General features: G+C 44.2%; 1 long non-coding RNA gene across 3 annotated transcripts; it reads right to left on the minus strand.

The window, feature by feature from the left end:
- Positions 1-20,285: 20,285 nt before the first annotated feature.
- Positions 20,286-42,948, minus strand: LOC126958090 (uncharacterized). 3 transcript variants are annotated; one of them, XR_007727071.1, is made up of 4 exons: positions 42,872-42,948; positions 38,859-39,058; positions 38,254-38,463; positions 20,286-33,440 (listed from the first exon to the last, which is right to left on the minus strand). It is a non-coding gene; the product is annotated as an uncharacterized LOC126958090 (long non-coding RNA). The 3 variants fall into 3 exon arrangements; XR_007727072.1 differs by lacking the exon at positions 38,859-39,058 and having other exon boundaries at positions 20,286-32,713; XR_007727070.1 differs by lacking the exon at positions 38,859-39,058.
- Positions 42,949-72,089: the final 29,141 nt, after the last annotated feature.

A 72,089-nucleotide genomic window follows, 5' to 3' on the forward strand; every position in this document is an offset into this window, starting at 1 on the left:
CTTGTGAGTGGGGGTAGAGGAATAGTGACTTACACCTTAGTGTGGCTCAGTGAAGCTGCATTTTACACAGGGCAGAGGAAGCAATCATATAGGTATTTGTGTCAGGTGAGCTGAGGGATGACGCCCTGTCCCACCCCTGGGAAGATCAGCTGGCAACTGCATTGCCAGGGTGAAATTCAGCAGAAGTCTTTCTGGGTAGAGATCTTGAGGCCCACGAGGCATTTCCTTGTGGACAAACTCTGAGGGAGGTCTGTATGTAGCTTTTTTCTCTTGTAGCCACCTTATTTAGGAATAAAATGGGAGGCAGGTTTGCCTGAGGCAGTTCCCAGCTTGACTTTTCCCTTTGGCTTAGTGAGTTTGGAGTACTGAGATTTATTTTCCTTGCACGGTGGAAACAAAAGTTAAGTTCCCACAGCATGTTTCTGGTCATAAAAATATTGCCAAACTTCTAAAGAAAGACCCAAAACACTTACAGTGTTAAACATTGAGGCACATGTGAGCTCTATGGACATTTAAGAAAGATGAATAAAAACAAGTGAGAACTACTCAGTGTTTGGCGAGGCAGTGAGTGACGGCAGTCCGGCAGTCCTGTGGTGGTTAAATGAGGCAGTAAATGTTTGCAGAGCGAGACCTCCCCAGGCCCGCCCCCTTCCCCCCACCCACAGCTCCAGCACCAACAGAAACAAATGTGTGGGTCACTGAGCACTTTTGTACCGACACGCACTGTCGAGCACTTGTATGATGAAGGTAGACTTTACAAGTTCTTATAATTTGTATTCATTCATTCATTCATTCATTCATTTTCCAACCTGTTCATTCCAGTTCAGAGTTGTGGGTGGCTGGAGCCTATCCCAGCAGCTCCGGGTACAAGGCAGGACCCACCCTGGATAGGACATGGTTCCTTCGCAGGGCCAGTCACACACCCACACTCACTCTGGGACCATGGAGATGCGCCAGTTCACCTAATGTGCACGGCTCTGGGATGTGGGAGGAAACTGGGGGATGGGAGAAAACCCATGCAGAACGTGCTTCTCCACACAGACCATGGCCCTCACGGTGTATCGATTTCCTTTCTCACTGATGTTGTGATGAAACGGTGTTGAATGAAATGATGTTATCTGAGGACTGTGAGGACTCCCCATGCTGATTTTCATAGAAAGTTATAGTACATACTATTTTAAGTAGTGTTTGTAATTTGGCCTATGGAAATGTGGGTTCTATCTACCTAAATAAATATTTGGATTTAAAGTATAACAGCAGATTAACTGGATTTGGATTTAAAATATAACAGCAGATTAACTTAATAGCAGATTAACAGCATTATGGTTCCTTCACTTACAGTGTATATTTTAGAATGTGCTACATCCTTAAGAAATGACCATTTTGGATACATTTCTAGAACTTTTGGGTTTAGTGGTATCTGTGTTTTTAAAGCTTTAAATAGATATCACTGGATTCCCCTCCAGAAGGGTACTACTTAATTTACACTCTTACCAGCAGTTTATAAGACAAGGTCATTCTCTTATTACCACTCTCCAAAACCAGAATATTTTTAAATGTCCCAACTAGTTTCATGGGAAAAATAAGATCTTACTTTAGTTGGGATTTCTTTAATCTGGTGGCATTGAGCCTGCTTTCATATTGAGGCCATTTGTTTTCCTCTGGTGAGAGTCCCTCCCTAGATGTCAGAGGGCAGGTAGCAGGGGGGCTGCTGGGCGCAGACTGGGCCTGCCTGGTGCCCCGTGAGTGTGCAGAGCCCCTGGCAGCCCTGACGTAGACCGTCAGATGTCTGAGAGTCTCAGATGATGACTGATGAGCAAGGAATGCGGATGTGCAGGATGGGCCGGGAGCAAGGGCTACACGGGGCACTCCCGCCAGCCACGGGCCTGGGGGCTGGAAACAGGTATTGGGCTCTGAGGATTAGGAAAATTATTTTTTGAGAAGTTGGGACTTAAGGATGTTGATGAGGTGAAACATCTTTTTCCGGATGAAGGTGGAAAATACCAACATTCCTCACGTTTGAATTTACTTTCATCTGTTTTTAGTATCAGAATACTGTCCCCTGTGCTCAGCCTGATCCTGTTCCTCATTACACTGGAGTTGGTCAACGTTCATGCTGTTCATGGGAAGAATGCGCGTGAGTATCAGCAGTACCTAAAGTGAGTATGTTCCACTTCTCTGTAGTCGCATTGCATCGTGGGCCAGATTGGGGGTGAGCCTGTAGGAGTGAGACTGGGGCAGCATGAGGGCCACCATCTCCTTGGTGGCCCCACCGCCGTCTCAGGCAAGGGTCTGACAACTGACCTACAAGAAGAACTCACACAAATGTCTCAAAACCACATTTTGTTTGTTTGTTTGTTTGATTTTGGAGACAGAGTTCCATCGGAAAAAGGCAGGAAAACACAAAGGTGGGGGGCTTCCAGGTTATAGGTGGACAAGAGACAAAGGATTGCATTGTTTTGAGTCTTTCATAAGCCTTTCGGTGAATACACAATTGACTTGTGAGTGGGGGTAGAAGAATAGTGACTTACTCCTTAGTGTGGCTCAGTGAAGCTGCATTTTACACAGGGCAGAGGAAGCAATCATATAGGTATTTGTCTCAGGTGAGCTAAAGGATGACGCCCTGTCCCAACCCTAACCCTAACCCTAACCCTAACCCTAACCCCTAACGCTAACCCTAACCCTAAAACCCTAAGCCTAACCCCTAACCCTAACCCCTAACCCTAAACCTAACCCTAACCAACCCTAACTGTAACCCTAACCCTAACCACCCTAACCCTAAAACCTGACCCTGACCCTGACCCTCACCCTCACCCTGACCCTGACCCTAACCCCTAACCCTACCCCTACCCCTACCCCTGACCCTGACCCTGACCCTAACCCCTAACCCTACCCCTACCCCTACCCCTGACCCTGACCCTGACCCTAACCCTGACCCTAACCCTAATCCTCACCCTCACCTAATTTTTTTTTTTAATTTTTTTTTTTTAAGGAAAGCTATAGCTATTCTGGGTTATCAGATTCTAGTCTTGTTTCTTGTTTTGGGGCTATTTTTACCTCTTTGTAAACTGGATCCTGCCATCTGATGAATTTTGTCCCACAATGATACTTGTGGAATAAGAAGCCAAGTATTGTCTCTCCTACTAATGTATCTATTGTCAGTTAATTTGAAAGTCTCCAACCCTGGAACAAAGTTAGAAGAGGTAAGTTTTGCTCCCCAAAATGCATAACCAAACTGTGGTACATTCATGCAATGGAATACTATTTAGCCATAGAAAGGAACAAGCTATCAACTCACACAAAGACATGAGTGAATCTTGTATGCATATTGCTAAGTGGAAGAAGACAGTCTGAGGAGAATACACACAGTGTGACCTCATTTAATGAGACACTGCAGAAGGCAAACTACACAGATGAGAAACCATTGGCTCCATGGGGTGGGGGTTTGAAGCATTCCATATGATACTTTAATAGTGGGATATCTACCACAATGCATTGGTCAAAATACGCAGAATTTTACAACCAAATGGGTAAATCAAACTCTATTCAAATTAAATAAAATTACTCAGGATGTGGAGTATCCTAGAACAGAATACATCATGTGAAAAATAATGTAACTATGCTACAAATTACTATGATTTGGATGTGGTTTGTCCCTGCAAAAACTCGTGTTGAAATTTGACCCCCAATGTGGCAGTGTGGGGCGGTGGGGCCCAGTGGAAGGTGTTTGGGTCATGGGGACGGATCCCTCATGAATAGATTAATGTCCTCCATGGGGATGAGTGAGTTCTGCTCTCACAGGAATGGATTAATTCCTGCAAGAGTAGGTAGTTAAGAAAAGTCTGGGTTCCTTGGCTTCCCTCTTGCTTTCGTTCTTGCTATGTGATATCTGGTGCACCCCTTGCTCCCCTTCCACTTTCTACCATGAGGTGAAAAAGACTGAGACTCCACCAAATGCAACTGCCCAATCTCAGACATTCCAGCCACCAGTATTTTGAGCCAAAAGGACCTTTTTTACTTACAAATTACCCAGCCTCAGGTATTCTGTTACAGAAGCACGAAACAGAGTAAGACACAAATGTAGGAAAAAACTCAATGAAGATGTAGGGAAAATGGTGTTGACCTAAGTCACTTTGAAAATGAATAGAATCCGTATGCTGAAGGCAAACGAACTATACTTCATCACTGGATTCTATTTTATAAAGTTCTTTCCAACAGAAGCAATTGTGAACAATTGTAAAACCACAGTATCTGTATCTGGAATAAAACAATGACTTCCATAAGTCACAGATGGTAGGAACCAGGTCTCTCACTGTTGAAGTGGGAGGTTACAAATTACAAGGGGAGAAGGCTAGAATGATTCATTGATAGTAGATCAGAGGTAGAGACATGAATGAAAACTTATGTTTAGTTTAATATACACACAGTTCTACATAGAAAACTTTATAATTAGGTGTGTATAGGTAGGTTAGACACACACATATACTTCCTAGCATTGCTAATGAGGAAAAAGTGCTCATTCAACAATGTGCTCATTCGGCAGCCAAATGTAAGTTTTCCTATCATTCTGAAAGGAATCAGGCTCTTTGAAGAAATGTCTGATACTAGAACTGGGACAGTAAATATATGAGTCGGGATAATCTTGAAGTATCAGAAAGTAAGTAAGTACTAAAAAAAAATTAAAATATATCAAAGAAAAATAATAGCCAATAAAAACAGCTACTGATGGCCAACACAGGAATGAATTGTAGTGTTGAATAATAACTAAAGCTGAAAGTAATTATCTAGGTGTCTGTATTTGTATACACAGGTGAATAAGAAAACAGAGTTGATAGAAATCTCCTTTGCAAAAGAATTCCAAGTAATTGATGTAGACACTCAGCCATCAATAATGTGGAGCCAACTCCTCACTCCGTAAGTGTGGGCTCTGCACAGTGACTTGCTCCAAAAGAACACATGCAGTATGGGCAAGGAGGAAAAATAACTTCACAGTGGAGAAACCTGACAAACAGTAGCTCTTCCAAATGATCCAAATGAACATCAAAGGTGACAGTTCACCTTGAGAATATGCAGTGACAATGGGGGACATTCTGCAAAATTCTTGACCAATCCTCCTCAGTACTATCAAGGTCATCATGACATGGAAAGCCTGACACACTGTCACAGCCAGGAAGAGCCCACAGGGACGTGATGACTACATGTCATGCGGGATCCTGGATGGGATCCTGGGTCAGAGTAAGACAGAACCAAGGGCATCCAAATGAAATATGAACTTTAGTTAATAATAGTCTATCAGTATTAGTTCATTAAGTATGACAAATTATGTAAGATATTAATAAGCCATGTGAGACACGCTGATAGAAGATGTTAATAAGAGATGAAACTAGGTTGCAGCTACATGGGAAATCTCTGCATTTTTGGGGGGGCAATTTCTGAGTAAGTAAAAAAAAGATGTAAAATAAAACTTTATTGAAAAGAGTTATATTTTTTGAACACTTCTTTGTTTAATTATTTATACCACGAATTACTAGTAATTGACACTGTTAACTAGTACTGTTTTTTTAAATAAGAGCATTTACGACACAAAAAAATTAACAGTGCAGATTGATATATAAATCAAAACAAATGCCCTTTACATGTTTTCTGTTAGAGTAGTCACACATATGTGTAAACTTAATTATCATATTTTTTTCTTGTGCTGTAGTTGTGTCCTGGGTTCATTCTCTAAAATGCTGTTCGCCTTAGACCAGGAAAAAAAAAATAACCTTACAGACTCTGTTTCAATTCATGGCTAAATATTTTCAAAACAGTGACTTTGTAAAAATATGTTCCAATGGAAAATTGATTCATTGTGATGGGATCACTTATTCCAAAGAATTCTTGTCTTTATTTCGTGTCCATGGCTACCTTTTAGCCATAATACAACAGAATCAAATATTAGCCACTGGGAAAAAATATTCAAAGAAAGAAAGTACGTGAAGAGAACTTATGACCATGATGATTCAATGTTTTTTACCACAATGCTTTCTAAAACACAAGAGTGTAAAAGGATATTCAAAGTCAATTTCCTCAGTAAGGCTTTGCAGAAAATGAGGAAACTAGAGAAACAAAAATGGCAGGACATCCTACAGGTGATTTTAGATGTTGCTATGTTTTATGGGAAAAAAATACTTTTACCTTTTAAAGAATCACAAAGAATTATTGGAAACCCAAACTCTGGAATGTTTGCAAATTTAGTTGAGTTTCTGTGTAATTATGTCTATATAGCTAGCCACAAAGTTGATTATTTTTTTTAAATCTGTGCCTTATTTGTGTAATAAAATACACAATGAATAATTAATGCTCATAGGAAACCATGTTAGACCTTGTGAAAGGAAAATCAATCTTGGGGACCCAAAATCACTAAACTAAAGGGAAAAGTCAAGCTGGGAACTGCTGAGGGCAAATCTGCCTTCCATTCTATCCAAACTCACCCATCTGCTCACCGAGAGAAATGCATATCTGATTGCCTCATTTGAAGAGAGTAATCAGCAACGCAAAAGGATGAAACCATTTGTCTCTTACCTACCTATGACCTGGAAGCCCCCTGTCTGGCCTTCTCAATTTTCTGGACTGAACCAATGTACATCTTACACATATTGATTGATGTCTCATGTCTCCCTAAAATGTATACAACCAAGCTGAGCCCCTGCCACCTTGGGCCCGTGTTGTCAGGACCTCCTGAGGATACATCACAGGCATGCATCCTCAAGCCTGGCAAAATACACTTTCTAAAAAATCTGAGAGCTGTCTCAGATTTTCAGGGTTCACACATGTAATGTAGGAGGTCAATGTTTATAAAACAGACATTGTTCTATCTACTATTACAAATATGCTGCCAATTAACCTTAGACTTTCTCAACAAAATAAAAAATGTTGATGAGGTACAAATAATATATTTAAACTTAAATAATGTTGCAAGTTTTAATATGGCTACTTTTCAATTTTTCAATACCATTTTTTACTACTTTAACACTGTAAGAAAAATTAGTAATTAAAACATGAATAAAAGTGTTTACAGCGGGGTGCACATGTTTCCTCCAGCCTCTGCCCATCCCCAGCTTTCATCCCAACTGTCCTGATGGTGGCTCTAAGCATTGCTCCTTTCTCTGTACCAAGATCTCTCCCCAGAAACAAACCTAAATCTTACCATATGTTATGGCACGCTGTGATGATGAGCAGCGACGAGCAGCCAAAGCCTCAAGGCAGGGAGGCTTTTCTAAAACAAGACTTGTAGAATGTAACATGTGAAAGTAAAGCCCATAGCAGAGCTCCCTCCTCAGCACATGGGGAGCAGACAGGAAGCTTTTGCCTCACCTTCCTCAATGGCCTGCAGCCACATCTCCCTAGGTCAGTCTTAAGGACAACGAAACTCTGGTCTTCAAAGTGGACACGCTACTAGGTGCTCCAAAGCCATGGTGACCCACTCTCGGGTGGGTCCCGAGGAGAACAAAGCTCTGGTTCTAATCTTAACCCTAACCCTGTCCAAGACTTCGACCCTGAACCTAAACCCTGATCCCTACCCTGGTCCCTAATTCTGATCCTTACTTTGACCCTAACTTTGATCTTGACCCTGACCATGACCCCACCTCAAACCATACTTCTGGCCCTGACTCTGAGCATAATCCCTGTTATTATGTTTACGATCCATCTCTAGTCTTACCCTCTAGTGGTAAATAGCTGTACCCAAATGCACTTTTAAATTATTTAACTTCTTTTCCTTGAATTCTCTAAGGACATCCTAAAGGAAATGTCGTTATGTATTTTGTAGTCCCTCTGAGTGGCATGGCTTCAGATAAGTTCTAATACTTTGCAAGACATAAAAGGTTTAGAGAGTGACAGCACTGGGTTGTTTGGGATGCATGTTGGCATTCATGATAGTCATTGGTGCTGTTCTCTAAATATTTTTAGTTCACTTTTTATGAATGCATTCTGACTGTTCCATCCCACCTACTTAAATTTTCACATGGCCACATGACTGTGTTTTTTTTTTTTTTTCTTTGCCAATGGAGGTGAGAAGAAAATAACATGTGACTTTTTCAGGAGAAATTTCCAAGAAACAGAGTTCTACTCCACATGCTTTTCTCTCTTTTCTGTGGCAATGGGGATCTTATTGATGGTCCCTTCTTCCGTCTGGATTCCTGTGTTAGGATGATACAGCACAGAGCTACCTCTCACCTGACCCATGATGAGATGTATATAAATGAGGAAGAAGATTTTTAAGCCACTGAAATTTGGAGGTTGTCTGTCACCACAGTTTAACCTAGCTCCCATTGACTGATGCAGGGCTGAAGAATGAGTCCAAACTGGATCTGGACAAGACATGTGAAGAGCACTCCAGGTTGAGTAAAATTCAAGTGTTGTCTCAAGATAACAGTGAGCATGACATGTTATTGGGTGGGTGTGGGATAAATAAGGTATATCAGCTGAGAATAATGAGAAACTCAACTTTAAAAGACGGTGCTGATTTGGACTGTGGAGAGATTCAAATGCCCTGCTTAGCATTTGAGATTGTGATGATTGAACAAACTAATTAAAAGCCCTAAATGAAGACTTGGGATAAATATCTGAGGGTGTCTAATATCCCAATTTTTCATCCTAGAATCGGCAGAGTCCTTCACCCCATTCTAGTGAGACTTCCAAAAGAAAAAAGACCTACATTTCTTCAACAACCCACATCGAGAGACTTTCCTGCACTTTTGACCTGTGGCTAACACTCCTCACCTTTCATTCTGTCATCAGCATTTTGGAGAAACACCTTTAACTCTCTATGATTTACAGGTTATTAAGTGGCCCTTATAATTCCCTCCAGAGGTGGAAAGGACTAATGATGATGGTGTCTGAGCTCACAGCAGCAAGCAGGCATGTGTGCTCAGCAGTCACGTGGCTCCTCTGCTAGGAGCTTACTAAATACATATTCTACAACGTTGCTTAACACAAGGGGAGATGCTCCTGACTCAGAGGGTTTAATTGTTCACCAACTTCTTTTTCTGCGCTCTTGGGCTCCTAAAATGAAAAGAACCCTGGGGTGATAAAAATGAGTCAAAGGGGTGCCAGCTGTATCACAGCAAAATAGATTCCTAAAAAATCCCTGGCCTAAGATGACAGCCTTGGCTGGATAAGTTTGAATGTGCTGATAGCGGACATGAGAGAGTGAAGGTGGTTGAAATGTTCATATTAAAGAATTTCCACCCAGATTGCAAGAAAAGAGAGAGGAATGGAGATGGCAGCATGAGTTCCTACAATAAAAGCAGATGTTCTGAGATCACTTATATTTGTTCTGACAAAAATAAAACACAGAAACCAAAGTTTAGCCTGAGGCTACAATTAATTGGGCAATAAGCCAGAGGCACATATGGCATACACGGATTTAAACATTTCTCCCTTATATTAATACAAATACTAAACTTACAAATAAATTGATTCCAAATAAAACAAATATTTAAAAAATTTGATGAATAAACACTGGGGTCTACAGTAGTATTTGAAGGAGATCTCAATGACAGGTTTGGTTTTTGAAGGTTAGAACTGATGGTCTAGAGAATTCATTGCATTCCAGAGAGAGAAAGGAGGAATTTCTTGGGTTCCTTCAGGAATGAGTCTAGCTTTGCCTCATCTTTGTTTGAACTATGGATACGGCAGAAGAAAACACGATGATTTCACCGATTTAAGGTGCAAAAAGTCACTGGGTTCTCTAAGAAACCTGGGATTCTTCTGCTGGAAAAATAAGTTTGTTGAGAAAAAATGAGTTGAGGAGGCTGTTACTGAAGTGAAGCAGAATTGTTTTTACATAATCTGCTCATTACCCACTCTGTAGTGTGGATAAAAATTATTCCAGCAAAAGGTCCTCTTACTGTTCCTGGAATGCAGTGAATAGAGAACAGATTAGTTTTTTCCCCTCAGAACACAACCACTAGAAACATTCTACCTCAGATGAGATATTGCCTAATTATTTTCAAAAGACAGTGAAAAATAGCTAGAAACAGAAGCATCTGGGTCACAGTTATATTAGAGCTACCTGTGTTCCCCTATCACTGAGATTAAAACAAAAATGTCCAATACAATCATTCACAGCATGGGAGAGGGGAAGGTGAAGGATGGAAAGGCCGGTCATAAAAGGATCAGAATTTCAGTCAATAAGGAAGTGGCTTTGTGCATTGTCTGTTGCTGTGTGCAAGGTGAAGCCTGGGGCAAGAAAACGTGCAGTAACAAGGGCTCCTTTGTCCATCTCACCTCTCTAGTTACCAGGTTGCAGACATGTTGCATTTTAATTGAAAGGTTGATATAATTTTTTTAAAAGAACACTTGCAGTGTTTGAAGTGACAAAGGCTGCTGTGACAAAAAAGCAGGGAAAGGGATTTAAAAAAAAAAAAAAAAAAGCAAACAACAACAAAAACCCCACAAAAAAGCAAACAACAAAAAAACAAAAAACAGAGGAGGAAGTCGGCTGTGACTACTTCCAGGAAGGGACTCAAAGAGGCAATTAGAAATTTTATTTGCTTTGCAACTGTGGGTTTTCCAGCCTGCTTCCTTTCTAAAGTGTATTACTTTGTTTTTGGTTCATGAAGTTATCCCTTTCTATTTTCTGGAACAGCTATGTATTTTCTTTATCTATCATCTATCTACCTGCCTATCATCTATCTATTTACTATCTATCTTTTCTACCTTTCACTATCAAGAGCTTGGGTCAAGCAGGATAGAATTGCAGTGTATGTTCACTCTACCATTTAAAACAAGAACTCTCGTAGGCATTCTCCATCATATCACAAACCTGAGCTTTCTAAAACAGGGTATGGCAAACTACCAGGCATGGGCCATGTCTGACCCAGTCTGCATTTGTAAGTAAAGTTGTACTGGGACACAGCCACATACATGTGTTATATGACATCTCTGGCTGTTTTTATGGTACAATGGAAGAGCTAAATCATTAACAGAGAGACCATATGGCTTGGAAAACTTAAAACGTTTAACATTTAGCCCTTTGCAGAAAATATTTTCTGACTCTTGTTTTAAAAGATCTTTGTTTAGAATGCTACCTATTGCCTTCTGGATAGAATCACAACTCTTTACCACAATAGACACAGCTTGAACCCTGCTTCTATATCCAGCCTCATTTATTATTTCCACTTCTCCTTTTTTTCCTCGTGGCCATGCTGATGGATTGTCAGCTTCCCAGATGTGCGAGAATCTCTCGTCCCTTCCTGACATTCTCATGCTCTCCCTCTGCCTCTAGAGAACTTCCTGTCCCATCTCTCATGACAAATCCCTTCTTCAGCCCCTTTGTTCCTTCCTTAAGGATACCCGTTTGGCTCTATTTTGGGTGACATGCTCCTTCTGCATCTCCCAGAGTCATCCTGTGTCTGTCAGCTACTGCATTTCTTTGCATCTCTGTCTCATATATCACCAAATCTGCCTAAGCTTTCATGAGTCACTGCATGACAACTTCAGACTCCACCAGCATTGTCCCCACTAACCACCAGGCTTAGACATTTGTCGAGTATGCTCAGAGTTGTGGGGTAGTAGCAGTAACCAGCCGGGGAGCATCATCTCTTACATCAGAATCAAATCTGTAGATCTCTGCCATTCATAAGTATTTGGAGTTTAAAATTAGCATAAAGATTTTCCTTAAAATAAGAACAAATGGCTAGAATAGGCTTTTGAAACGTATGATTTTTCCTCTGGTTCATTTCGGTGTTCAGTATTCAGACATGAATCTAAACACAACTCTGCTCTTAGTAGCTGTGTGACCCTGGGAAAGTCGCTCAATCTCCCTCTGCTAAATTGTGTTGTGTGAATAATGAGAAGAGAGTTGTTATTTGTATTTAGTGAATAATAACAAACAAAAAGCATTTAGCTTTCTGGAACCTGGCATGTAGATCCTCATGAAATACCAGCTCTGTTGATAAAACTAGATGAAAAGGAGCTTTCAAAGTCAACAACAACATCATGCAGTGAAGGACATAGATGAGAAGCTGCTGCTGCAGCCTGGAGCTCCTGGGGGCCCGTTTTGTCCATGATTTAGCAGGAATGCACTACCTTTCCACGAGGAGACACTGCCCACAGAAACCAAGGCCATTCTTTGAAGACAAACATGTTGTAATAGTGTTTACATTGTGTAATTGTATAATATAAATAATAATTATTACCAATGTAAAATTGTTTACATTATTATGTTATGACTATTGTACAGACCTTTATACCTAGATACTCTGAAGTTGGTGGTCTGTGAGTGGCATTGAGTGATGACTGACACACTCTGACCTGGGATAGAACAACACGTGCCCCTGCAGTTTGCTGAATTTCAGGGCATCACCACCTTTTTTCAAGAGTGTGTTTTCCTATCCTCTAGAGTTTTGCCTACTTAAGCCAATGGCTCCAAGGATGAGAAGGTAAAAAAGCCTTTTATTTTTGGGGGGGGGCGGAGCCAAGAGAAAAAATCACATTTCAAACTGTCTCGTGCTAGTCACTGGAAAATTAGAAGTGAACACACTCCCCTCCCAGCCCAATCACAGCTACTAAATAACCAAGATCTCCTGCAGGTGCCTTGGCTCTGTGAGCCTGGAGTTGCTGGCTGGTACTGGGCAGCAGGCAGCAGAGCTGGTCCCATTTCTCCATGCTTTCCCCATGCTGTGGGGGACACAGGCACATTGAATAACCTGGGTCCTGGCCTGGTGCTGGCTGGGAAGATATTTGATGTCAGGTTCATAGTGGACTTCTGAGTTGAAAAGAGAGTATGGGTCACCCAGCCCCACTTACTCATTTTACAAAGAATGAAAATGGGGCTCTATTCCAGACATGAGAGTACACATTGTACGACTGTGCAGGCTTGCTGCACTTGTATCCGCTCAGCACACACTTACTGAGTGCCGACTGTCTCCAGCATGAGAGGGGCTCTAGTCCCTGGGGTCCCACCCTCCACAGACAACAGCAGCACTTCGAGGGACAGAGGTGCAAAGAACAAGGTGGGGGCCCTTCTGTTGGAGAGGCAGCTAGGGAGGGTCCTTAGAAGAAGTGACAGCTGAGCTGTTCTCTGAAGGGTGAAGCTGAATTACTTGAAGTTTAGGACAAAGGAGTGTCTGGGGAAGTGGAGCCTATGAGCCAAACGCATAATGACTTGTCCAGAGAAGCGTAACAAGTTCCATATTGTTTCTATGCCAAATATGAACAGGAATCAACATAGGAAAGAGCAGGATCCTGGAGCCAGGGCCTTGGATTTCACTCGCTGGCAACAGGAATGTTCACTGTGAATTTTGGGGGTCAAAACATTAACGTGTTTTCTCTTATCTCCAATTCTCTGTGTCTCTTTCTCTCTCTCTCTCTCCCTTATCTTTAATTTTTGTATTATCCTAAGAACACACAGATGTATCAGACATGGGGATTAGCAGCTTGCCTCTTTCTAGATGACTTCAGGGGAGCACTTTGGCCTATGTGAGCTTATTTACAATAATTCAAGAATCTTGCAAAAAAAAAGTCATGGTAGCAGAGGTTAGAAAATCTCCTAGTATTTCTTCTGATACTTTGAATTTATGATTAATATGTTTAATCTTCATCTTCTGAAAAGTCACCAGATGCACAGTGAGACCATAAAGGGGTTCTGTTTCTGTGGTTTGTGTCTTCAACAGTCGGTGGTTTTGCAGCAACAGCATTGCATGTGGGTTTTAGGCTGATGATGCTCAACAGTGGACAATTCTCTTCACCTGCCTGGGCCCCACTGCCCACCCTTCCATACAGTGCAGGGTCACAGCTCAGTTCTCCAAGACACCTTGCAGGATCTCAGCTTCTGAACTGTCAAGTGTCTTCTAGGTGAGGCTTAGTCTCATAGCCTTTGTGGCTTCCTCCAGGTAACACTTGGTTTTTTGACCTAAGCCTGGTATTTGTGTGACACAAGTGTGAATGTGCTCCCTGTGGCAGCGCTGAGGAAGGATTCAGTCATCATAGATGCTGAAATGCAAACACAGTGTGTTTTTTTCCATCATCTCCAGTCCTGTATTATTTTTACACATCAGCCCATTTGAAAAAGAAAACAAAAAAGCCTCCTGTTAGAATTAAATCCCTTCTGGAGATAAAGGGTATCTTTTAAATCTTTAATTTTGTTTATAGTCACATTTGCTCCCAGTGCTGGCCAGGATCCACTAGAGGGCAGACACACCCGTGTGTATTTGTGTGGTGCTGGCTGAGTGGTAATTAGAACAGTCCCTGCCAGGATCCACTAGGGGGCAGAGACACCCGTGTGTATTTGTGCGGCGCTGACTGAGTGGTAATAACAGTGCCTGCCAGCACCCACTAGAGGGCAGACACACCCAGTGTATTTGTGTGGTGCTTGCTGAGTGGTAATAAGAACAGCACCTGCCAGCATCCACTGGAGGGGAGACACACCCACGTGTATTTGTGCCGGCTTGCCAAGTGGTAATAAGAACAGTGCCTGCCAGCATCCACTAGAGGGCAGACACACCCGGGTGTATTTGTGTGGTGCTTGCTGAGTGGTAACAAAAACAGTGCCTACCAGGAACCACTAGAGGGCAGGCACACCCCTGTGTATTTGTGTGGCACTTGCTGAGTGGTAACAAGAACAGTGCCTACCAGGAACCACTAGGGGGCAGACACAACCCTGTCTATCTGTGCAGCACTTGCTGAGTGGTAATAAGAACAGTGCCTTCCAGCATCCACTAGAGGGCGGACACACCCGTGTGTATTTGTGTGGCACTTGCTGAGTGGTAAAAAGAACAGTGCCTGGCAGCATCCACTAGAGGGCACACACACCCGTATGTATTTGTGTGGCGCTTGCTGAGTGGTAATAAGAACAGTGCCTTCCAGCATCCACTAGAGGGCGGACACACCCGTGTGTATTTGTGTGGCACTTGCTGAGTGGCAATAAGAACAGTTCCTGCCAGCATCCACTAGAGGGCACACACACCCGCGTGTATTTGTGTGGCACTTGCTGAGGGGTAATAAGAACAGTGCCTTCCAGCATCCACTAGAGGGCAGACACACCCGTGTGTATTTGTGTGACACTTGCTGAGTAGTAATAAGAACAGTGCCTGGCAGCATCCACTAGAGGGCACACACACCCGTATGTATTTGTGTGGCACTTGCTGAGTGGTAATAAGAACAGTGCCTGCCAGCATCCACTAGAGGGCACACACACCCGTGTGTATTTGTGTGACGCTTGCTGAGTGGTAATAAGAACAGTGCCTGGCAGCATCCACTAGAGGGCACACACACCCGTATGTATTTGTGTGGCGCTTGCTGAGTGGTAATAAGAACAGTGCCTGCCAGCATCCACTAGAGGGCACACACACCCGTGTGTATTTGTGTGACACTTGCTGAGTGGTAATAAGAACAGTGCCTGGCAGCATCCCCTAGAGGGCACACACACCCGTATGTATTTGTGTGGCGCTTGCTGAGTGGTAATAAGAACAGTGCCTGCCAGCATCCACTAGAGGGCACACACACCCGTGTGTATTTGTGTGACACTTGCTGAGTGGTAATAAGAACAGTGCCTGCCAGCACCCACTAGAGGGCAGACACACCAGGGTGTATTTGTGCAGCACTTGCTGAGTGGTAATAAGAACAGTGCCTGCCAGGAACCACTAGGGGGCAGAGACAACCCTGTCTATTTGTGCAGCACTTGCTGAGTGGTAATAAGAACAGTGCCTGCCAGCATCCACTAGAGGGCAAACACCCGCGTGTATTTGTGTGGCTCTTCCTGAGTAGCAATAAGAACAGTGCCTGCAGGATCCACCACAGGGCAGACACACCTGTGTGTATTTGTGTGGCACTTGCTGAGTGGCAATAAGAACAGTGCCTGCCAGCATCCACTAGAGGGCAGGCACACGCGTGTGTATTTGTGCCACACTTGCTGAGTGGTAATAAGAACAGTGCCTGCCAGCATCCACTAGAGGGCAGACACACCCGTGTGTATTTGTGTGACACTTGCTGAGTGGTAATAAGAACAGTGCCTGGCAGCATCCACTAGAGGGCACACACACGCGTGTGTATTTGTGCCGCACTTGCTGAGTGATAATAAGAACAGTGCCTGCCAGCATCCACTAGAGGGCACACACACCCGTGTGTATTTGTGTGACACTTGCTGAGTGGTAATAAGAACAGTGCCTGGCAGCATCCACTAGAGGGCACACACACCCGTATGTATTTGTGTGGCGCTTGCTGAGTGGTAATAAGAACAGTGCCTGCCAGCATCCACTAGAGGGCACACACACCCGTGTGTATTTGTGTGACACTTGCTGAGTGGTAATAAGAACAGTGCCTGGCAGCATCCACTAGAGGGCACACACACCCGTATGTATTTGTGTGGCGCTTGCTGGGTGGTAATAAGAACAGTGCCTGGCAGCATCCACTAGAGGGCACACACACCCGTGTGTATTTGTGTGACGCTTGCTGAGTGGTAATAAGAACAGTGCCTGGCAGCATCCACTAGAGGGCACACACACCCGTGTGTATTTGTGTGACACTTGCTGAGTAGTAATAAGAACAGTGCTTGGCAGCATCCACTAGAGGGCACACACACCCGTGTGTTTGTGTGACGCTTGCTGAGTGGTAATAAGAACAGTGCCTGGCAGCATCCACTAGAGGGCACACACACCCCGTGTGTATTTGTGTGGCGCTTGCTGAGTGGTGATAAGAACAGTGCCTGCCAGCATCCACTAGAGGGCACACACACCCGTGTGTATTTGTGTGACACTTGCTGAGTGGTAATAAGAACAGTGCCTGCCAGCATCCACTATAGGGCAGACACACCAGGGTGTATTTGTGCAGCACTTGCTGAGTGGTAATAAGAACAGTGCCTGCCAGGAACCACTAGGGGGCACACACACCCGTGTGTATTTGTGTGACACTTGCTGAGTAGTAATAAGAACAGTGCTTGGCAGCATCCACTAGAGGGCACACACACCCGTGTGTATTTGTGTGACGCTTGCTGAGTGGTAATAAGAACAGTGCCTGGCAGCATCCACTAGAGGGCACACACACCCGTATGTATTTGTGTGGCGCTTGCTGGGTGGTAATAAGAACAGTGCCTGGCAGCATCCACTAGAGGGCACACACACCCGTGTGTATTTGTGTGACGCTTGCTGAGTGGTAATAAGAACAGTGCCTGGCAGCATCCACTAGAGGGCACACACACCCCGTGTGTATTTGTGTGACACTTGCTGAGTAGTAATAAGAACAGTGCTTGGCAGCATCCACTAGAGGGCACACACACCCGTGTGTATTTGTGTGACGCTTGCTGAGTGGTAATAAGAACAGTGCCTGGCAGCATCCACTAGAGGGCACACACACCCGTGTGTATTTGTGTGGCGCTTGCTGAGTGGTGATAAGAACAGTGCCTGCCAGCATCCACTAGAGGGCACACACACCCGTGTGTATTTGTGTGACACTTGCTGAGTGGTAATAAGAACAGTGCCTGGCAGCCTAGAGGGCACACACACCCGTATGTATTTGTGTGGCGCTTGCTGGGTGGTAATAAGAACAGTGCCTGGCAGCATCCACTAGAGGGCACACACACCCGTGTGTATTTGTGTGACGCTTGCTGAGTGGTAATAAGAACAGTGCCTGGCAGCATCCACTAGAGGGCACACACACCCGTGTGTATTTGTGTGACACTTGCTGAGTAGTAATAAGAACAGTGCTTGGCAGCATCCACTAGAGGGCACACACACCCGTGTGTATTTGTGTGACGCTTGCTGAGTGGTAATAAGAACAGTGCCTGGCAGCATCCACTAGAGGGCACACACACCCGTGTGTATTTGTGTGGCGCTTGCTGAGTGGTGATAAGAACAGTGCCTGCCAGCATCCACTAGAGGGCACACACACCCGTGTGTATTTGTGTGACACTTGCTGAGTGGTAATAAGAACAGTGCCTGCCAGCATCCACTATAGGGCAGACACACCAGGGTGTATTTGTGCAGCACTTGCTGAGTGGTAATAAGAACAGTGCCTGCCAGGAACCACTAGGGGGCACACACACCCGTGTGTATTTGTGTGACACTTGCTGAGTGGTAATAAGAACAGTGCCTGCCAGCACCCACTAGAGGGCAGACACACCAGGGTGTATTTGTGCAGCACTTGCTGAGTGGTAATAAGAACAGTGCCTGCCAGGAACCACTAGGGGGCAGAGACAACCCTGTCTATTTGTGCAGCACTTGCTGAGTGGTAATAAGAACAGTGCCTGCCAGCATCCACTAGAGGGCAAACACCCGCGTGTATTTCTGTGGCTCTTCCTGAGTAGCAATAAGAACAGTGCCTGCCAGGATCCACCACAGGGCAGACACACCTGTGTGTATTTGTGTGGCACTTGCTGAGTGGTAACAAGAACAGTGCCTGCCAGCATCCACTAGAGGGCAGGCACACGCGTGTGTATTTGTGCGGCACTTGCTGAGTGGTAATAAGAACAGTGCCTGCCAGGATCCACTATAGGGCAGACACACTCGTGTGTATTTGTGTGGCACTTGCTGAGTGGTAATAAAAACAGACACCCTGACCTCCTGGAGTCAACCTCCAGTGCCCAGGCCAGCGGCAGCAAGTAAGAAAACCTCGGTTACCGTATCTGCATCAGCTACACAGTGCTCGCACACAGGAGGCATCAGCCAGTTTTCTCAGTTAAAGAGACAGAAACAAAATGTGTCCTCACTACTTTCTGAATGTACCATGTTATCTAATGTTTTAACTTAATTGAATGAATAAACTCCTTATGCGTCTGGACACATGCACGGAAAATTCACAAACACAAAAACACAAAATAGAATATTTTGCCAAAAGAAAATGTCTTTGATACGTAAATTTCACTTTTTTCTATCTTTTAGTGATTTTAAAGTAATGAAATTGAGAAGTCTGTGCCTGTAAAAGACTTTTTAAAGAGCATGGTATTTCTCCATTTTGAAAAAAAATGGCAAAATATCTTCTACTATAGATAGAAGTTAATTGGCTGAGAGTAATAAACAGAAGATTAAGAAATGACTTTTATCCCCTGCTATTTTGTCAAGGGCTACAGTGAATTACACACCCTGGCTTGGGTTTGCACACTACGTGCTGAAAGCCAGCAGTCATGCAGGCCATGCTCTCCCACACTTAGAAAAAAAAGCCCATGAGAAAGAGCTCCATAAAGTTCACACAGAATGACCTCCAGCAAGACCTGGGAAATGCTCAGTTCCACAAAATACCTGTGTCCAAATCCTTTCAGCGCACAGCTCTGGCATCAGGTTCCCGTGAGGACAGACCCCGAGATGGATTTCTGGTTGGAGGCTGCTGCCAGAGGAGACAATGTGACCACAGATGGCTCATGCTGCTCCCATGCTGTAGGGACCAGTGACTTGGGGGTCCTGCTCAATGTCCTGTTGGGGAACTGCAGAGATTCACCCCAGCTGGGTGGACTCTGCTGTCTCCTGTCAAGAAGCTCCTCAGTTTACCTTGCTTTTTCCTTTTTAAAACTCTCTGGTGTTTTCCCCTCCAGCGGGAGCTGCATCTCACCTTAGAAGAAAAGATTTTCCAGCCGGGCGCGGTGGCTCACGCCTGGAATCCCAGCACTTTGGGAGGCCGAGGTGGGCGGATCATGAGGTCAGGAGATCGAGATCATCCTGGCTAACATGGTGAAACCCTGTTTCTACTAAAAAGATAAAAAAAATTAGCCTGGCGTGGTGGCGGACACCTGTAGTCACAGTTACTTGGAAAGCTGAGGCAGGATGTTGGCTCCCTACAAGCTCTATCTCCCAAGTTCATGCCATTCTCCTGCCTCAGCCTCCCAAGTACCTGGGACTACAGGTGCCTGCTACCACGCCCAGCTAATTTTTGATATTTTTAGTAGAGACGGGGTTTCACTGTGTTACGTCACGATGGTCTCGATCTCCTGTCCTCTTGATCCGCCCACCTTAGCCTCCCAAAGTGCTGGGATTACTTTGAGATTGTGTACCTTAAGAGCTGGTGGGGGCCGAGCCTCTTGATCCACCACGCCTGGCCCACGTTTGTCTTCTTTTGAGAAGTGCCTCTTCATGTCCTTGGCCCACTTTTTAATGGGGTTGTTTTTCTCTTATAAATTTGTTTAAGTTCCTTATAGATGCTGTATTAGACCTTTGTCAGATGCAGTTTGTAAATATTTTCTCCTATTCTGTAAGTTGCCTGTTTACTTTGTTGGTAGTTTCTTTTGCTGTACAGAAGCTCTTTAGTTTAATTAGATCCCACTTGTCAATTTTTGCTTTCCTTGCAATTGCTTTTGGTGTCTTTGTCACGAAATCTTTGCCTGTTCTTATGTCCAGGATGGTATTGCCTAGGTTGTCTTCCAGGGTTTTTATATTTTTGGGTTTTCCACTTAAGTCTTTAATCCACCCTGAGTAGATTTTTGTGTATGGTGTAAGAAAGGGGTCCAGCCTCAATCTTCAGCACATGGCTAGCCAGTTATCCCAGGACCATTAATTGAATAGGGAGTCTTATCCCCATTGCTTGTTTTTGTCAGAAAAGCTGTGTTTCTAAGGCTTTGCCCAACATACTTTTAACTTTTGACACATCTTTTCCCCAGTCAATAGGCTCCAGGAAATGGGACAGGATTCTTGGAAATAAAGAGCTGACCCGGCCAGGCGTGGTGGCTCATGCCTGTAATCCCAGCACTTTGGGAGGCCGAGGTGGGCGAATCACGAGGTCAGGAGATTGAGACCATCCTGTGAATGGTGAAACCCCGTCTCTACTAAAAATACAAAAAATTAGCCGGGCGTGGTGGCGGACGCCTGTAGTCCCAGCTACTCGGGAGGCTGAGGCGGGAGAATGGTATGAACCCAGGAGGCGGAGCTTGCAGTGAGCGGAGACTGCGCCACTGCACTCCAGCCTGGGCCACAGGCGAGACTCCATCTCAAAAAAACAAAAAAAAAAAAGAGCTGACCCTGAGACAACACAGGTGAACACAGCCAACCTGCTGCATAAGAAGTAAACAAAATGTGTGTCTTTCATTCAATATTAAACAATGATAGACTGAGTATGTAAGCATGTTACCATCACAGGTATGGAAGTGCCTAACTATGACTTAAATTGTAGAGCCTCAGATTTTAGATCTGGAAGAGCCACGGGTTTTAATCCATGCTGGGAGAGGCTCAAGGTTACTCTGGAGAAACACGCAGTTTGGGGAGGCTGGAGACTGAGGGGTGGGCTACCATTCCCCAGCTCCTTCAATGAGTCTGATCTGTTTTATAAATCAGTTTTTGGAAAATGATTCAAACAAGTCAACCCAATTCCCTATTATTTGGTCAAAGCCATCAGCCCTCAGGCTTCTTGCCACTGCAACTGTGGGCTCCCACTCTCCTCCTGCTCTCCTGCTCAGGTTGGGGTGGCCAAAGACCTTCTCTTTCTGGGGAGAGAGGTTAGGGAGGGACCATTTTTTGATTATTTGAGGGTGTGGTTCAGTTGTAAACAGTGTAAGTTTTAGAATTCGTGTTATTGTGATGGCGATGACCAACTGCAAAATATTTCCCATTTGCCTTGCAATAACAAGAGCATGTATTTTATGCAAGTGAAGTTTTTGGATCCTACTTATTTACTTTATTAAGAATAGTGACATTTGAGCAGAGAAGAGTTCTAATTTTGCATCAGAGTCAGAAGTGAAAATGAAAGGAACTGACCCATGAAGGAATAGGTATGAGCTGTTTACTTCATTCCTGCCCGTCCTGGTTGATGTTCAGCTCTGGCCCTGCATCCCACTTTCAAATGTGGTGGATGCCTCACCTAGGAAAGGCCATCCCCACGCTGGCTCCCTCTGCTCACCCGACTGTAGTTACTTCTCTTAATCCCCCATGAACGCTGTTTTCTAAGTTGGGTGTGTTTCCTGTAATAAAAAGGTATTGTTGCACCACTTATTGAAGACTTTTTGGATGCCATGCTAAGCATGTCATAGTCACGAGCTCATTGTACAAACTACCCTTTATAACACTCCTATGAATTTATATTCCCATACGAATTGATCTGAGGAAGTGGCATGCTGGAGAGATTAAGTAATTAAATGACAGCATACAGTTAATCACTGAAAGGATTTGGGTTTGGACCTGGATCTGTAATTCAAACACTCATGTCTATAATCACAAGTGTTGCCATATCATTTGCATTAGGATTTAGAATCTCTGCTGGCAGGCCTGGGAAGGCACATTGTAACCAATTAAAGGTAAACGCCACATTTAGTTTTGCACACAGTGCAGAACCACTGCACTGCCTCTCAGAGAATGCCAGGCGCTCCTGTTTGTCTCAGTGTCTCCAGCTTGAATTGCTTCACCCCTGGCTCTCGGCAATGCTGCTCCTCTCTCGTGCATGGATCACCTGTTCCTGGAATTCCTTTCTCCCCCTCTTAGGTTGCCACTTTACTGTAGCTTCCTGATCTAAGGTAAAGCTTTGATGCTGTGCATGTCCCAAAATGCCTGTGCACTATTCTCACACTGGGTTGACGGTTTACTTGGGTTTAAAATATATATATTTCTCTCAGAATGTGAAGGCCAAATTTCATTTTCTTATTATATCTAGAATTTCAGTGAAAAACTTCAGTGCTATTTTCGTTCTTGATTCTTTGCAGGTGATCTTTTCCTTTCACCTCTCTGGAAGCTTTTCAGATCTTTATCTCTGATGTTATCAAATTTCACAATAATGTGTTTAGTGTAGAAGAACTTTGAAATTCATTTTGAGGGAACTCAATAGATCTTTTAAACCTGAAAATCATAAACTTTATTTCTGGAAAATGTTCTTGATTTTTGAGTTATAATTCACATACTACATTTTACTCATGTAAAGTGTTCAATTTAGCACTTTCTGGAAGTAGCACAGACTTCACCACTATTTAATTCTAACATATTTTCAGCACCCAAGAAAGAAACTGCATTTTCCATTTTTTCCTCCTCCAAACTCTGGCAATCATTCCTTTTTGAGGCTGAGTAATATTCCATTGTGTGGAAATACTTCATGTTATTTATTCGCTCATCAGTTGGTGGACGTTTGGGTTGTTTCTAGTTTTTGGCTATTATGGATAATGCTGCTGTACAAGTTTTTGTGTGGACATATGTTTTTAATTCTGTTCAGTATGAAGACTTGAATAGAGTTGATGGATCAAAGAGTAATTCTGTCTTTTTGAGGAACTGCCAGATTGTTTTCCAAAGCAGCTGTACCATTTAAATCCCATTGATTTCTTTTCTGACATTTTTATTCTTTCCGTCTGCTTTTATTTTTTGTGTGTGTGAAATTCTATTTTAAACTCTGAAGATGAATCAGGAAAATCAACGCGGCTTCTTTAACAAATTACAAGAAAATGATACACAGGAGATACAAGGGAAATGTATAAATTATATAGACTTAAAAACACATCAGCTAATCACAATGTATGAATTTTATTTGGGAATATAGACAGAACAGAATTGCCCATGTATTTCTTGTTGTTCTGAAGGACTATAGATATACAGGGGTTTGTTATATTCATGTTTATTTACATATATGTTTAAAATTCTCCATATAAGGGTTTTAAAAATTCCATTGGAAGCCTTATGTTTTTTTTTTTTTTTTTTTTTTGAGACGGAGTCTCGCTCTGTCACCCAGGCTGGAGTGTAGTGGCCGGATCTCAGCTCACTGCAAGCTCCGCCTCCCGGGTTTACGCCATTCTCCGGCCTCAGCCTCCCGAGTAGCTGGGACTACAGGCGCCCGCCACCTCGCCCGGCTAGTTTTTTGTATTTCTTAATAGAGACGGGGTTTCACCGTGTTAGCCAGGATGGTCTCGATCTCCTGACCTCGTGATCCGCCCGTCTCGGCCTCCCAAAGTGCTGGGATTACAGGCTTGAGCCACCGCACCCGGCCTGGAAGCCTTATGTTTTAAAATGTACTCAGAATTTGTTTTAATCAGGGATGTTAAGACCTGCAGACATGGAAGTGACTGTCCCATTCATACTCACAGATCCCTAGAAATAGGAGGCACAGGGATGCCCCAGGCAGAGGCAGGAGAGGGGAAGGCATGGGCAGGATCCTCTGCTGTGGTCTCTGTGGGACAGCAAGGGCAGGCAGGGCAGGCAGGCTTAGGCTGTCCAGCATTAATAGCTTCAGCAGGCTCTGGGGCATAGGGGCCATTTCTAGTTGCCTAGTACCTCACCCTGTGGTGATTAAGGAAGGGCGGTATTGTCTCCTACAGTATCAGAGCCAGATAAAGTAGGTGGTTAGGAGTATGGGTTCTGAATTGGTAGTTTAATTGGCTGGCCCTGGGAAAGGCAATCTTTTCCCAGTAAACACCAGATGACGCGAGCGTCAAGAAAACAGAAAATAAGAAAATACAATTAACGCATTATGTGTGCACAGATAGTCTTCTTTTGCTTCCCCAAAGGAAGAGTCCACAGGAGCCTGGCACTCCTGGACCTGAGGAAACCCTGAAAATGTTGGTATCTGCAGATCCTCTCCAAAAAGAGGTCGCCAATCTCCTAAGACTGCAAGCTGACCCCAGCATTCTGAGAGCCAAGAGGCAGAAAGAGTCTGCAGATCTCCCTGCTCAGTAAATTGGCTTTCACTAAATACTGTATTTGCATAAGCAGCATTATCCAGTGTCCTGGAGCCTAGAAAAGTTCTGTTTCAATATTGAAGAAAATAAATTGTTTCTTTTCCCGATGTCAGGGAGGAGCATTTGACTGCCAATGTGGACTGAGGGGTCTTGGGATCACAGTCTTCCCAATGTGCTTTGAACCGACCCTCTGTGTCTGCCTCACCATCTCCTCAGCTTACCTAGACACTTGGGAACCCTAACACAAGCTCTTCTAGGAGTCTGTGGTGTGGCTTAGCTGCCTCTGTAGGCATCTCTTGGGGTTAAACATTTTCCACTCTGCTAAGTCAGTGCCATCTGTTCTTTGGCTTCATCTTCAGAAGACCCTGAGCCCTTCCCCATCCTCCTTGCCCCACCCTCCACACCAAATGCGTGGCGCCCTTGAGGCCACAGGGTTGCTGCCATAGGATTTTGTATTGAGTGCTCTCATTCCAAGCAACTGTGAGAGATTTCTATGGCAGGGCCTCCGGGTTCCTGTCAAATTAAATTGTAGTTGAGTGTTGGGTGCTATTTAAGAAGCATCCCCCTGGCCGGGCGCGGTGGCTCACGCCTGTAATCCCAGCACTTTGGGAGGCCAAGACGGCCGGATCACAAGGTCAGGAGATCGAGACCATCCTGGCTAACACGGCGAAACCCCGTCTCTACTAAAAACACAAAAAATTAGCCGGGCGAGGTTGCGGCGCCTGTGGTCCCAGCTACTCAGGAGGCTGAGGCAGGAGAATGGCGGGAACCTGGGAGGCGGAGCTTGCAGTGAGCTGAGATCCGGCCACTGCACTCCAGCCTGGGCGACAGAGTGAGACTCCGTCTCAAAAAAAAAAAAAAAAAAAAAAAAAAGAAGCATCCCCCTTTCTCCTTCCTAACAGAGCCCTGAATTATTCAGTCACATGGTTTGAAACATGGGGTGGGTCCTGGTTGACTTAACCAGCACTGTCTCACCCTGTGTCACAGTTATTGGTTCCAAAGTGGGTGCAAAACTGAGGCTCATGCCAGGTGCCACACAGCACTCCCTTGGTCCCCCTAATGGACTTGGGGATGGGCAAGGGTCTGAGTTGTTCCAATTAGAGTCAAATACAAGTTGTGCTAGGTTGTTAGAAACAAGGGTGTTCTTGTTCGTGCTCCCTCTTTGGTGAAGAATGCAACCTCAGAAATTTTTCCTGGAGATTTCGCCACACGCAGAATTATTCTGACTTCACTGAAGGCAGAGCAGAAAATTGGGAAGAGACTGAGTCCTGGTAGCATCCATGAGCTTCTGTGCTCAGATTCACCCTGAAGTCTGGCCTGCTTCTGAACTACGCACCTGAGTCAATAAATTCCCTTGTATTTAAAGTCAAATTGAGCTGGATTTTTAGTTACTTGCACCTGCAGGTGTTCTGTGACGCTGGTACTGTGAGTTTGCATCTGAGAATATTTACAGTGTTTCTCTCATGGTTGAGTCAATCATTTCAAGGATGCTCTGAGGGTAAAAAGAACGATGAATTGTGAAGCAGTGAATTGTGCTGCCAGGCACAATTCATTGGACAATAGAAAGCCTCATTTCCTGGGCAGTAGAAAGTTTCATTGTACATAAATTACATATCTTGTTTCTGTCTCAATCTCTTATTTTTTCATATGCAAAGGAAGTAAGGAAATCCAAATAAGTCCAGCAGCTAATATGCCTCTCAGACATGATCCAAAACAGAATTGAATTATGTAAGCCTTGTTAAAATTCATCATCATCATTCATATTTCTGAATATTTAAATTAGAAATTCTGAAAAAGTAGTTTGTTTCAGAGGTAATTTGTATGTATGTAGGTATTTTTTCAGGATCAAAAGTTTATTTTTTATTATCTAATTGAGTTTAATTTACATATAATAAAATTTAGTAATTTTAAGTGTACAAATCAATGCATTTTGACAAATATACATATTGTCATGTACACAACACTACCATTAAAATACATTTCATTACCCCCAAAATTTCCTTGCATGCTGCTGTAGTCAGTGACCCTTGCCCCACACCACAGCTCCTGGCAGTTGCTTTCTTTCACTCTAGTTTTGTCTGTCTTAGAATATGATACAGGCCACGTGCAATGACTCAAGTCTGTAATCCTAGCACTAGATTGAGAAGCGGGGATCACTTGAGCCCAGGAACTTGAGACCAGCCTGGGCAACATGGCAAAATCCCATCTCTAAAAAAAAAAAAAAAAACACACACACACACAAATTAGCCAGGTGTGGTGGCACACCCCTTTGGTCCCAACCCCTTTGGTCCCAGATACTCAGGAGGCTGAAGAATCACCTGAGCCTGGGAGGTCAAGGCTGCGGTGATCTGTGATCACATCACTGCACTCCAGCTTTGGTGATACAGTGAGATGTTATCTCAAAAAAGAAGTATTTGATATAAATGGAATCATATAGAATATTCTCTTATACCTAGTTTCTTTTATGTATTCTAATACCTTTGAGATATGTCCATGTGGTTTCCAGTGTTGGGCAGTAACCATTGTAGGAATATATTACAGCTTATCTATTCTTCAGTGATAGGCTATTTTAAAAATATTTGGCTATTAAGAAGAAAGTTGTTATGAATACTTATATTCAGGCCTTTGTGTCAACAGATTTTCACTTCTCTTGGTTGAAAACTTAGGAGGAATTATTATTTTTTTAAGTTATGGATTTTTAAATGATTGTCAGTTGTCAGTTACTTTAAAGAAATGTAAATTCTTAAATTTAAAAGTTTAGGATGTCTGACTACCCTGACAAAACCAAGCAATGGGGAAAGGATTTCCTATTTAATAAATGGTGTTGGGAAAACTGGCTAGCCATATGCAGAAAACTGAAACTAGACCCCTTCCTTACACCTTATACAAAAATTAACTCAAGATGGATTAAAGACTTAAACATAAGACCTAAAACCATAAAAACCCTAGAAGAAAACCTAGGCAATATCGTTCAGGACATACGCATGGGCAGAGACTTCATGACTAAAACGCCAAAAGCAACGACAACAAAAGCCAAAATTTACAAATGGGATCTAATTAAACTAAAGAGCTTCTGCACAGCAAAAGAAACTCTCATCAGAGTGAATGGGCAACCTACAGAATGGGAGAAAATGTTTGCAATCTATCCATTGGACAAAGGGCTAATATCCAGAATCTACAAGGAACTTAAACAAATATACAAGGAGAAAAAAAAAACATCAAGAAGCGGATGAAGGATATGAACAGACACTTCTCAAAAGAAGACATTTATGTGGCCAATAAACATATGAACAAAAGCTCATCATTACTGGTCATTAGATAAATGCAAATCAAAACCACAATGAGATACCAACTCATGCTAGTTAGAATGGCGATCATTAAAAAGTCAGGAAACAACAGATGCTGGAGAGGATGTGGAGAAATAGGAACGCTTTTACACAGTTGGTGAGAGTGTAAATTAGTTCAACCATTGTGGAAGACAGTGTGGCAATTCCTCAAGGATCTAGAACCAGAAATACCATTTGATCCAGCAATCCCATTACTGGGTATATACCCAAAGGATTATAAATCATTCTACTATAAAGACACATGCACACGTATGTTTACTGCAGCACTATTCACAATAGCAAAGACTGGGAACCAACCCAAATGCCCATCAATGATAGACTGAATAAAGAAAATGTGGCACATATACATCATGGAATACTACGCAGTCATAAAAAAGGATAAGTTCATGTTCTTTGCAGGGACATGATGAAGCTGGAAACCATCATTCTTGGCAAACTAACACAGGAACAGAAAAGCAAACACCGCATGTTCTCACTCATAAGTGGGAGTTGAACAATGAGAACACATGGACACAGGGAAGGGAACATCACACACGGGGGCCTGTTGCAGGGTCAGGGCCTAGGGGAAGGACGGCATTAGGAGAAATACCTAACATAGATGACAGGTTGACAGGTGCAGCAAACCACCATGGCACGTGTATACCTGTGTAACAAACCTGCACGTTCTGCTCATGTATCCCAGAACTTAGGGTATTAAAAAAAAAAAAAAGTCACAGGATGTTTGTGATAGTATCTGTTACACTGATGTTGACATCACACATGGCTATTTGGAGACTCCAAGTGAAATTTCTTGCAGTTCTCAGTGCCAGGAAAATACGTATTTCTGGATAAAAACTCAAAAATTTTAGAAAAACATCCAAGTTTCATAGTCTAGAGCTCTAACACTGGAATCTTCCAAATTTAAGGATTAATGATTTACCTAAATCTAAAAATAGTAGGTTGCAGATGTATTTAAACAGTGTGCCTAGGTAGTATGTTTATATATTAAGATTAAAATGGTCTTCTAAAGTTTATTAATTCTAATATAACTTTTATTGTTTCATGTATACATATCCTTCTGATTCCCAGGATAATTTAAACAATTAATCTAAGCAACTATTAACTTAGTTCTAGATTGGGATATCTATTTATGCATTTGAAGCTTTAGATATGTATTTCAAATCAGAAATGTGTGCTGGTCATGGAAAGTTGTGACTTAGAGCCTCAGGTAAGTTTTTTTTCATGTGAACATACTGCTTCTAATTGTTGTTATGCCCAGAGCAGACAATTAATAAATACCCTTGGAACTGAATGAGTGATTAACTGCAAATATCACAATACATCTTCTTAGCGGGCATGATAATTAGACATATTTAGTTCTTGCTGTGACCTAAGAAAGGAATTCTTTTCATTAAATGTTTAATGTCTCACCCTGTTAATACAGCCGGAGTTACTGATTCAGTTTGATGTGAATTCAGTCTTATAAAAGACCCATCATTATAACCTGCACTTATGCTTCCTATAGTATTGGAACTTCCAACTTGTATACAAAATAGATATGCTTCATATTCTTAAAAAACACAAGAAATCTCCCTTTATTCATAATAAACACAGAATTAGGTATTCTATTAAACTGAACAATAGAACTCACTGGGAGTGACCGCATAAACTATATCACGAATTGTCCAAGTGTCTGGAAAGGTCAGTGGGCCATTTCGCTCCATGCTGTGCCATAAGCCAAGAACGAGGGTTGTCAGTGACTCACTGCGTGGGTCACCCAGGGCACGTGGTGCTGAGGCTGTCAAAGAGCAAGATGGGGCTGCATCTAAACTCAGGCCTCTGCTAAGTGTCCGAACTCGGGCAAGATGCTAAAGACTTTAGAGACGTTTCCTTTTCTATGATTGGGGTTATAACACTCACCCTGTCAGGTTCTCGTGTGCGTTGACAAGGCCAGCACATGACACACCAGGGGCAGAGCTGGATGGGAACCTTCTTCCTCAGACATCAGGGTCCTCATGAGCATCAACAAAATAAAGAGAGCAGGAGAGCAGGAGAGCAGGAGAGCAGGAGAGCAGGGGAGCAGGGGAGCACGGGAGCAGGGAATCTCCAGCTGTGTCGGGACTGCAGCAGGGACTCAGCAACAATCAGTCTCTTTCTCTTGTTTCATCCAAATCATATATTTTAAAAAAATAGATGGGGTTATCATGGATGTTTATATTGATTCCTGGGATCAGACAAATATACCTTTCCTTGTCATGCTGTTTTCTCTTCCCAGATGGTTTGAAGAGCTTTGTTTTGGACTTGATATTCCTGGAGTGCATTTTTTTTTCTAATTAGTTCAGTCTTGACCCTGAGCCATCACCCCTCCAGAGTGGCAGGACATTCCACTCCACCATTGTTGGGGTGCCACAATTTCACTACTAATCAAAGGCTCCTTGGTTGCTGAAAAGTGGGAGACATACCTCTAATAATCAGTCTAGATTGTCACTGCTTACTTCTTCATTTTCCAGTTCCACAGGGGACCCCCAAAGCCCGGAAAGTCTCATTTCGGGTGTCTTATAGACCATGGGAACCAGGAAACACTGGGAACCCTAGGGCCAGCACCCACCTCATTTGCACCTTGTCTCTGTTTCCATCACCCTCTAGGTATTGCCACAGAGCAGTGTTGAGACCCACTGGAGATCTGACTGCTCCCAGCCTGGGAAACTACCTTCTCTCCCTTCACTGATATCACATTTCTACTTTCCACCCCACAGAAATCCTTGAATAAATCACAAAAGGGATTGGTAGTTACCTGGTGTGAAGCAGAGCTGAGCCAAAGGATGAAGCAATATTGCAATGGACTCTGTCATTGATATCACTAGTTCACAAATCTGTTACCACTATGGTCAAATTTTTATATTCACTTTAAAATTATAACTCATTCTGCTCATTGTATTCAAGGCAACATCTACCCTAAAATATACTCAGGCATTAATTTATGCTTTTCTGTTTACAATGAGAATTCATAAGCATAGTGAGGTAGCAATTACATTTTTTTAAATTGAAGGCAAAACAGAAGACACATACACATACATCAGTGAAACAGAAAAGAGAGCCCAGAAACAGACTGAAATACAGCCAGCTGATCTCTGACAAAGGAGCAAAGGCAATTCAATGGAGAGAGGAGAGTCTTTTTAACAAACGGTGCTGGAACAAATGGACATCCATGTGTAAAAAAAAAAAAAATGAATCTATAAACAGACCTTAACACCTTTTACAAAAGTTAATGCAAAGTAGATATTAAATCAATATATGAAATGCAAAATTTTCAAACTCCTAGAAGATAACATAAGGAAAAACTCTAGATAACCTCGGATTTGGTGATTCTTATTCTTTTAGATACAACACCAAAAGCATTATCCACGAAGAAAAATATTGGGAAGTTGAACTTTAACATAAAAAAACTTTTGTTTTGTGAAAGATACTGTTAAGAGAATAAAAAGACAAGCCAGAGACTGTGAGAAAATATTTGCAAAATATATCTAAGGATTCATATCTGAAATATGCAAAGAACTCTTAAAACTCAGTAAGAAAACAAACAACTCCATTAAAAATGGGTAAAAGCCGAACAGATATGCAGATGGAAATTAAGTATATGAAAAGATGCTCTGTATAATGTCTTATTAGGAATTGCCAATTAAGACAACAGTAAGATACCACTACATACCTATTAGAATGGCCAAAATCCACAAGCCCAAAAACAGCAAATGCTGGTGAGGATGTGGAGCAACAGAAACTCGCATTCATTGCTGTGGGCATTATGTGACATTTTGGAAAAGGGAAAATTACATAGATAGCAAAATAATCAGTGGTTGACAGGGGTTGGGGAGAGGAAAGGATGGATGGACAGAGAGCCTTGGCTGTTTAGGGCAGTGAGACCACTGTGTGCGATTTCACAACGGTGGACCCACGACAGTGTGCAGATGCCCACACCCATTGAATGCAGACCACAAAAAGGTATTAATTACATAAACCATAAACTTTCATAATGAAATAAATGTTTTTTAAAAGAAGATAGTGTTGTTCAGTTACTGTCTACTTTCTGAAATGGAGATGGTGGAGCACTTCCATGGTTGTGAGGATAAAAATAGATTAGAGAATGTAATAACTAAAATAGGTGTATAAACATTGTTAAACTATTTTATTCTCATTTAAAAAACATGCCTTAGGCCGGGCGCGGTGGCTCAAGCCTGTAATCCCAGCCCTTTGGGAGGCCGAGGCGGGCGGATCACAAGGTCAGGAGATCGAGACCATCCTGGCTAACACGGTGAAACCCCGTCTCTACTAAAAACACAAAAAACTAGCCAGGCGAGGTGGCGGGCGCCTGTAGTCCCAGCTACTCGGGAGGCTGAGGCAGGAGAATGGCGTAAACCCAGGAGGTGGAGCTTGCAGTGAGCCGAGATCGCGCCACTGCACTCCAGCCTGGGCGACAGAGCGAGACTCCGTCTCAAAAAAAAAAAAAAAAAAAAAAATGCCTTAAATATATTTGTTATGCTTTACAATTGAGCAAGTAGTGCAAACACATTAATATAATTCTCCTCTAGCTCCACTCAGAAGTCAGGACTGCAGGGCTTCAGTGCAGGACCGCACAGCTCCACCTGCACCTGCCAAATGCAACAACCTCTTTCAGTGTCATTAAAATATTTCAATAGGAGGATTGAGTTTAGATCCAACCTGTGTTTTCTCCTCTGGAAAACAGAGGTTTTTTTGAAACAAAGAAGGTCTTTACCGTCTTCATCCGAAATGCTGAGGCATCTGCAATGTCTGCTGTAAGTGACACCAGGCTCTCCTCTGAAATCTAGCAATGGGAAAATAGACTGTAGATTCTGCTTTCAGAAAGCGGGGAATAAGAACTAAGGCGAAATGCCATGTCCTCATTCATAAACATCCTATTTTACAAATTCCACAGGTTTAGTTATTTTGGGATTAATATGGGCCTATTTTAAAGTGCATTTATTAATTTAGCACGAATTGTTCAAATGCATTCTGGATCCTGAGCTGACATCCAGCAATGCTGAGTGTGTGCCTGTGTGAGTCACCAGCACTGATGAGCCTCAGGTTATTGTATTTATAAAATGAAGGGGCTTAGGCTTGCTCTGATTTTTTTAAAAACCATTTTTAACAGTAAAAACTGTTTTTCTTGCTACATAAAAATGTACAAGAAAAACTCAAACATTACTAATGATAAATTATAATTTTATTAATATAAATATTTTTGTGAGCTCAATTTATATGACTTAGTTATTATAAAAGAAATGAGCAAGGCCAGGCGTGGTGGCTCAAACCTGTAATCCCAGCGCTTTGGGAGGCCGAGACGGGCGGATCATGAGGTCAGGAGATCAAGACCATCCTGGCTAACACGGTGAAACCCCGTCTCTACTAGCCGGACGAGGTGGCGGGCGCCTGTAGTCCCAGCTACTTGGGAGGCTGAGGTAGGAGAATGGCATGAACCCGGGAGGTGGAGCTTGCCATGAGCAGAGATGGGGCCACTGCACTCCAGCCTGGGCGACAGAGCGAGACTCCGTCTCAAAAAAAAAAAAAAAAGAAAGAAGCAATATGAGGTGGCCATTACCATCCTTTCCCATTTTATTTTGTTGCTATTGATTTATTTTATATGCTATTGATAAATCTTGATGTATACAGAAAAGTAGTTTCAAAGAATAATCATTTTTTAAAAATCTTGACTTGTAATTTCAAGAAGCTTTCAAAAAATTCTTGCAATTACTTTTTAAAGATTCTAGAACAGTTTTCTATGTCTTAAAGCTAAATAACTACAAAGGGCTAACTCTTCTCACATTCTGTATTATAAATATGTAAGTCACAAAAGGAACAGACAAAATCATAAAAACACATGCATGAACAAATGGGCCTTGGCTCACATTTACTTGGATCTGGCAATGCACCTGGGTTACAGTACTATTTTTGTGTGTAATTTTACATGAGTGGACTGTTGTCAAAATAAAAATTGTCTACAATCTCTATTCAGTGGTATATTTGCACAAATGGTAAACATATACATAGAGATAATGGGAGAAATTTATTTCATGGCTTACAAGAAGACAGGTTGAGACATTTAACTGTTTCATTAATGCTACCTTTTATGATGCACTTGTATGGGCATGGTATTTAAATGTATTTTTAAAACTTTTAAAGGCTCAATGTTACAGATGGAATTATTAGAGAAAGTACTAACTTATATCCTCTTTGTGTGTGCTTTGGAGGCACCAGGAAATAATAAAGCAGCCCTTTTCCCATCTATTTCCTGAAGGCCAAGCTGTGCTTTTGCAGATTAGGTCTTTCTGTAACACATACACATACACACACACACACACACACACACACACACACACACACACACAATATAGCCTTTAGGGGTTTAAAGGAGGAAAAGAGAATTTGCCTGGATAACTCTCACCTAGGTATTTTCTATGGAAATCTAGAATCATCTAAGGGTTAAGTTAATCTGGACTAGCCAATGGGAAACCAAAATGAGGATGCCGGGGAGATGTTCCCAGAACAGTAGCATTCCTAATGGGCTAGGCCCTAGTCACATGCAGTTCCCCAGATGTGGCTGGTGTGGCCAAGGTTCCGGCATGTGACGGCTGCCTTTCTGGCACTTCTTGTGCTGAGAGGAGCATCCCCTCCCCACTGCCAGGGCAGTGGTCCTCTCACCCCCTTCAGAGTAAAGGGCCAGCAGTTGGCAGTCACAGGAAAAGTAGTGAGACAGGAAGGTGAGGAGCATGAAGTGCCACCATCCCAGCCTCCAGTGTCGGGTACAGAATATGACGAGGAACTTCCTCGAATTGGAATCTTCCACATCTCGACACATGGGAGTTTCTGCTAGATATAATTTGGCTTATAAAAAGAAAGAAATATTGTCTTCTTGCATGTAAATATTGTAGAAGAGTTAATGATTGTAACCTGGATGTTTTACATTCTGAGATGCTATTAAATCAATATCCATCACAAAACTATTGATAATTTTTTAGAAGAACAGAAGAGATCTCATCATATGAAATGCAGTGGATCAATTGTAAGATGCAGGCAACTCCAGAGTAAGTAAAGCATGGGAAAAAAAATCTGTCTTAGAATGGAAAAATACAGTGGTGAAACTATTTTTAACTAGAATTTAAATGCAACATTTGAGGATATGAAGCCCGCAACTCATTTTGAAAACTACTGGCTCAGATGACCTCAGAGATAGGAAACCTCTGAAAGAACATTAATCTAATCATAATTTTCTGTGCCTTTGCCTGAGAGTCTATCTGAAAGTGATGCAGTTTTTACAGAAGAGGAATAACATGTCCCAAACTGGGAACCTTTAACAGGTCACCATTCGGGTGGTGCTTCACTGTGGAGTTTTGGTCAGCAGAGGGCTCCCAGGGACTGCTGGGGAAGGCCAGGACATGGAAAAGGGCCTAGAGCCAGGGCTACCTGGGAGAGAGTGGACCCATTTTGCCAAGTACCTGAGGACCATGCCATACAGGACCCTCTCAAAATCACTCGTACACTATGTGGGAATAAAGGATAAGAGAAATTAATGTGTACTTAGCATGTGAGAGCCGAAATTCACAGTCAGCCTCAGCAAAGAAATCCATACAGAAGGACGAAGTGCACGTTGTGAGACAAAGAACACCCAATTATAAGATAGAAAACCTCAGTTCTGGAAAATTCCTGAACCTGTTTGCCCATCCATGAAAGAGGAATAGTGATACTACCTTCTCCACCTTTTTTCTAACAGAACTGCACATTTCTTTCAGGCCCACAGCTAAGTGTTTAATAGGAATAATGTGGAAATATAAGGTCATTGCTCTTGCACAAAAGTTCAAGAAAACTGAGAAAGATCTAAAAATGCTGAAAGGAATGATTTTTCAAAGTACAACATCTTAATTTACATAGAGAGAAATAATTTTGTTTCAAAAGATTTGGCCACATCGTAAATGCAGCACTGAAGAGTAGTTAAGCTATTTCTTCAAAGAAAATATATCAAAATTAAATCTGCTTTTTGAGTGTGAATTGTAATACACAAACCTGGTGCAATATATTTAAAACAAAGCAGAGATTAATTAATTAATGGTTCCCCCATCACCCTTTTCAGAAAACTCAGTAACTTAGTGCCTTAAGATGTTCAAATTGTCCCCAAAAGTTGAGATACTAGATATTTTAAAAACCCTTTCTCAAGCTTTGTTATTCTAGCTTCAGTTGGAAGAAGAAGCTTCCAACTTAAAGATGGTAGACCAAATACTGACCCAGTTGTTTCCTTGCCCTCCCAAGAAACCATGATGGTTATCCATCACGTAGAGAGAGCAGCAGAGACAAAAAAGTGATGTGATGGCCTCGTAGCCTTGAGAAGGAGCATCATCTGTGGACCTTCCTGGGGGTGAGGGGCAGAGAAGTGAGGCAGGCGTCAGAAAACAGGAGGGTTGATTAAAATCTGTACATTAACAGTCAACCCTTATAATCCTCCCTCACCGATGCCTGCACCCCACCCCTCAGGTAACCAGTGAGTAGAACACCGACAACCAACAGCAAGCACCTGCCTTCCAGAGAGGAGAGGAGAAGTTTTTCTCCAGAGAAAGGAAACCATCTAGACCAAAGACATCACTTACTAACATGTGGAAACCCTATCAACTCCCAGAAAAAAAAAACCTCTAGACGAGCCTTTTACTAATGATAACAGACTCCTTTCTTCTTCTTCCTGTGTCACTACTAAATGTGAACAATGAAGAATCACCAGACATTTAAGGGAAACCAATCCCAATGGGAAAAAAGACCAAACCGGCAGGTGGAGTGATTGTTGAGAAACTAAAGTTGTAGCAAAATAAGAAATAAGAGTATTATATCATCATTCACTTAGTGGCACTGTCTGGGGTTTCACTATACAAATATATCACTTTGATATAGTTTTTTGTTTTTGTTTTTGTTTTTTGGCAGAGTCTCACTCTGTTGCCCAGACTGGAGTACAGTGATGCAATCTCAGCTCACTGCAACCTTCGTCTCCCGGGTTCAAGTGGGTCTCCTGCCAATTTTTGTATTTTAAGTAGAGACAGGATTTCACCATGTTGGCCAGGCTGGTCTCAAACTCCTGACCTCAGGTGATCTGCCCACCTTGGCCTCCCAAAGTGCTGGCACTATAGGCATGAGCCACCATGCCTGGCCTGATAGAGTTTTAACTATTCGAAGAAACCATAGGAAGCTACCATTCAAATAGATCAATCATCAGCAACATATGAAAATATCAGCAATTTCACATGTTCAAGATTATTTTTTTAAAAAAAGAGAACAGAATTGATTCAATTTTTAGGCCAGCAACCAAGGAAAAAGCAAAGAATGAAAGATTTTATCATCGCATAATAATAGCAAGATGTTACATTTCTATTGAGCTTTAAAGATTACAGTCGAGGCGCGGTGGCTCACATCTGTAATTCCGGCACTTTGGAAGGCCGAGTTGAGTGAATCACAAGGTCAGGAGTTCAAGACCAGCCTGGTCAATATGGTGAAACCCCATCTCTACTAAAAATACAAAAATTAGCCAAGTGTGGTGGCAGGCACCTGTAGTCCCAGCTACTCGGGAGGTTGAGACGGGAAAATCGCTTGAACCCAGCAGGCAGAGGTTGCAATGAGCCAAGGTCATGCCACTGAACCCCAGCCTGGGTGACAGAGCGAGACTCAGTCTCAAACAAGCAAACAACAACAACAAAGATTATAAAACACATCAATATACATTGTCTTGTTTGATCTTTAAACAATCCTATAATTATAATTAATATATCAAAAAATTGTAACTCTTGAGAAATCTAGGATGACATAAATGAAGCCTAAACACAGCTTTAATTTGCCAAGTAATGGATGGAGAAGGGATCGGAAGTCAGGCTGACTGACCCCACATCCTCTCCTTCTATTACTTAAAAGAAGTCAGCCAGGATGAAAGCTTGGGAAGGACCTGAGATAAAGGCAGCAGGAAAAGCGCAGTGTCAAGGATGAACTATAAACAGAAGTAAAAGAAGAAACACCTTAAATACAAAAATATATGTCCACACAGCTGGGAGTTGTATGAAGCCGTGTAATTAGAGAACACCATGTTGACAGCAGACTCTTGACCTAGGGGAAAACGTTCACGACACTGACTCCAAGAAGGATAAACTTGAAGGATTCCAGATGTGAGGCAGTCAAACCCTCACTTGGAAGCACTGTACAAATGTTCATGTTAAGAACTGAAATGAATTTATACCCACATAAAACTACATGTAGGGATAGGCTTACTTTGTAAGATGTTTCTGGACCCTACATTAGCAGCTGTACACACTTACACAACACAAACACAGGCCAGCCTGTCACCTGGGCAGCTGGAGGATTAGCCTGGACAGGGCGATGACAGTCTCCCCGGAACCCTTCCTTCTCGTCCATGACTGAATCCTATTCACATGCTACAAGGACCATGCGCTTGTGGAATCCAACTCAGCTCCCTTTAGAACCAAAGGATGCCTCTGTGACACATGCAGAAATGACTTCCTTTTCATTTTCGTTCAGTTTGTAGGAAGAGAACAGCTGCAAGAGAGAGAAAGAAAATGTACACAGTGGCTCGGTGGAGACGGCACCTGAAGAGCAACTTTCATATTTAGCCCCAACAGTTTATAAACATTCATGCAGTAATTCAAAGATATTCCCCAAAACCAGGAAACACAATTGAGTCAGTTTCTGTTAGTGAGCATCACACTGCGACCCTGGGTCCAGATGTCCTTGGAAAAGATCAGAGACATAACACAATTGAGTCAGCTTCTGTTAGTGAGCATCACGCTGCAACCCTGGGGTCAGATCTCCCTGGAAAAGGTCAGAGACAAAACACATCATGGCCTCTGTTTATGCAGCTTACTGAAGTTTACACGGAATCCCCATGCCCTCCCTGCGTTTAAGCCTTCTATGCAAATGACAGAGACTCTCACTAGAGAAGGAGTAGTAGATTCTCGTCCAGTTCCGTGAGTCAACACCTGCATTGTCTCACTCTCCATGTACACTGGCGCCTGTAGTCCCAGCTACTCCGGAGGCTGAGGCAGGAGAATGGCGTAAACCCTGGAGGCGGAGCTTGCAGTGAGCTGAGATCCCGCCACTGCACTCCAGCCTGGGTGACAGAGCGAGACTCCGTCTCAAAAAAAAAAAAAAAATGGGTATTAGCATCAACCCTACCCTGTAAAGCTGTTGTGAACATTAGGTGGGATAATAAAGCACTAGGCATAATAGCAGAATTCTAACTGTGTGAACTTGAAGAAATTGCAAAAGCCCTGAAATCACGTTTCCCCAACACGGAAAGCCCTACCTGCTAGGCAGGTATATTGTATATTGTTGACACAATGAGTGAGCATATGTGAAGGCAGTCCGGGAGGAAAGTCAATATAAAAGGCAAAGTATTTGTTGGTGTTCCACTATTATCATTATTACTATTTCCTAGTGGAAGAACTTTGGAAGATGTTATGATCAGTTCCAAAGCAGCTGCAGCCAGTACAATGCTTGGCACATAGTAAGTGCTCAACAAATCTTTTCTAGTGACTCACATTAAACCAGCATAGCATGCCTAATAGGGTTATAAATTCAAATGTCTTAGGCAACCAAGCAGGTAAGTAAACAAACCAAGCAGCCTGCACGTAGGGTCTGTAACACTGCAAAGCACCACCTTGCCTAGAGTAGTTTAAATCCAACATTTTAAAAAACACGTCATGCAGTTTGGCTGAGACACCCACTTGTAGCCTCTGGCCCACACTGATTCTGGCTCTTCATTACACCACATGATGCCCTGCATACCATCTAGTCATTTTATGTGATCCAGTGTTGTCTTTGCAAATATATCTGAAGCATCCTGAAGATGAAGGCTATGACATACAACGCCCAATCACCAAAAATGGCCTAGAACAGTGCTGGTCACATGGTAGATACTCAGTGAGCAACTGCTGAACTGGGGCTGTGGCCAGGCGCGGTGGCTCACGCCTGTAATCCCAGCACTTTGGGAGGCCGAGCAGGGCAGGTCATTTGAGGTCAGGAGTTCAATACCAGCCTGGCCAACATGGTAAAACCCCGTCTCTACTAAAAATACAAAAATTAAACGGGCACGGTGGCGTGTGCCTCTAATCCCAGCTACTCCGGAAGCTGAGGCACAAGAATCGCTTAGACCGGGTAGGTGGAGGTTGCAGTGAGCCAAGATGGCGCCACTGCACTCTAGCCTGGGCGACAAGAGTTAAACTCCGTCTCAAAAAAAATAAATAAATAAAGAGAGAAAAGCCAGGTTGCAAACACAAGCCTAGTATTCCCAGCACCTCTGAGATGCTGCATGGTATGTACATTTTTCTACCCAGGTCCTAGGACCAGACTTAGTCCAGGCTGGGCCGAGGTGTGGTGACTGGGTCAAAGAAGGACGCGCCTTGCAGGGTTTTCTTCAACGCATCAAATATGCTTGTTGCTGAGCCACCTGGGCACGTGGTACTGCTACATCTGGACACATTATCTCAGCACAGAACAAGCTAGAATATGCTGTACATTGAAGTTTTTTAAGAAGTTTGGTCCCGACTTCCTGTACCTTCAAACTTCCTTTGCACCTCCTAGAGTCAGCATGAAGTATATAGAAAGACCAGACTGAAGATTAACAGATAGAGGTCCTAATCCCACTTCCTCCAGTTACAAACTCTAGAATCATCCCTGGCAGGCAACCTCTTTTAGAAGTTTCACTATTTATATCAGTAAAGTGCAGATAACTATAGTTATCTCAAAAGACTCTAGAGGGTATATAAAGTATATGACACTGTACAGCCCAACACTGCAATCCCTGGCCATATGTGGCTACTAGGCACTTGAAAAGTGGCACAGGCTGCCCTCAGTGTAAAATACAAACCAGGTTTCAAAAACTTAGTACAAAAACGAGAATGTAACATATTCCATTAATAATGTTTTTATATTGATCATGTTATAATAATATAATTTTGGAATAAATTGTGTTAATTACTAAAATTAATGTCAACTGTTTCTTTCATTTTTTAATATGGCTACCAGGAAATTTAAAATTATATCTATAACTCACATTACATTTATTTATTTATTTATTTATTTTGAGACAGTCTCGCTCTGTCTCCCAGGCTGGAGTGCAGTGGCGCGATCTCACCTCACTGTAAGCTACGCAGCCTCCCAGGTTCACACCATTCTCCTGCCTCAGCCTCCCTAGAAGCTGAAACTACAGGCGCCCGCCACCACGCCCGGCTAATTTTTTTGTATTTTTAGTAGAGACGGGGTGTCACCGTGTTAGCCAGGATGGAGTCGATCTCCTGACCTCGTGATCTGCCCACCTCGGCCTCCCAAAAAGCATTCCAAATGTCAGTTTCCTTCCCCTACAGGTAGGACATCGGTGACCACGATTCACATGCCCTTCCTCTTGCCAAACTGAAACCCTGCATTTCTTTATTTGGTAAATATTTATAGTGCCTGGCCCTGTGTGAGATGCTAGAGACACAATACGAAGCAAAACCAGACACTATCTTCTTCGTGGACCTTACAATCTGGTGGGATGGACAGAGAAATATCAATACTTTCGTAAATAAATGTAAAACTGCAGTTGTACAAGTGTTGTGAAGGACAAGTACCCAGGGTGATAAAAGTAGGGTATTGGTCCAAGAGTCAGGGACAAGGATGTCTCCCCTGCAGAAGTGATGCTTAAGTGGAGCTTTGAAGGATGAAGAAGAGTTTACAAGACTAAGCCAGGGGAGGAAGAGCAGACCAGGGAGGAGGAATACTAAATAAAAGGCCCCAAGGAAGGCAGGCGCTTGGGATGTAAAAGGAACAGAAAGAGGCCAGTGTGTGGAGGGCACTGAGAAAGCGGGATGAGTAGACAAACCTGGGAGAGGGCGGAGGGACCAGATCTGCAGGGCCTGGGTTAGGTTCTGGGTCTGACCCTACGAAGGGGTGGGAAGCAGACCAGTTTCATGAGCTAAGTATCTAGATCTGCTCTGCATTTTGAAAAGGTTTCTCGGCCGGGCGTGGTGGCTCATGCCTGTACTCCCAGCACTTTGGGAGGTCGAGACGGGCGGATCACCTGAGGTCAGGAGTTCAAGACCAGCCTAACGGTTAAAACCCCGTCTCTACTAAAAATACAAAAATTATTGGGCGTGGTGGCGGGCGCCTGTAATCCCAGCTACTTGGGAGGCTGAGGCAGGAGAATCGCTGGAACCTGGGAGGCGGAGGTTGCAGTGAGACGAAATCGCGCCACTGCACTCCAGCTTGGGCAGCAGAGCGAGACGCTCTCTCAAAAAGGTTTCCAAAAAAAGAAAAGAAAAAAGAAAATATTTCTGTCCGCACGGTGCAAGGCCGACAGGAGAGCGGCCCCCGTGCCTGCGGGCAGACCACTTAGGGCACTGCAACTGTCCAGGCAGGAAGCAAGAAGGGCCTGAAGGATGAGCGCTGGGGATGGAAAGTACATGCACCGGGGGAGCGCGGGAGGGGGTGCTACTGAGCATACAGGATTCACGGGGCGGACTGGTGGACTCGGGCAGCGGGGTCCAGGTCGAGCGTGACCCCGGGCTTTGGACTGGTGCGGGCCCGCCACGAGCGCTCTCCGGCTCCTTCCCGGGCCTCTCCGTGCCCTCCCCCCGATCTTCCCCTCCAACGGCGCCCTCCTTCTCCCTCCCACCGCTGCCCGGCCCAGCCGCCCCGCCTGACTGCCTGGCCCGCCCTCTGCCGCCACGCGACGCCCGTTCTGGGTCCAGGACCCGGTCTCTCCTCCCGTCCCGAGACCCCGGCTGGGCCGCCACCCTACGGGGGCCTGACGAATCCGCGCGGTCCAGCCCAGGCCCACCCTCTCAGCTCCTCAGCTTCCGGGGCAGACGCAGATCGCAGGGCTCGGCCCGGCCTCTCTTCCCTGCGTCTCTCGGGCTGGGTCCCTCTCCACCGTCTGCTGCCCCCAGCCCCCGGCGCTTCCCCTCACCCATCAGGGCGCCGCCCTAGGCCCAGCTCCCGCTCCCAGGTCTCTCCTCAGCGGCTATTCCTGCCTCCACCCGCCCGGCCTTCTTGGGACCCCGCCCCGCACAGGCCAGGCCGGCTCCTATTGCTCCGTCTCGCCGTCACGCTGAGCTCACTTTCTTCAATTGGGTTGCTTGTCTGTCACTCAAGAAGGGGTGGGCGCAGCTGCCGGTGGAGGCGAAAAACTCCGGCCCTTCCGCCCAGCAAGTAGAGGCGGCTTAAAGAAACAGGAACCTTTTCCCCGCCGGTATGGGGTCTGGAGGAACGTGATTTCCTAGCAAACGCCAAGAGGCAGCTTTCTTTTTCCCCAAAACTTTTTTTTTTCTTTTTGGTATGCAGTCTTAGAGTGAAGGAAAAGGCTTTGGTTCCCTGCGTCAAATCATAGGTTGTGAGCTGTAAGCGGTCCTCTGGTGGCCTCCGCTCTGTGCCCTGCGGGCACTTACCGCACACTCAACAGTGGGGATAGCTGTGGTTTGGGGAACTGAGTGGGAGTGACAGTCGTGTCAGAGGCTGTGAGCAGCCGCGCTGCTCACCCCCGGGTTGGGCTGACCGTGGGCGCTGAGCAGAAGCAGAAGGGTGCAGCTCAGCTGTGCTTTTGGAAGGGATCCGTGGGAGGTGGCATTCGTCATTGCACCTGCGGTTCGGAACAAGGCCGGGCACCGCGCCAAGGACTCACTCCTGCTGTCTCTCTTCATGCTCACAGCAGCCCTGTGGTGGAGGGAGCACCCTGATCCCTTTGCTGCAGACGAGGAAACTGAGGCTCAGAGAGGGTCCGAGATCTTACAGCTGGTGCGGGGCAGAGCAAGACGCCAACCTATGCCTGTTGGATTCCAAAGTTTATACTTTAATCGTTCGTCTGGCAGATTCTTACAAAAATCCTGGGAGGTGTGTATTCTGTTGTCCCTTTGCAGATGAAGAAACTGATAATCAGCAAAGAGACTACGTAGTGACTACCGCTTATAGGGCACTGCACAGTCTGCAAAGCAGTTTCACGTATGTTGTTTCATTTGATCCTCAAAACATCTTGGAATTAAAGACGATTTTTGTTAGTCCTATTTTACAGGTGAATAAAGTGAGGCTTGGAGAGGCTGAGGCTTAGCCATCGCTAACATTGCTAAAGCTCTGGCAGGGGTTACTCTTTCTCCTTACCGGCTGGCCCCAGCCTTGACCTTGTGATGATAATGATGATGTGCTAGGGGACAGAGCCACAGCTCAGAAGGTTTCGAATGCTACCTGCTGACTTGGGACACTCATTTCATACTCTTATGGGAAAGGGAAATTATTTTCTCCGTTCCTTTTATTACTAACTTTGATAGCAGGGAGGGCTGTTAGAGCCAAATCTGCACTCACACAACACTGAGGATGAAAGCCTTAAATTTTGTATCCTGGGTGCCTCACTTTGCTTCATTCTAGTCCTGACCCTGCTTAATACACATTTATCCAAGGAATGAATCACTCACTTTAACTTGACAAGACTGTGTAATTTTTTTGCTGATATTGCCAGTGCAGGTTCTTTGATTGCAAGTCTTAGGAATCAATTCTGGCTAACTTTACCTGAAAAGGATTTTATTGGCAGGCTAGTGTCTAACTCACAGAGGTAACAGGAAGCTGGAGAATCAGGCTTAGAAAAGGACAGAAAGCAGAGATGCTTTGAGAGTTTAGGCAGGCAAGTGAATCAATTCCATGTTTTTCTTCCCTTTCTTGACCAGAGCTTTCTTTGATGAGTCAAGGTCCCTGAAGAAAGGGTTCGATTGGCTGAGCTCAGGTAACAGGTCCACACTTTAGATAAGGAGGGCAGGCACCTTGATGGACAGCTCCACTAAGACTGCACAGAAGTGCAGAGTTCCAGATCCCTCTTCCTGAATCTCAACTGCTCCCAGTGGGCAACTAGGTTTAGGTGCCCTGTTTTCAGGCTGGGATCAAATAGGAGGAGTTCCTGCAGTGGAATGTCACGATTACACAAATGCAATTGTGTCTGGCATGTGGGGGAGCGTAGTGGAGATCCCGAGCTTTGTAACCTTACAGACATTTGTGCTATTTACCAGCTGTTTGTCCTTGGGTAAGTTACTAGATCTCTCTGAGCCTGTCTCCTCGTGTATACAATGGGGAGAATAACGGTACCAGCCTTAATGGATTGTTGTGAGAAGTGAGATCACTGCAAAGGTACAACACTTAGCAAAATGTCTGCATGTAAGTGCTCAATAAGTTGTAAGTTCTAAAATTGTAACCTTCTAGTAGGCTTTCCATAACTACTTATTGTGTGAGTGAATTATCTACCCCTCTCATTTCTCTAATCCATTTGACTTTTGTTTGTTTCTTGTTTTTGAGACAGTCTCCCTCTGTCACTCAGGCTGGAATGCAGTGGCATGATCTTGGTTCACTGCAACCTTCGCCTCCCAGGTTCAAGAGACTCTCCTGCCTCAGCCTCCCAAGTAGCTGGGACTACAGGTGTGCACCACCACACCCAGCTAATTTTTGTATGTTTAGTAGAGACGGAGCCTCACCATGTTGGCCAGGCGGGTCCCGAACTCCTGACCTCAAGTGATCCGCCTGCTTCAGCCTCCCAGAGTGCTGGGATTATAGGCATGAGCCACCACACCCGGCCAATATGGCCCGGGAGCTTAGAGACAAAATCTTTACCATGGTCCACAAGACTCTAGATAATCTGGCACTTTACTTCTCAGACTTAATCTATTCCTACTCTCTCCCTAACTTATTGTTTGAGTCTCACATACTAATTTCACATTCTGTGAACAGTTTCTTCTCATCTCTGTGCCTTTGCACTTGCTGTTCCCTTTCCTGGAATGCTCTTCCCCTAGCTCATCACATGGCTTCCATCTTCACTTTATGCAGGCCATGTTCTGTTACCTCCTCCTCCAAGTCTTCCCTGACAACTCTGTCTCCTATCATCCAGCCCCTCCACCCCTCTTCTTCCCTTAACCTCCTCTAATCTTCTCCCTAGCACTGCATGTCATATTACCTTTTTTGTTTTCTGACTTCCACATTAGTTGTAAGCTCCATGACAGCAGAGATGTTGACTGTCTTGTTCATAGCTATATCTCTGCTACCTAGAACATATCTATTATAGTACATAATATGGGGTCAATATCTTTTTTGACCATGTGAAATAATGGTTGCATCACTGAATAAACAAAAGTGACCTACGGGTAAATGGAAGGTCTCTATGAACTGGACTTATACTTAAATCATTCTAAACACTTACAGATTAATCATGGCCCTTCTCATATATAATTATTGTCAAATACAACCCCTGCCACCACACCAAAAGGCTTTTTTCATTTTTTTGAGATGGAATCTTGCTCTGTTGCCTAGGCTGAAGTGCAGTGGCGCATTCTCGGCTCACTGCAACTTGCACCCCCTAGGTTCAAGCAATTCTCCCACCTCAGCCTCCTGAGTAGATAGGATTGCAGACACCTGCTGCCACGCCCAGCTAATTTATTTATTCATTTTGTTTTTTTGTTTTGTTTTGTTTTGTTTTTTTGTTTGTTTGTTTTTTTTGAGACGGAGTCTCGCTGTGTCTCCCAGGCTGGAGTGCAGTGGCGTGATCTCGGCTCACTGCAAGCTCCGCCTCCCAGGTTCACGCCATTCTCCCGCCTCAGCCTCCCAAGTAGCTGAGACTACAGGCGCCCGCCACCACGCCCGGCTAGTTTTTTGTATTTTTAGTAGAGACGGGGTTTCACCATGTTAGCCAGGATAGTCTCGATCTCCTGACCTCGTGATCCACCCGCCTCGGCCTCCCAAAGTGCTGGGATTACAGGCTTGAGCCACCGCGCCCGGCCTCATTTTGTATTTTTATTAGAGATGGGGCTTCACCACGTTGGCCAGGCTGGTCTCGAACTTCTGACCTCAAATGATCTGCCCACCTTGGCCTCCCAGAGTGCTGGGATTTCAGGCGTGAGCCACTGTGCCTGTCCCAAAAGGATTTTTACATGGTAGTTCATAAATGTCAAAACCTTCATTTATCTGCTAAAGGAAATAGAACTAGCATTTATCATGGGTTTACTATGTGCCAAGAGTTATACTGGATTCCATTATACACGTTATCACACTTAAAACTGTCAACTTTCTATGGCATATTAGTGTGCCCATTTTGCAGATGAGAAAGATTGAGGATCAGAGATGTGAAGAGCTTGCTAAGGCACCACAGCCTGGCTGATACCCAGTCTGACTTCGCAGTGCATGTCTTTCTCTTGATACTACTCAGTGGAAACAGCATTCCACTGGGCATTTAATTCTTCATTCTTTTTTTCACACTTATTAATCCTGGATAGAGATGAAACTATGTATTAAGGTCTTTACATGATTTATCTCATTTGATCCTCATGTTTCTACAAAGCACATACTATCACCTTTATTTTACAAACAAGGAAACTGAGGCACAGAGACTTTAGACATTTGCCCATGGTTACCTGGTTGAGTGGTGAAGCCAGTATTTAAACCCGGCTCTGTTTAATTTCAAGGCCTCTGTCTTTTCTGCAATAGCACACAGTCTCTGTCAAGACCACTCTGGGACTCAGATAGAAAGAGAAGAAAAATGGCCAAAACAGGCGAATAAAGTGTCATTAAGAAAATTCATGGTGACTTAGTTCTTGAAACGGGAAGCAAAAGGGCAGGAGGCAGACAGTCAGTCTAGCACCAGTGCTTGCAAGCTAGGGATTCACATAACATGGTTACTTAATTTGCAAAGACCGCTCTTCCAGAACTGGGGGGTTATGGTGTACTTGTGTGAGTAGAGCCCAGGAAAGGACTGGACTCTCCTGGTGAGCAGTGGCTGTCAGCCCCGGGAGGGCATGCTCAAGCCGCCTGCGGGAGACCAGCACCCTCTGCTGGCATCGAAAGCCACCTTCCAACACAAAGCAAGCCAGGTGTGTGTGTGTGTATGTGTGTGTGTGTGTGGCATTGGGAAAACAATGAGATTTGAAATTTTTCATTTCTTTTTTTTTTGAGACAGGGTCTCGCTCTGTGTGTGTGTGTGTGTGTGTGTGTGTGTGTGTGTGTGTGTGTGTGTGTCATTGGGGAAGCAATGAGATTTGAAAAATTTCTTTTTTTTTTAGAGAGGGTCTTGCTATGTGTGTGTGTGTGGTCACGTTGAGGAAGCAATGAGATTTTAATTTTTTTTTCTCTTTTTTTTTGAGATAGGGTGTTGCTTTGTCACCCAGGCTGGAGTGCAGTGGCACAATCATGGCTCACTGTAGCCTCAACCTCCTGGGCTCAAACAATCCTCCTGCCTCAGCCTCCCGAGTAGCTGTGACTAGAAGTGTGCGCCACCATGCCCAGGTAATTTTAAAGTTTTTTTGTAAAGATGGGGATCTCATTATGTTTGTTGCCCAGGGAACTCCTGGGCTCAAGTGATCCCCTGCCTTGGCCTCCCAAAGTTTTGGGATTACAGGCATGAGCCACTGCAGCTGGCTGAGATTTGCGAGATTTCTATCGCATGCAGTAAATAAAAATAATAGCTGCCACTTAGCAATATAACATTGGGGTGGGGAGCAGGGGCTGTTTTAAGGATTTTACATCAATTTATTTACTCCTAGGTACTTTACATACTGCATCTAATTTAACCTTTATCCTAACCCCCTGAATTAGGAATTATTGTTTTGACTTCGATTTTTCACACGAGGAAGCTGACAGAGAGATTAGGTCATTTGCTGTAACGCTATTAAGTGGCAGATCTGGGGCTTGAACAAGTGGACTCTGACCTTCCAGGTCTGTGCCCTGGAAACGACCACATTGTCCTTCTTTGAGTCTGGAGTGCCCCCTGGCAAGTCTCCTTGTACAGAGCCTCACTCAGAGCAGACACACAGCAAGGGCTCAGTGCTTCTGAAAATGGTAACCAGGCTGGTACTTGGTGGTGAGTTTACTGCTTTTTGTATTCAAACTCAGGGAGGCTGTAGACTCGCTGTGTGGCTGACCTTAGAACTCCCTGCATCTGTCTGAACCAGAGATAAGCCCCCAGCCAGTGCTCAGCTTGGCCCCTGGGATCTGCTTGTCCAATAGTAACAACATTACAATAGTACATTTTGTTTGAGTACGACAAAGCAGACAGTCCTAATGAACGATGCAAAACATTTAGTACCCAGGGAGGCACCGGTACTGACAGATCAGAACAGACAGCCCCCTCACTCCTCATCATCCCAGGAGACAGTCCTTCTGCCTCCCCCACAGTATAGCCAAGGCTTTAACCCTTTTACTTACTGGAATGTGGGGAGACGAGGGCATTGGAGGTGGAAGATGAGGTCAGGGCTGCTGGGAAGAGTGGTTTGAGGCAGCTACTATTTACCAATGAATATGGAAGAATTTCAGTATTTTAACAGTTGGTGTGGCTATGCTGGCTGAATGCTGCCATCCTTACTGTGGGTCCTGGGGTAATAGTAGGAACTAACTCATGCAGGGGTTACACGAGGAAATGCAAGTAAAGGTTCTGCTTCTACTTCAGAGCAGGTGTTCAGTCAATGAGCATTGGTCTTAATGGCTTGAACAGGTGTGTGTGGGCGGGGGAGTTGTTTGGGTGGGGAGAATGAGCTAGTCTTGCTGACTCCGGACCTTGTCTTACCATCCATCGCTTTCATCTTCTTCAATTGTAGCTGGGTCCTGGAACCCAGAGCCTGGGGTGGGTTGGGGGTTCCTTAACCAGTCTGTGGTCACTTTGCTTCACTAGACACCTCCCTGAGTTTTACAGAACTGGCTCAGTTTGTCCAGAGCCACTGCCCATTTGTTGAAAAATTGAGGCAGCCATGATAGAGGAAGGGAAGGCTTGACTGTGGAGGGCTGGCTGCGGGAGGTGACCATATGGCGAGGCTCTGGTTTATCTAGGAAGAAACTCTACATTCTATCTGTTCTTTCCATGAACAGTTGTGGTGCTCGGTGTCTGCTAGTGGCTGTATGTTAGTGATCAAAACAAACATGGTCCCTGTCCTCCTGGCATTCACAGTGACACAGTGGAAACAGACAGCATATAAACAAACAAACAAACATATCAGTGTGATTATAAACATGATAAATGTAATAGGAAAATGATTAGGCTCACTTCCCCACATTCCAGCAATCAAAGCAGGAGGAAAGTGTAGTCATGGAGGTCCTCCCCCTGGAGGTGATGATTCTATTGGGACCTGGTGGATGAATAGGAGTTTTCCAGGTAAGGAGTGAAGGGTGGGGTATTCCAGGTAGAAGGAAAAGAAAAAAAAAAAAAATCATTACTTCAACTGGGTGGTTGGATTACAAAAGCAGAGAGAAGAGAAGAGAAGAGAAGGGTTAATTAAGCAGAAGGCAGTTACTAAGGGCCTTGTTAGCCCTGCTGTGGAGAGGGTTATTTTATTCTATGTATAATAGGAATCCATTGGAAGGTTGTAAACAGGGGAATGACAAAATCTGATTTAAGTTTTGAAAAATATCTAGTTGGTTGCTGTGACCAGATTGTGTGGAGACTAGCTTGTAGAATACAAAGATGGAAGCAAGAAGTCCAAGTGGGATGCGAATATTAAAAAGCCCCCACCCTCATAGGAAAAGACTGATTGTTCTATGGTCTTAGTAATAAGTAACCAACAGAACTGGTCTTAAACCTAATAGGTTAATAGCAACTCATCTCACTGAATCTGCATCTGAAACCAATGAGTCAGTGATAGTCTGTCCTTTGAGAATCAGCCAAGCTGCCCTAGATTCACTGCAGTGAGTATGTTTCTCAGGCTGGTGTCACCCCTCTCTCTGCTTGGAAACCAACCTCATCCCAAAACAAATTCTTCCCCAAACCTATATAAGATTAACAGTTCGTTTTGCTCAACCAGACTATACCTGACCATCAAAGGGCTCCTGTGCGTAAAGAAGCAAGAAATGCAGCTGGTTGTAGACACTAAGGGATGGTTTTATCCTCCAGTAGAGGTTGCCTTAGACTGATCAGGCTGCTACAACAAAATACCATAGGCTGAGTGGCTTAGAAGCAACAAATATTTATTTCTTACAGTTCTAGGGGCTGCGAAGTCCAACATCAAAGTGTCATCAGATTTGATGTCTAATGAGGGCTACTTTATTGGTTCACAGATGGCCATCTTCTCACTGTGTCCTCACATGGCAGAAGGCGAAAGGAGCTCTCTGAAGTCTGTTTTATAAGGGCACCAATCACAGGCCGGATGTGGTGGCTCACGCCTGTAATCCCAACGCTTTGGGAGGCCGAGGCGGGCAGCTCATGAGGTCAGGAGATCAAGACCATCCTGGCTAACACGGTGAAACCGTGTCTCTACTAAAAATACAAAAATTAGTCGGGCACGGTGGCAGGGTCCTGTAGTCCCAGCTACTCGGGAGGCTGAGGCAGGAGGATGGTGGGAACCCGGAAGGTGGAGCTTGCAGTGAGCCAAGATCATGCCACTGCACTCCAGCCTGGGTGACAGAGTGAGACTCCGTCTCAAAAAAAAAAAAAAAAAAAAAAAAGCAAAAAAAACCATATATATATATGTAAATGTCAAAGTCAGTTGATAGTGTTATCCAACTCTTCTATGTCCTTCCTGACTTTTTAACACCTTTATGGGCTTATTGTAACTTTTTTTTTGACATGGAGTCTCACTCTATAGCAAAAGCTGGAGTGCAGTGGTGCAATCTCAGCTCACTGCAACCTCCATCTCTTGGGTCCTGATTCAAGCATTTCTCCTTCCTCAGCCTCCTGAGTAGCTGGGATTACAGGCACATGCCACCATGCCCAGCTAATTTTTGTATTTTTAGTAGAGATGTGGTTTCACCATGTTGGACAGGCTGGTCTTGAACTCCTGACCTGGTGATCTGCCTGCCTCGGCCTCCCAAAGTGCTGGGATTACAGGTGTGAACCACTGCACCTGGCCTATACATCTTTTTTTTTAACAGTGTATAACTCGAATTTATCACAGTTGACCTTCAAGTAATGATATACAAATTCATATATATGAACCTGATGTATATTAGAACTTTGTATCAGAACCTTGTTTATATAATGTATGTAATGATATGCAAATTCCTAAGAACCTTACACCAGAATAACCTAGCATTCTCCTTCTAGCCTTCCTACTATTGTCATACATTTTATGTCTACATATGTTATAAAGCTCACAATACATTGTTGTTATTTCTGCTTTAAACAGCTATGTTTGGCTGGGCATAGTAGCTCATGCTTGTAATCTCAGCACTCTGGGAGGTCAAGACACTAGGATTACTTGAGACCAGGAGTTCAAGATCAGTCTGGGCAACATAGTGAGAACTCATCTCTATTAAAAATTAAGGCCGGCGCGGTGGCTCACGCCTGTAATCCCAGCACTTTGGGAGGCCGAGGCGGGCGGATCACGAGGTCAGGAGATCGAGACCATCCTGGCTAACACGGTGAAACCCCGTCTCTACTAAAATACAAAAAATTAGCCGGGCGCGGTGGCGGGCGCCTGTAGTCCCAGCTACTCGGGAGGCTGAGGCAGGAGAATGGCGTGAACCCAGGAGGCAGAGCTTGCAGTGAGCCGAGATGGTGCCACTGCACTCCAGCCTGGGCGACAGTGAAGACTCCGCCTCAAAAAAAAAAATAAATAAATAAATAAATAAATAAAAAATTAGCAGGGCATGGTGGCACATACCTGTTGTCACAGCTGCTTGGAAGGCTGAGGTGGGAAGATCGCTTGAGCCTGGGAAATTGAGACTGCAGGGAGCTGGGATCCTGCCTCTGTACTTCAGTCTGGGTGACAGAGTGAGACCCCGTCTGAAAAAGAAAAACAGCAGCAGCTTATGTTCAAAATAGGTTTAAAAATTAAGGAAAACAGGCCGGGCGCGGTGGCTCAAGCCTGTAATCCCAGCACTTTGGGAGGCCGAGACGGGCGGATCACGAGGTCAGGAGATCGAGACCATCCTGGCTGACACGGTGAAACCCCGTCTCTACTAAAAAATACAAAAAACTAGCCGGGCGAGGTGGTGGGCGCCTGTAGTCCCAGCTACTCGGGAGGCTGAGCCAGGAGAATGGCGTAAACCCGGGAGGCGGAGCTTGCAGTGAGCAGAGATCCGGCCACCGCACCCCAGCCTGGGCGACAGAGCGAGACTCCATCTCAAAAAAAAAAAAAAAAAAAAAAAAAATTAAGGAAAACAATCTATTATATTTATTCACATATTTACTTACTCTTTGTTCTTTTGTATAGATTTAATTTTCTTCTCATTATCATTTTTTTCTGCCTGAATAATTTCCTTTAATATTTTTGTAGTGCAGTTCTGCTGGTGATGAATTTTCTCAACTTTTGTATGTCAGAAGAGTATTCATTTTACCTTTGTTTTTGAAAGATGTTATTTTTGTGTGTAAATTTGTAGGTTGACAGTCACCTTTTTTTTTCTTTCGGTACTTAAAAGATACTGCTTTGGCCGGGCGCGGTCGCTCAAGCCTGTAATCCCAGCACTTTGGGAGGCCGAGACGGGTGGATCACGAGGTCAGGAGATCGAGACCATCCTGGCTAACACGGTGAAACCCCGTCTCTACTAAAAATACAAAAAACTAGCCGGGCGAGGTGGCGGGCGCCTGTAGTCCCAGCTACTCGGGAGGCTGAGGCAGGAGAATGGCGCAAACCCGGGAGGCGGAGCTTGCAGTGAGCTGAGATCCGGCCACTGCACTCCAGCCCGGGCTACAGAGCGAGACTCCGTCTCAAAAAAAAAAAAAAAAAAAAAAAAAAAAGATACTGCTTTATTGTCTTTTGATTTGTATTGTTTCAGATGAAAATTCCCTGTCAGCCTTATCTTTGTTCCTCTTTATGGAATATGCCTTTTTACTCTAGCTGCTTGTAAAGTTTTCTTTTCTTTTTCTTTTATTTTTATTTTTGAGACAGGGTATTGCTTTGTTGCCCAGGCTAGAGTGCAGTGGTGTGATCGCAGTTCACTGCAACCTCCAACTCCCATGCTCCAGTGATCCTCCCATCTCAGCCTCCCAGGTAGCTGGGAGTATAAGCATACACTATTATGCCTGGCTAATTTTTAAAAATTTTTTGTAGAGAAAAAGTCTTGCCATGTTGCCCATGCTGGTCTTAAACTCCTGGGTTGAAGCGATTCTCCCATCTTGGCCTCCCAAAGCACTGGGATTACAGGCATGAGACATTGCTCCTGTCCATAAGGTTTTCTCTTTATTACTGTTTTTTTTTTGTTGTTGTTGTTTTGTTTTGTTTTGTTTTGTTTGACAGAGTCTTAGTCTCTTGCCTAGGCTGGAGTGCAGTGGTGCAATCTTGGCTCACTGCAACCTCCGCCTCCTGGTTCAAGCAATTCTCATGCATCAGCCTCCCAAGTACCTGGGGTTACAGGCATGAGCCACTGCACTTGGCTAATTTTTGAATTTTTAGTAGAGACAGAGTTTTGCCATGTTGGCCAGACTGGTCTCCAACTCCTGGCCTCAAGCAAGCCGCCCTCCTCAGCCTCCCAAAGTGCTGGGATTATAGGTGTTAGCCACTGCTCCTGGCTAAGATCCCATCTCTAAATAAAAAAAGGAAATTCAGAATATGTGGAATACAGAACACCAAAGGCCAAAGTTATTTACCTCTCTGAGGTAATCTCTGTAAACAATTTGATATATATCCTTTCAAATTCATACTTGCTATGCATATATACACATATATACATGCATACGTTGACATATTCCCCCTTCCCTGCTGTCATGCTATTAGAATCTTCTTTGTTTTGTACAAATTGGACCAACTCTATATTCTTTGCTGGCCCATATTTCTCCTATTCAGTGATATGTTATGAATATGTGTTTAAGTCAATTTATGCAACTCTTCAATATCATTTTAAAAGGTTACAATATACGATCATATGAAGGTATTACAATTTATTCCAACAGTTCCCTTTTGCACATGTAATAATTTCCATTGATTTGCCAGCGAGAACATTCTCATGTCATGGCTAAATCCTTGTGTACAGACCTCCTTAATTATTCCCTTAAAATAAACTTTTAAATAAAGTTCCTAGATTAGTCTCGTTTCTTAAAAAGTTCTTTTTTGGTAGTTTATATGTAACAGTGTAGTTTTATATGTACTTACAAACAGCTAGAGTGCCAGTAAAAAATGTGATAAAATTAAACTCTTTCACATATGCCAAAAATATTTTGATTTAGTGCTTCATTAAGTGCATGATTACAGTCTATCTTTTGATTTACCTTTTATCTTTACAGTTTTCAGCCGAGATACTTAGAGGTCCCATAGTAAATTCTTTTTTTAATAATCTCCATCTTTCTAAATTTGGTGAATCACAGTAAGTTATTTTTAGGTTGTTGAAAGCTGTGTGGCTCTGTTCTAAATTTGAGCCCAGAAATCATGCCACATACAAAATATGCTTTGTCTTCCAACATCAGAGTGTCTGGTAGAAGGTGACTGTTCTTGAAACTTAAAAAATCTAAACAGGACAAGAACAGAATCTGGAAAATATTTCTGTTTCTGATAATATGGCTCAGTAGGTACTCTGCAAACCCTCTCTCATAAAATAGACATGCTGGATAGTCCTTGCAAAGACATACTTGAACTTGCCAAAAAAAAAAAGAAAATCCAGAATCTCTAAGAATGAAGATGAAGTGAAAATCAGAAGGGCTACTATGAGAATAATGGGGAAGCAGCCCCAGTTATCAAGGGACGTGTTCATGTGTTCAATAAAAAGTTTCAAACCTAAAAAAAGTTGAGAATAATATAATTGCCTTACATGTACACATCATCAACAATTTATCATTCATGGCATGACCAGTTTTTTTGTTTGTTTGTTTTAAGGTGGGGTTTTGCTGTGCTTGCCCAGGCTGGAGTGCAGTGCAAGATCTTGACTCACTGCAACTTCTGCCTCCCGAATTCAAGCAATTCTCCTCCCTCAGCCTCCCCAGTAGCTGGGATTACAGGTGCCCGGCACCACATCTGGCTAATTTTTTATTTTTAGTAGAGATGGGGTTTCACCACATTGGCCAGGCTGGTCTTGAACTCCTGACCTCAGGTGATTTGCCCGCCTTGGCCTCCCCACCTGCTGGGATTATAGGCACCAGCCACCGCACCTGGCCACAGCCAGGTTTGTTTCATTTATATTCCTGCTTCAGTTATATACATTCCTTCTTTCTCTGAATTATTGTGAAGTAAAACCTATACATCGTATCATTTTTTAATTACCTTATATGTATCTGTAGAAGACAAAGAATTTTAAAAAATATATTCACAATGCCATTAAACGCCAAAAAATTAATACATTCTGAAAATAGTCGGCCGGGCGCGGTGGCTCACGCCTGTAATCCCAGCACTTTGGGAGGCCGAGGCGGGCGGATCACAAGGTCAGGAGATCGAGACCACGGTGAAACCCCGTCTCTACTAAAAATACAAAAAATTAGCCGGGCGCGGTTGTGGGCGCCTGTAGTCCCAGCTACTCAGGAGGCTGAGGCAGGAGAATGGCGTGAACCCGGGAGGCGGAGCTTGCAGTGAGCCGAGATCGCGCCACTGCACTCCAGCCTGGGCGACAGAGCGAGACTCCGTCTCAAAAAAAAAAAGAAAATAGCCACAAATCCAGAGTTCACATTTTCTTGACTTTCTCATAAGTGATTTTTTTCTAGGTTACCTATTTCAATCAGATGCCTGTTGGCTCATATTTACTTTAGCGCAAGGAAAAACTTCAAACTGCAAGAGGAGTCCCTCCAAATACAGAAAGGAGCAGTATTTTAAGAGGTATGTTAACTAAAATGTGGCAATATAAGGAGCAGAGCAGGAAGAGCCTTTAAGTCCAAAACGTACAACAAGTCAATTTCATAGTCAGGTTCCGTGGTCCTTCCGCAACAGCCTCTGGCATCTGTTTTCTCTACAATGGCGGTAACAATAGTAGCTATTTCAGAGCAGGAAAAGGCTTACAGCACTGCTAGAAGAGGGTCGTGGCTATGTAAAGTTTAGCTATTTGTATATTGTAACAAACCTACAATTTTATTTATTTTTTGTCAAGAATAGATTTCTTTTGGAAAAGTAGCTGCCTCCTGTTGGGGACGCCGCAGTTCCACTAAGTGAGCATTGGTGTCTGCTAACCTTTGCCTCTGTTTCTCTCAGTAATATACTGTCAAGCTGTTCCTTGATTTAGCAAATTTATATACTTTATTTTTCATTCCCTCCCCCCTTTCCCTGAGACACAGTCCCGCTTTGTCGCCCAGTCTGGCCTGCAGCAGCGCCATCATGGCTCACCGCCACCTCCACCCCCGGCTCAAGCAATCCTCCTCCACCAGCCTTCACAGGAGCTGGGACTACCTGCGGGGCCCACGAGGCCCTGCTAATCTTTGTGGCTTTTGTTTTGTTTTTCCGTTAAGAGACGGGGTTTCGGGCCAGGTGCAGTGACTCAGGCCTGTAATCCCAGCACCCCGGGAGGCCAACCCGGCGGATCACCCGAGGAGACCAGCCGGACCAACGTGGAGAAACCCCGTCTCTACCAAAAAAATAAACTCCCAGCACTTTGGGAGGCCGAGACGGGCGGATCACGAGGTCCGGAGATCGAGACCATACCGGCTAACACGGTGAAACCCCGTCTCTACTAAAAATACAAAAAATTAGCCGGGCGTGGTGTACGCCTGCGGTCCCAGCTGCTCCGGAGGCTGAGGCGGGAGAATGGCGGGAACCCGGGAGGCGGAGCTTGCAGGGAACCGAGATGGCGCCGCTCACTCCAGCCTGGACGACAGAGCGAGACTCCGTCTCAAAAATAATAATAATAAATTTTAAAAAAATAAAAAATAAACTAAAAATAAAAAAACTAACCGGGCATGGTGGCTCAGGCCGCAAGCCCAGCCACTCGGGAGGCTGAGGCAGGAGAACCACCCAAACCGGGGAGGCGGAGGCCTGGGCGAGCCGAGACCGGCCACTGCACTCCATCCAGCCTGGGCCACAGGAGCCAGACTCCCTCTCAAAAACACAAACAAAAAAGACACCGGGTTTCACCGTGTTGCCCAGGCGGGTCTGGAACTCCCAGGCTGCAGCGAACCGCCGCGCTCGGCCGTCCAAAGTCCCGGGATCACAGCGTGAGCCATCAAGCCAGGCCGATCACGCCTGTAATCCCAGAACTTTGGAAGGCCGAGGTGGGCGGATCAGGAGTTCGAGAGTTCAGGAGTTCCAGACCAGCCTGGTCAACATGATGAAACCCCGTCTCTACCAAAAATACAAAAAAGTTAGCTGCGTGTGCGGCGGGCGCCCGTAATCCCGGCTATCAGGAGGCGGAGGCTGCGCTGCGCGGGGACAGCGCCACCGCACTCCAGCCTGGGTGAGAGTGAGAGTCCGTCTCAAAAAAATAAAAATAACCAATTGGGTCGTGCGCGCTGGCTCACGCCTGCAATCACAGCACCCCCGGAGGCCGAGGCGGGCGAGTAACCTGAGGTCGGGAGTTTGAGACCAGCCTGACCAACAGGGAGAAACCCCGTCTCTACCAAAAAAAAAAAAAAAAATCAGCCGGGCATGGTGGCTCAGGCCTGCAATCCCAGCCACTTGGGAGGCTGAGGCAGGAGAACCACCCAAACCCAAGAGGCGGAGCCCACGGAGAGCTGAGACCGCGCCACTGCACTCCAGCCTGCAACAAGAGCGAAACTCTGCCTCAAAACAAAAAAATGGGGAGACCAGGTTTCACCATGTTGCCCAGGCCCGTCTGGAACTCCCAGGCTCAAGCGATCCCCAGCGCTCAGCCGTCCAAAGTCCTGGCATCACAGCGTGAGCCACCACGCCAGGCCGATCTGTTCCTTTGTGATTAATAAATTGGGCCTTAGGCGCTGGCTCACGCCTGCATTCCCAGCACCCCACCGAGGCTGAGGCAGTCGGATCACCTGAGGTCGGCAGTTTGAGACCAGCCTGACCAACAGGGAGAAACCCCATCGCCGCCAGAAAAAAAAAAAAAAAAAAAAAAAAGGAGCTGGGTATGGTGGCTCACACCTGCAATCCCTGCAGCCCAGGAGACCGAGACGGGCAGATAACCTGAGGTCGGGAGTTTGATACCAGCCTAACCAACAGGGAGAAACCCCGTCTGTACCAAAAAAAAAAACATGAGCCGGGCATGGTGGCTCATGCCTGCAATCCCAGCCACTTGGGAGGCTGAGGGAGGAGAACAACCCAAACTCAGGAGGTGGAGGCCACGGCCAGCAGAAACCACACCACTGCACTCCAGCCTGGGCAACAAGAGCGGAACTCCAGTCTCAAAAAAAGTAAAAAAGAGACCATGTTGCCCTGGCCGGTCTGGAACTCCTAGGCTCAAGTGATCCGCTGCGGGAACTCCTAGGCTCAAGTGATCCCGCGCTCGGCGTCCAAAGTCCTGGGATCACAAGCCAGGCCGATCTATTCCTTTCTGATTAATAAATTGGGCCGGGCGTGGTGGCTCAGGCCTGCAGTCCTGTAGCAGGATTTTTAAGGAATTAGAGAGACTGATGGGGTTTAGGAGGATATTTATTAATTATTTAGGTGCACCTGCCCTGTCGATTAACATTTAAAGCAGAGAGTTCTGAACAGAGTTATCTTTTAAGCATTTTGTGGGACGGAGGTAGATCTGTGCTGGGGGAAGCATATTATAGAAGCGAGAAACAAAGATAGTTATTTAATTGAAACATGTATTATATTCTTTTTTCCTTTTTTAGGAAAAATATGTTTTGTGACTTCAGTTTATTTGTTTAGTGACCTTGCAGTTGCACAGTTAGGGAATTAGGGTTTTTGTAATGCCCAGGAGGGGAGGAGAGATAAGGCTCACTAGCCACAGAAAAACAGGTGGGTAGTTTTTTTAAAGGACTCCTGCTCTTCCTCTTTCTCAGGGGGGAAATGGGGTTTTTTTTACATACAACTGCATTTCTGCATACACATTTTTAAATTTCTTTTAATTCCTGTTCCAATCCCAGTACCCCAGGAGGCTGAGGCAGGCGGATAACCTGAGGTTGGGAGTTTGAGACCAGCCCAACAAATATGGAGAAACCCCATCTCCACCAAAATAAATAAATAACTACATAAATAAAATACAAAATTAGCCAGGCATGGTGGCTCACACCTGCAATCCCAGCCACTCGGGAGGCTGAGTCAGGAGAACCACCCAAACCCGGGAGGTGGAGACCATGGTGAGCTGAGACTGTGCCACTGCACTCCAGCCTGGGCAACAAGAGCAAAAATCCACCTCAAAAAAAAAAAAAAGAGAGAGACTGGGTTCCACCATGTTGCCCAGGCTGGTCTGGAACTCCTAGGCTCAAGCGATCCTTCACGCTCAGCCATCCAAAGTCCTGGGATCAAAAGTGTGAGCCACCACACCAGGCCAATCATGCCTGTAACCCCAGCACTTTGGGAGGTCAAGGCAGGTGGACCACCTGACATCAGGAGTTTGAGACCAGCCTGGCCAACATGGTGAAGCCTCATCTCTACTAAAAATACAAAAATTAGCCAGGTATGGTGGTGTGCACCTGTAATCCCAGCTACTCAGGAGGCTGAGGCAGGGGAATCACTTGAACCCGAGAGGCAGAGGTTGTAGTGAGCTGAGATCGCACAACTGCACTCCAGCCTGGATAGCAGAGCTTCGTATCTTACTAAGGGAGGAGACCACCCCTCATATTGTCTTATGCCCAATTTCTGCCTCCAAAGAAAGAAAATGTAAAAACTGAAAGGCAGGAATGAAATCCACAGGCAGACAGCCCGGCGCTGCACCCTGGGCCTGGTAGTTAAAGATCAACCCCTGACCCACCTGGTTCTGTTATCTATAGATTACAGACACTGTATAGACATGCACTGTGAAAATCCCTATCTTGTTTTGTTCCGATCTAATTACCGGTGTATGCAGCCCCCAGTCACGTACCCCCTGCTTGCTCAATCAGTCATGACCCTCTCACACGCACCCGCTTAGAGTTGTGAGCCCTTAAAAGGGACAGGAATTGCTCATTCGGGGAGCTCGGCTCTTGAGACTGAAGTCATCCGGCCGAATAAACCCCTTCCTTCTGTAACTCGGTGTCTGAGGAGTTTTGTCTGCCGCTCGTCCTGCTACATTACTAATACTAATACTACTACTACTAATAATTGTGATTGTATTTAGAAATTCTTGAAATAAATTTTTTAGCTACATCAGATCAATTTGGGTTCCTTCTTAAAATGACCATTTCATGTTTCGGTTCCTGTATTATTTTATTGTATTCCTTAAATTCCTTGGGTTGGATTTCAACTTTCTCTTGAATCTCGATAATCCTCATTCCTATCCATATTCTGAATTCTGGGTCTGTCATTTCAGCCTTTTCAGCTTGGTTAAGAGCATTGCTGGGAACTAGTGCAGTCATTTGGAGGTGAGAAGACACTCTGGTTTTTTGAATTACCATAGGTTTTACGCTGAGTCATTCTCTTATGTGTGGGCTGATGTTCCTTTAATCTTTGAAGTTACTTTCCTTTGGATGGGTTTTTTTGCTTGTATATTTGATGCCCTTGGGGGTTTGATTGTGGTATAACGTGGGTTCAGTGGATTGATTTTGTTTCTGGATCATTTTAGGGGGGCCGAGGCTCAGCTCAGCACTCCCAGGCTACCTGCTCTAACTCTGGGGGACTGGTTGTGGGCTCCCAGCTTTCTTTTCTGGCCCCCTGATTTAGGAATTTGCTGCACTACAGGAACCAAGGTGTTTCTTGTCCACTGACCCCCAACATTCCAACGGGGCTTGTCAGCCAAAGTGTTTCACTGGGGCAATGGCAGTGGGATTTGTGCTCACTCATGCAGCCAGCAGCTGCAGCAGCACAGTGGGGTGCATGCACATCGGCTGGGGGGGGCGCTGGGGAGCGCAGGGCAGCAGCATTCCTGCACATGCTCTCACACTGGCAGTGGCATGGCAGGGATGGGGAACTTGTGGGGGCAGGGTTGCTGGTGTCCACGTGTGCATCCATACCAGCAACAGCAGTGGCATGATGGGGGCAGAGTTGCCAGTGTCCATGCATGCGTTTGCACTGGTGATTGCAGTGGTGTGGCAGGGGCAGGGTTGTCAGTGTCTGTGTACGTGTTCCTACTGGCAGTGGTGACATGGCAGAGTGACCACACATCAACAGGGGTGGAGGGCAGCAGGGTGCCCTCATGCCAGTCGCAGTGGCACAGTGTGATATCTGCACACACCTGCACCAGCATGGTAGGCAAGATCTGCCCATGCGAGTGTGCTGGCAAAGCAGTGGGGGAAGAGGCTGTGGGTACACTGGTGTGCATCAGCAGAGGCCAGTCTGCTCGAGCTTCCAAAAGGTTAGGTGCAGTCTACCAGCAAGGGAGCTGTGATGAGGGTCCCTGGGAAGCACCCTGATTGGGCATCCAAGGCTGTGCTGCAAGCAGGCATGGGCAGGCTAGGACCTCAGGAGAGGCCAGCAGACAAGGGGGCACTCATATCAGACTGAGCAAGACCAAGAGCAAGACCATCCTGCCCTGTCCAGGTCCAACAGTCACACTAAGGCTAAAATCTCCTAGAGGAGCATGGCGAACCTTGGGGGATAGATGTCACTGGCCACACTCCACTGTAGCCATTCCCACGCCAAACCCTCTGGGCTCTGCACAGGCTGGAGTCCTGCCCCTACTACCTCTCTAGGTAGCTCTTCCTGTCAGCTCAAGTATCTGTGAGGGTTGTGGGGTTTCCTGCAGCTAGGATTGTGGAAGTTCATGCTGAGAGTTGGCCACTCCTCACCTGTTCAGTTTACTCCTTCCTCAGGAAGTGCTAGGAGCAAGGAACAAGTCCTGGTGCTCAGAAACCCCATGTAGGGTTCCCAGCTTCCTCCCCCTTCAGTCCAGCATCTGTGTCCTCCCTCTGTCCACTCTCAACACTTTTGTTCTGAAGAGCTGCTCAGAGTGTGCCAGTCTCTCTCAGCGTCCCAGTATCTTTGTGGGAGAAGATTCCTCCTGGCTGCATCTACTCAGCCATCTTGGCTCCTCCTCAAGAATTTCATAATACAATCAAAAGCATTAGCAGCAGAATAGGCCAAGCGAAAGAAAGAATCACAGAGCCTGATAGGGTTTGGATCGTGTCCCTGAATCTCACGTTGAATCATAATTCCTCACGTTGGAGGTGGGTCCTGATGGGAAGGTGATTTGATCACGGGAGCAGTTTCTCGTGAATGGTTTAGCACCATCTATCTGGGTACTGTGCTCGCAAGAGTAAGTGAGTTTTCATAAAATCTGGTTAAAAGTGTATAGCATCGCTCCCCTCACTCGCTCTTGCTCCTACTCAGGCCACGTGAAGTACATGCTTTCCCTTTGCCTTCCACCATGAATGGAAGCTTCCTGAGGCCTTCCCAGAAGCCAAGCAGATGCCAGCACCATGCTTGCTGTACAGCCTGTGGAACTGTGAGCCAGTTAAACCTCTTTTCTTCATAAATTACCCAGTCTCAGGTACTTCTTTATAGCAATGCATGAATGGACTAATACAGAAAATTGATAAAGTGAAGCATTGCTATAAAGATACCTGAAAATGTGGAGGCAGCTCTGGAACTGGGTAATGGGCAGCAGCTGGGAGAGTGTGGAGGGCACAGAAGAAGAGAGGAAGATGAGGGAAAGTTTGGAACTTCCTAGAGACTGGTTGAATGGTTGTGACCAAAATGCTCATAATGATATGGACAGTGAAGTCCAGTCTGATGTCCAGTCTGATGAGGTCTCAGATGGAAACGAGGAATTTACTGGGAAATGGAGCAAAGGTCACACTCGTGACACATAGCAAAGAACATGGCTGTGTTGTGTCCACACCCCAAGGATTCATGGAAGGACAAACAAGAATGATGACCTAGGGTATCTGTCAGAATAAATTCTTAAGCAGCAAAGTGTTCAAGAAGTGTCATGGCTGGGTTTTTTTGTTTTTGGTTTTGTTTTGTTTTGGGGGGGGGTTGTTGAGACAGAGTCTCACTCTGTCACCAGGGCTGGAATGCAGTGGCACCATCTCAGCTCACTGCAACCTCCACCTCCTAGATTCAGTGAGCCTGGTCAGCATGGCTGCTTTTTAACAGTCTATGACCAGTTTTGGAAGTAAGAGAATGGCCGGGCACAGTGGCTCACGCCTGTAATCCCAGCACTTTGGGAGGCCGAGGCGGGCAGATCACAAGGTCAGAAGATCAAGACCATCCCGGCTAACGCGGTGAAACCTCGTCTCCACTAAAAACTACAAAAAAATTAGTCTGGCGTGGTGGTGGGCGCCTGTAGTCCCAGCTACTTCGGAGGATGAGGCAGGAGAATGGTGTGAACCCAGGAGGCGGAGCTTGCAGTGAGCCGAGATGGTGCCACTGCACTCCAGCCTGGGCAACAGAGTGAGACTCCGTCTCAAAAAAAAACAAAAACAAAACAAAAAAAAAGGAAGTAAGAGAATGACTTAAAGGTGGAATTTATAATTAAAAGGGAAATAAACCATTAAAATTTGGAAATTTTCCAGCCTTGCTATGTGGTAGAAAAGGAAAGAGCATTTTCAGACAAGGAATTCAAGGGGGCAGTGGAACAAGCTCTTGCTAGAGACATAGGCAGAGACAAAAGGGAGCCAGGGGCTAATAGTCAAGGCCATGGAGGAAAGCCCTAGAGGCATTTTAGAATCTTCAAGGACACCCCTCTCATCACAGGCCCAGAGGTCTAGGGGGACAGTATGTTTTTGGGTACCAGGCCCCAGGTACCACAGCTTTGTGCCACCTTGGAGTGCTGCTCCCATATCCAAGCCACTCTGGCTCTAGCCACAGCCCAAATAGCCTCAAGTATAGCTTGGGCTGCTGCTCCACAGGGTGAAGTCAGAAGCCTTGGCAGCTTCCACATGTGTTAAGTCTGCAAAATGCAAGTGTGGTGGAGCCTTGGAAGCTTCAGGTCACCCAGCTGTCAGAGGATGTGCCAGGAATCCAGGCGCCCAAGCAGAAGGCTGCTACAAGGGCAGAACCCCCAAAGAGAGACTCAACTCAGGCAATTCTGAGTGGAATAGTGGGGTTGAGGGCCCCACAAAAAAAAAAGAAAGAAAAAAAGAAAAAGCCTATAGTAGGGCAATGCCTAACGGAGCTGTGGGAACAGGGCTGCCACCTTCCAGACCCAGGAACAAGAGAGCCACCAGCAGTGTCCACCCTCAGCCTGGAAAAGTCATTGAGCTCCAACCTGTGCGAGTAGCCAGGTGGGCTGCGCCCAGCAGAGCCATGGGGGTGGGAATGTCCAGGGCCTTGGAGGAGCCACCTCTTGCCCCATGGTGCCCAGGATACAGTACATGGACCCAAATATTATTTTGGAGCTTAAAGGTTTCATGCCTTCGCTAATAGGTTTCAGTCTTGCATGGCCAATTTCAGTCTTGCAATAACCGTTTCTTTTGGCCAATTTCTCACTTTTGAAATAAGAACGTTTACCCAGTATCTGTCTCACCATTCTATCTTAAAAGCAAATAACTTGTTTTTAGTTGTACCGGCTTACAGGTGTAAAAACTTTGCCTTGAGTCTCAAATGAGACTTTAGACTTTGGACTTACGAGTTGATGATTGGAACAAGCCTTTGGGGACTATTAGGAAAGGGTGATTATATTTTGCAATGTGAGAAGTACATATTATTTGGGGGGCCTGAGGTAAAATGATAAAGTTTGGATATTTGTTCCCTCCAAATATCCAAATATCATGTTAAAATTTGTACCCAGTGTGGAGGAAGGACCTAATAGGAGGTATTTGTGTCATGAGGACAAACCCCACATGAATGGTTGATGCCATCCTCTCTGTAATGAATGAATTCTCTCTCTTAATTCCTGTGATAACTGAATGTTTAAAAGAGCCTGGAACTCCCCTCCTTGCTCTCTTGCTTCTGCTGTCTCATCTGTGATTCTGCACACACGGCACCCCTTCACCTTCCACCGGGGTGAAAGCCCCCGGGACGCTCACCAGATGCAGATGCAGGGGACTTGCTTCTCAGACAAGCTGCACAACAGTAAGCTAAATAAACCTCTTTTCTTTATCAATTACCCAGCCTCAGGTATTCCTTTAGAGCAAAACAAAAACAGACTCAGATAGAAAATACACAAAAAGAAATTAAGAACAAATCTGAGAAATTTCATTCCAATAGCATGTTGTCAACACTGGATTACAGAGTGCTCTACGTATTAACCATTTCCATTCTCTGAAAAGTAATGACCACATGATGAACCTCTGAAAAAAGTTGTTTAGATTTCCCTTTTTTTTTTTTTTGAGACGAGTCTCACTCAGTTGCCCAGGCCGGACTGCAGTGACGCAATCTCAGCTCACTGCAACCTCCACTTCCTGGGTTCAAGCAATTTTCCTTCCTCACCCTCCAGAGTAGCTGGGACTACAGGTATGCACCACTACACCCAGCTAATTTGTGTATTTTTAGTAGAGAAAGGGTTTTACCATGTTGGCCGGGCTGGTCTCGAACTCTTTGCCTCAAGTGATCCACCCACCTTGGCCTTCCAAAGTGCTGTGATTACTGGCATGAGCCACAGTGCCTGGCCTAAATTTACCTTTTAAATATGCTTAGGAAAATACTTCATAATAACCTCTTTGGAACAATAAGAAGAAGAAATATCATTCAAGAGCATGTTGTCAACACTAAATTTCAGAGTTCTCTGAAATAATAAATAATTCCGTTCTCTGAAACAAACAAACAAAAAGCATATGATGCATCTCTACAGAAACTTGCTTCAATTTTACCTTTTAAATATTTGTATGTAGATACTTTACAATAAGCCATAGGAACAAATGTAAGAATTATTATTCAATAGCATGTTAATCAACAGTAGATCACAGAGTTCTTTAAGTGCTAAACACTCTCTTTCTCTGAAAGAAAACAGCACATGATGTACTTTGCCAAAGCTTGCTTAGATTTACCTATTTTTGTTTTGTTTTTGTTTTTTGTTTGTTTTTTGAGACTAGGGTCTCACTCTATCACCCAGGCTGGAGTGCAATGGCGCCATCTCAGCTCACTGCAACTTTTGCCTCCTGGACTCAAGCAATCCTTCCAACTCATCCCCAAAATAGTTGGGACCACAGGCACACACCACCACACCCAGCTAATCTTTGTATTTTTCAGTAGAGATGGAGTTTCACCCTGTTGCCTGGGCTGGTCTCGAACTCCTCAGCTCAAGTTATCTGTTTCCCTCAGCCTCCTAAAGTGCTGGTATCGCAGGTGTGAGCCATCACTCCTGGCCTAGATTTACCTTTTAAATGTGTATATTTTAACACCTCATTTTAATTCCTTAGGAAAAATGTAAAAAAAATGTTATTCAATAGCATGTTATCAACAGTAGATTACAGAGTTGTTGCCATTAAGCCTTTCTGTTCTCTGAATGAAAACAGCACATGATGCATCTGTTAAGAATCGTGCTTGGACTTATCTTTTATGTTTTATCTTTTTTTTTTTTTTTTTTTTGAGAGAGTCTCGCTCTGTCACCCAGGCTTTACTGTAATGGTACAATCATGGCTCACTGCAGCCTCAACCTCCTGGGCTCAGGTGATCGTCTCACCTCAGCCTCCTGAATAGCTGGAATTACAGGCACATGCCACCATGCCTGGATAATTTTTTTGTACTTTTTGTAGAGGTGGGATTTTGCCATGTTGTCCAGGCTAGTTTTGAACTCCCGGGCTCAAGCAGGCCACATGAGCCACCATGTCCAGCCAGACTTACCTTTCAAACACGTTTTGTAATACCTCATAATAAATCCTTAGAAACAAATGTAAAAAAGAAAAATCATTCATTAGCATGTTGTCAAAAAGAGACTTTTAAATTTTTTATGTTATAAACAATTCCATTCTCTGAAACAAAATCGCACGTGACACATCTCTGAAGAAGCTTGCTTATATTTATATTTTAAGTCTTTATATGTAAACACCTCATAATAACTCCTTGGGAACAAATAAGAAATATTATTTAGCAGCATGTTATCAAAACTAAATTTCAGGCCAGGCACGGTGGCTCAGGCCTATAATCCCAGCTCTTTGGGAGACCGAGGAAGATGGATCACTTGAGCCCAGGAGTTCAAGACTAGCCTGGGCAATGTAGCAAGACCTCAACTCTACTAAAAATAAAAAATAAAACATAAAAACATTAGCGCAATGTGGTAGTACATGTCTATGATCCCAGCGACATGGGAGACTGAGCTGGGAGGATTGGTTGAGCCTGGGAGGCAGGGGCTACAGTAAGCCAAGATAGTGCCACTGTAATTCAGTCTGGGTGACAGAGTAAGACTTTGCTTCAAAAAAAAAAAAGAAAAGAAAAACCACTAAATTTCAGATATCTCTTTGTGATAAACAGTTCATTTCCTGAAAGAAATCAGCCCATGATGCCTTTCTGCCAAAGCTCACTTATGGTTACCTTGTAAATGTGTGTATGTTAACACCTCATTATAAGCCCTCAGGAAAAGTATTTCAGTGTAAGAAATATCTTTCAATAGAATGTTGCCAACACTACATTACAGAGTTCTCTATGTAATAATACTTTCATATTCTGAAAAAAAAAATAGCATGTAATGCATCCTTAAAGAAGTTTACTTAGATTTACTTTTTAAACATGTATATATAAATTTGTAATAACTCATCTGGAACAAAGATAACAAAAATCATTCAATACCATGTTATCAACATTATATTTAAGAGTTCTTTGGCTGGGTGCAGTGGCTGTAATCCCAGCACTTTGGGAGGCCAAAGTGCACAGATCCCTTGAGGTCAGGAGTTCGAGACCAGCTTGGCCAACATGATGAAACCCTATCTCTATTAAAAATACAAAAATTAGCTGGGCATGGTGGTGCGTGCCTATAATCCCAGCTACTCAGGTGGCTGAGGCAGGAGAATCGCTTGAACCCAGGGGGCAGAGGTTGCAGTGAGCCGAGATCCTGCCATTGCACTCCAGCCTGGGTGACAGAATGAGACTCCATCTCAAAAAAAAAAGGTTTTTTTTATGTTAACCAATTTAATTATCTGAACAAAAGCAACATAATGCATTTTTGGAGAAACTCATTTATATTTACCTTTAAACAAGTATATGTAAACACCTCCCAGTAACTTCTATGGAGTAAAGATCACGAACACCATACAATAGCATGTTGTCAACACTAGATTCCAAGTTCTCTGTGTAATAAATACTTCTATTCTCTGGGGGAAAAAAACAAATTACGCATCTTTGAAGAAGCTTCCTTAGATTTAGCTTTTAAATGCACATGTGTAAACACCTCATAATAGCATTTTCAGAATAATGATAATATCATTCAAGACCATGTTGTTGAGACTACATTTCAGAGTTTTCTATGTAATCCCAAATCCATTCTCTAAAACAAAACAGGGCACAGTACATCTCTGACGAGGTTTGCTTAGCTTACCGTTTAAACATGTATACATAAACACCACTTAATAATCCTGTAGCAACTAAAATGAGAAATATTATTCAATAATATGTTTCCTAAACACTACTTAATAATCCTGTAGCAACTAAAATGAGAAATATTATTCAATAATATGTTTCAACACTAAACTACATAGTCTTTGTGTGTTAAGCAATTCCATTCTCTGATAGAAAATGCCATACGATGCATCTCTTAAGCAGCTTGCTTAGATTTACATTTTCAATGAGTATATGTAAATACCTTACAATAATTTCAGAAACAAAGGTGTGATATGTCACTCAACAGCATGTTGTTAACACTAGATTATAGAGTTTTTTGTTTTTGTTTTTGTTTTTCTTACCAATTAAGCACTTTCATTCTCTGAAAGAAAACTGCAAATGAGCAACTCTGAAGAAGCCTGCTTAGATTTGCCTCTCAAACAAGCGTATGTAATCATTTCATTATAAGATTTAAGGAACAAATACTAGAAATATCAGTCAATAGCATATTCTCAACACTAGGTTAGAGTTGTGTATTTATTAAACAGTTCCAATTTCTGAAAGAAAACAACACAAAATGCTTCTCTAAAGAAGCTTGTGAAGATTTACCTCTTAACTGTGTTTATGTAAACCCATCATCATAAGCCCTTATAAACAAAGGTAAGAACTATCATTCAATAGCATGTTCTCCACACTAGATTACAGAATTCTTTATTTGTTAAACAATTCCAATTTCTGAAAGAATATACCACATAATCCATCTCTAAAGAAGTTTTCTTACATTTACCTTTTAAACAAGTATATGTAAAGTTGGCATAACAAGTTCTTATGAACAAAAGTAAGACAGTGTTGCCATTGAACAATGTTTAACAATGTTAACTTATCAACATTAAGTTAGAGTTCTCTGTTAAAAGTTCCATTTTCTGAAAGAAAACAGCAAATAATGCATTTCTGAAGAAGCTTGCTTAGAGGAGGGAGGTGGAAACAAGTGGTAAATGGAACCCTCCAGTCACTGTCTCCCCAACAGGGACACTAAATTCAACAACTATCTACCCAAGAAAGCACCTTCATAAGAATCAAAAACTTAAATGACTGACAACAGTACCTGGTTTTATCATAATATAACATAAAGGCATGTTGAAGAGGGTAGGAGGGAAAATGTTGCATTGCCTACACCACTACCACCAACAACAACCCCAGGCATCACAGCATGGAGAAATGATCCCTGTGTTTGTGGGAGAGAGAGTGAAATGAGTATGGAACTTCACATTGGAAATCAGTGCTTTTCTGTCGCAATGGAGCACACCACTGGACAGAAACCCCTGGTGCCCACAGAAGGAATATTTAAACCAGCCCCAGGCCAGAGGGGAATCCTCCAGTCCAACAGGAGGAACCTAAATCCCAGCTTGCTTCACCACAGCCTAGCTAAAATGGCCTGGGTACTGAGTAAATTTGAGTGGCTGCCAGCCCATAGTGACTGCATCCTTGAGCAAGCAGAGGTGCTGCACTTGTTTCAGAGGCTGTGAATTTGTGGTGTGACCCAGCATAACACCAGCTACAGCAGCCATGGGAATGCTTGCATAACCCCTTGCCCAACTGCAGGCAATTTGTCATGGAGAGACTCCATCATCTTGGGGGAAGGAGAGGGAAAAGTAAAAAAGACTATGTCTTCCAAGTGGTACTGACAGAGCAGGAACATTACCATCTTGGACAAGCTCCTCATTCTAAAGTTCACCTTAGTAAAAAACTGCCTCAATCCAAAGGGCATCAGCCTAATAGCTAAGGTCAGCATGGCCGTAAACCACAAATAACATCTCCAACCAGAAACATTCCAAACTCCTCCCCGCCCAGAGACATGCTAGCCCCAAGATAACCCCTCTCTGCCAGGAAGATGCCAGCCTCGAGATAACCCCGCTCTGACTGGAAAGATGTCTGCCCCAAGATAACCTCCCCTCCTCCCAGAGAAGTTCCAACCCTGCCATAAAACTTCTCCCTCACACAGAAACATTCCAAGCTTGTCATAAGCCCCCTTACCCTAAAATCAATATATACTCTTAGTCTGTAAGAGAAAGTGCTCCTGACTGAAATCGGCCACAAGCCCCTCTCAGGTTTTATCTGAAGTAAACCTGTCTTTAACTGCCAGCCATGTTTTGTGTTTCTTTCCTCTTTAAGTCTTACAGGTACCAGCTCAGCCACAGTAAAATAAACCTTCAGGTAGAATCCTGAATCTCACAATTTCAATTCCAAGCCTTTGCTCTTAGATGGCATTTTTAGATTCACCCCTAGCCAGAAGGGAATTTCCTGCCTTGGTGTGATTAACTGAGTCCTGGAAGGATCCACCACCTGCAAACTAAAGTGGCCTGAGGACTTGAACAAACAGCAGTAGCAGATAGGCAGTAGCAGCCACAGGTCTTGGGTGAACTATGGTGTTGTGCTGGTCTGGAAAGCAATGAGCTACAGGTAAACCTAGTGCAGTGCCACTGTGGCAGCCATGGGAATGCCTGTGTCATCCCTCCACCAATGCAGAGCAGGGAGACTCCTGCTGGGAGTGGGAAGGGAAAGAGGGAAGAGAGCAAGAAATTTACCCAGGGAATTCTGCCTTGTCTTCTCTAAGTCCCCTAAGGCAATATATCTAGTAGTCTGCAAGAGTCACAGCATACATGGGCTTAGGGTACCCCCTAGTGATGGAACAGTTGTAGTCACCTGAGGCTTAGGATATGTACAATTCTCTTTGTATTCTGGGAAATCCCTCTCAAAGAACAAGTGCAAATAAGGGCCAGACTGAAAGACTGGAATAAATAACTAACTCTTCAATGCCCAAACAACCACAAGTATCAAGAACATCCAGGCAAACACAACCTCACCAAACGGACTTAAGAAAGCACAGTGACTGAGCCTGGAGTCATGGAAATATGTGAGGCATGAAGAATT

Source organism: Macaca thibetana, chromosome 7 (assembly GCF_024542745.1).
Source record: "Macaca thibetana thibetana isolate TM-01 chromosome 7, ASM2454274v1, whole genome shotgun sequence".
Classification (NCBI taxonomy): domain Eukaryota; kingdom Metazoa; phylum Chordata; class Mammalia; order Primates; family Cercopithecidae; genus Macaca; species Macaca thibetana.